The following is a 66,777-nucleotide window of genomic DNA, read 5'->3' as shown; positions in this document are numbered from 1 at the left end:
CGCTGGGCACCTCTGTGCCATTACATGGGCTTGGGGCGGGTGTCGTGTGGCGGGCCACCTCTCCCAGCTTTGCAGCAGGTCCTTGCTGCATTCTCTTCCTAAACTCTTCACCTCCACGGGGTGCTTCTCTGGGCCTGGGCGCCTGGGATGCACGGCGCCTTTCCAGCTTTCTTTGCAGCATCTCATTTGTCCGCTGAACACCCGGGCCGGCCTGAGAGGGCTGGGCAGGCCGACCCCAGCTCCCCGCCCATGGTCCTCAGCTACTGTTGACTTCCATGCAGCAGCTGTGCTCCCAGAATCGACCGCGTTTCAAGCCTTTGCCAGGAACAGGCGTGTGTTTGAGGCTGTCATTCACACTTACCCTATGGAGCGGCAGACGGAGTGGTCCCTTATGCACTGTTGGCAGGAATGTGGAATGGTACAGCTGCTGTGGATAACAGTATGGAGGTTCCTCAAAAAAATTAAAACTTGGGACTTCCCTGGTGGCGCAGTTGTTAAGAATCCTCCTGCCAAGGAGGGGACACGGGTTCGAGCCCTGGACCAGGAAGATCCCACATGCGGCAGAGCAGCAGCTAAGCCCGTGTGCCACAACTACTGAGCCTGCTCTCTAGAGCCCACGAGCCACAACTATTGAGCCCACGTGCCACAACTACTGAAGCCCGCGTGCCTAGAGCCCGTGCTCCGTAACGAGAAGCCACCGCAGTGAGAAGCCCGCGCACCACAACAAAGAGTAGCCCCCGCTCGCCGCAACTAGAGAGAGCCCGCGGTCAGCAACAAAGACCCAACGCAGCGGAAAATAAAAATAAATAAATAAATAATAATTTTTTTAAAAAACTAAAAATGGATAAATCCTATTAAGTAAATAGAATTACCATGTGATCCAGCAATCCCATTTTCCAAAAGAATTGAAAGCATGGTCTCAATATTTGTACCTCCATGCTCATAGCACCTTTAGTCACCATAGTAAACTGTGGAAGCAACCCTAGGGTCCATGTGCTCTCTCCGTCCAACGGAGTATCACTCAGTCTCAAAAAGGAAGGAAATCCCGACACTCGCTACAACATGAATGCACCTTGAAGACATTACGCCCAAGTGAGATAAGCCAATTCCAAAAAAGAAACAAATACTGTGTGATTCCACTTCTACGACGTACTTAGACCAGTCGAAATCACAGAGACAGAAAGTAGGATTGTGCTTGCCAGGAGCTGGAGGGGGGCCGTGGGGTCTTACTGTTTAAGGGAAGTAGCGTCTCAGATTTGCTTGATGAAAACAGCTCTGGAGATGGATGGTGCTGACAGTTGCATAACAATATGAATGTACTTAACACCACTGAACTGTGCACTTAAAAATGGTTACAGTGGTAGATTTTATGTGTACTTGACCACAATAAAAAGTTGGAAAAAGAGGTTGGGGGGACAGCAGTGCAGTGGATTGCGGACTGGCCTTGGGGATGTCCAGGGCCAGGGGCCGCTCTCAGCAAAGAATTTCCGTTGCCAATTCTGCTGTGATTGAGCAGAGATCTGAGAGACCCTGCATTTTTTAAACTGGACCCTTTTGCCTACTTCTAATTATATGCTCCATTGCTGGCTTCCCAGGGTGGCTGAGACGGGCTTGCACATGGGAGCCACCTGTCTTCCCAATGAACACAGCCGCATGTTGGTGGTTGGCAGCATGCAGGCTTTCTGCGTGGGGGCAGAGGAGGGGGGATGGGGAGCCTGTAATAAATCATTGCAATAATAGGAGAAAGGAGGCGGCAGTTTTCCTTTCAACTTTTCCCATTTCCCCCTTTTCCACCTCTGCCTCACTTCCCTTCCCCGGGGCGTAACGTGTGTGTTGGGAGCCTCAGCTTCCCAAAGCTGGGGGTGGGTTGAGGAGGGCACCTGCGATCGCAGTCCCAACCAGCCAGGGCTCCAGGGTGGAGCCGATCTTCTTGACGTTTTGTCCGGGTCTGATTCACATCTGACCACACAAAGGCGGTTCAGTGGGGCTTTCAGGCGCTCCTGCACCCAGCCCATCACCCCCCTCGGCATCCACCCTGAGGGACTCCTTGACTCAGAGAAACTGGTGGCGGGAGTCGAGGTGGGGGGCGGTTGATGACAGCAGTCACTTATGGGCTCGCCTTTGGTTAGTGCGGTTGGGCAAAGTGCCATCTCAATGGCAATTTTGTTGCACCTGCCGGGTAGTGGTGAAAGCACATTTATGCAGGAGCTGGGGAGCCTGCGGGAGGGAATGTTTGCTTTCTTCCTGTACTTTCACAAAACCCCCGGGAAGCTGGCCAGGCGCCTTAGACTGCCTCCCGGATCTCCCACAAACTGGCCCCAGCTGACCTTTGCAAATTCATCTCTCATTGTCCCCCCCCCAGGGACTCCAGCCCCCCAAATGCCTTTCCTCCATGACAACAGCCCCTCCTTTGCTCACACTAGCCCCGCCCTCCCCCCAATCTGGAATCCTCTCCCCACTCCTTCCCCCCTGCAGCTCATAACGGTTTTTCAAGGCTTGGTTCCAATCTCAAATGCCACTTCTTGGATGACACATGGTCCGCCCAACTCCAAATCTCCAGCGCCCATCCCTGAACTCCGATTAGATTCCCTGCCGTCGGAGGTACAGAGCTGGCCTCCCTTCAGATGCCGGCTCTGCAGTTAGCTCCAGCCTGGGCACCCTGCCGCGTCAGCTCAGCTGGCCCTCCCAATTATCCTAAGTACTGCCACTGTCCTCTCCCTTTGCCAACGAGGATGGCTGAGTCAGAAAAGGAAAGCAACTAGCCCAAGGTCATGCGATTAGTAAATGGCCAAACTGGGATTTAAACCCATGTTTTCTAGCCCCAAATCCACTTCCTTTAGTTTACATTATTTCCCCTCATTGCCTTAACCCATGAGGAATTCATTTTATTCATTCATTCATCCATTCAATAAACAGTACATGTTTACAACATGGCAACCAAGAGCTAAGCTGTGGAAACACCCAGTCCCTACTTTCCAGGAGTTTCCATTCTGGTGCTGTAGTCAGATTTAAGCTTATTATACAATGTGCAGGGAATATGGTAGCAGAAAGGAGGCTGGGGGTTATAATTCCCATTTAGCAGACGAGGAAGCTGAAGGAAGGGGTGGTAAAACGATCCGCCGGATCACGAGCAAATAAATAGCAGAGCCCCAACCAGGGCGCAGGACCCGGAGGCGCGCTGAGAACAATTTGCATTTTCTCAGGATCTTGCCAAATGCATATTTGTAGACTCGGATAAGTGCCTTGGCAGAGACTCTACAAAAGTTTATCATTACCGGTGCTTGACTAACTTGGGAGGGACCGGAGACGCTTCCAACATAGCGGGATGGGGGGGTCACGTGCCCCGGATCTCCTTCCGCTCAGCGCTGCGCAGCGCCGCCCCGCGTCCGGGGCCAGCCAGGGTTGCTAGGCAACGGGTAAACGCCAAGGCTCCGAGCCGTTTGAGAAGCTGGGAAGCCGGCACCGCCGCTCGGGGGGTGCTTCCCCAGCGGCCCAGAGGCAACAGGAACGGACCGAGGGTAAGGGCGGGTGCGGGGAGGACGTCCGCGGCTGAACAGGAGAGTGGAGAGTGAAGGAGGGGAGCCCCCAAGTGTGAGAACCACCGCTAGTGCAAGAAACTCCTCGTGGGGCGTCCTTGGGGCTAGCTCTGCCGGATGGTGGATTCCTGGACGAGCGCTCCTCGGTCCCCCGCCCCATCAGTCCTCGCTGCCCTCGATGCTTCCCGAGTCACGGGACCCAGCAAGTTCTAAACACCCTGCCTCCTGCACCCCTAGCTGCCAGTCGGGGTCCTGATGTGATCGGTCTCCTGGAGGGGACGGGAGACCTCTGAAGGGTTTACAGCTGAATGGATAGAAAATACAGCCTGGGACTGGGGTGCCGGGAGGCTAAGCCCGTGAAGAGGAGAGCTTTCTGATAAGAACGGAGGGCAGGGAATTATAGTGATTGAGCCCCTACTAGGGGACAGGCCCTCTGCATCAGTTTATTCCTCAACCCGGGAGTGGGCATACTTATGCCCCTTAGGGTATCACGCTCAAGGTCACACCGTTAGTTCCTTCTTCCTGCAACAAGTTCAAACTTTATCATGGTCTCTTGAACCACAGAAGTGCACTCTTCTCCCAGCTTTCAGAACCAGTGCTTTCCTCTCTTAAATTGTTATCTTTGCTGTGCTTTGTTTTTCAAGCCAGAAGAGGAGTGGAGGGAGAAGAGCTTTAGGCGAGAGCCCTGGGGGATTGGGGTCACATCACACATTCAGCATGTGACAAAGGGGGTAGGGAGCCCCTCTCTGAGCCAGGCACTGGGGAATAGTGATGAATAAAAGACCTCAGTCTTCATTCAAGGGGCCAACACTGTGGTGGGCAGAGGATGTAGACAGGGTCCCACATCACCCTCCGGTTCTGAGGACCTCCACCCACCTCTGGCTATCCTCATCCTCCACCTCTTTTTTTTTTTTTTAATAAATGTATTTAATTATTTGTTTTTATTTTTGGCTGTGTTCAGTCTTCGTTGCTGTGCATGGGCTTTCTCTAGTTGCAGCGAGCAGGGGCTACTCTACATTGCGGTGGGCGGGCTTCTCATTGTCGTGGCTTCTCTTGTTGCAGAGCACGGGCTCTAGGCACGTGGGCTTCAGTAGTTGTGGCACGTGGGCTCAGTAGTTGTGGCTCGCAGGCTCTAAAGCACAGGCTCAGTAGTTGTGGTGCACGGGCTTAGTTGCTCCGCAGCATGTATGTGAGATCTTCCTGGACCAGGGCTCGAACCCGTGTCCCTGCATTGGCAGACGGATTCTTAACTACTGTGCCACCAGGGAAGCCCTATCCTCCACCTCTTGGAGCTCACTGCTGGTCAACCCAGTGTGAAGCAGAGGAAGGGATTCAGGGAGATCAGCCTCTTTTGAAGGCGAGTGGGTCCCTTAGGACCGCAAATTCCAGAAGGTGAACAGACAGAAGAAAGAGGGCAGGAAGCCCCTCCCCCTGCAGTCCTTTGTCCAGCCAGACACAGCACAAAGACTGGGGGCTGCCCCAGGGACGCGAGAAAGAGGAGACCTTGTCTCCTTTGTACCACCAGGGAGTCCCGTGGTGAGGGGAGGTGCCGCCCCCCACCCGCCTGCCTGCGAAAACCCTGCACTGAACTTCTGAGCCACCCTCCACTCCCTCGTCTCCCTGCTTGGGAAACACACTTTCTCTTAAGCCAAAGGAAGTTCTTTTCCAGGAATTACGTTGCTCACTATCACTGCACAAGCCTAGTTTTGTTTTTATGTTTGGTTAAGGTTCTGATCTGACTGCCCCAGGATGCAAGAGGTGGTTGCATATTTGACATTCAGATCAGCATGTCTCCAATTCTGCGCGTTCTTGTGTTTGAGATGCCTGTGGGCCTGAGGTTCCCACGGGTGGGCGATCTCCTCCCCTGAACTCCCAGAGGGCAGCGATGCTGCTCCTGCCTTCCTTGGAAGCCCCCTCTGCAGACAGCCCCGTTCAGGCGCTGCTTGGGGCAGCCCAGCCTATGAGACTTGTCTCACCAGGGCGGGAAGAGACCTCCTGAGACCCCCAACTCTGACCTCACCATTCATGTTCATGCTCCACCAGCTTGCGAGAAAGAGCCCGCTCTGGGTCCTTGAATGAGCTGTCTTCCCATCACCCAGCCAGCCTTTAAATGTCCCCTCTGTCTGCCTCCAGATAGAAAACAATGCCTCTGTTCTCGCTCCTAGCTTGGCCCTAGGAAGCACCAAGAAGGAAAGCAAAGCTGTTAAAGATATGACCTGGGCTAAAGAGGATATTTTTGTCTTCCTGGGGTTTCCTCATGCTCTTAAGACCCCTCATGTCCCCTAGGAGCTAGCTGTCTCGTAGCAATTATCTTTTAACAGAGGGAGAGACAGGCAGCCTGTAATTGCCCGAGTCTGGCAGTCCTTGGGGGAAGGGTTGGGGGGGAGGGAAGGGGCGCAGGTGCAGCCCTGTTGTACTTCAGCAGTGTGCTGGCGGACAGGAAGAAGCTAATTGGATGTGTGTCCTTTTGCACGAGGCTCTATCTTGTCCATGTCAAACAACCCATGAGGGCAACCTGCTGTAATCTGTGCTTCTGTCCCCACCCTCTGTTCTCCAAGCCATTGCTTTTACCCTTCCTGGGCAGAAGAGTTTCCAAACCACAGGAAAGAGCGGGAAATACTGCTCTCTGTGAGTCTGGTGCAGTTTGAGTTGTTCTGGGGCTCAGGCTGGGCGGTTGGGAGGGTGGAATTGTCTTCAAGGAACAACATAGGTGGATGCAAAGGGACCTAGGAGTTAACCTCGCATCCTCGTCGCCCTGAGCCCTGGTCCCAGCTGCTCCAGGGCCCAAGGACACCCAGGCAACGTGCTTCTAGGCTGTCACACAGCTCTTGGCCCTGCATCTCAGGGGGCAGCCGGGACCCACCTCTCTGGTCCTTTAAAGCCCTGGAGGTGGGGTCAGACACATATCTGGTCCTAACAGTCATCTGGGGTGATTGTGTAAAACACACTTTGCTAGGCCTCATCCCACACATGTAAATCAGTGTTTGCAGGAGGGAGCCTGGGAATCTCTATGTTTTGAATGGACGTCCCAGATGCGAGAAACGTTGGTTGAGAGATTAAGAGCCCTCACTTTATTTATTTTTATTTTTAAAATTAATTTATTTGCCCTAGTAGGGGCAAATCACTATAATTCCCTGCCCTCCATTGCAGTGCGTGGGCTTCTCATTGCGGTGGCTTCTCTTGTGGAGCACGGGCTCTAGGCGTGCGGGCTTCAGTAGTTTTGGCACGCAGGCTCAGTAGTTGCGGCTCACGGGCTCTAGAGCACAGGCTCAGTAGTTGTGGTACATGGGCTTAGTTGCTCCATGGCATGTGGGATCTTCCCGGACCAGGGCTTGAACCCGTGTCCCCTGCATGGGCAGGTAGATTCCTAACCACTGCACCACCAGGGAAGCCCTCTCTTTATTTTCTTAATCTTGTCTTTTGGGGCAAGTCGAGAGCAATTCGTGGGAAGGGCCACGGCCTTTCTAAGACTTCCAGTTAGCATGAGTGAGAATGCATTTCCGAGCGTTGCATTTGAACCCTGGCTCTGCTGCTGCCCGAGATCTTGCATTTCACCTTCTCGGCATCCTAAGTGTGTCAAGTCTTGGAATGACTGAGTGGCCCAGCCAAGGTCAAGCAGCTGGTGAGTGGCAGGGCCAGAACTTGAAGTCAGGGTCCAACCCAGCCTGCTTTTCAATTTCCCACTGTGCCTTTCATGACCAGTAGCACAAGTCAGAGGGTTTCCCAAAGGCCTAACTCTTCTGCCTGCTGGGGACATGGTCTGACCCTCTCTCCTTCTCAGCTGGACTCCCAGCCCTGTCCCCGTTGGAGTGACGTGGAGGGAAGAGGTTTCAGTGGGGCTCCCACAGGGTGATGGAGGGTGGAATCCAGTAACCTAGTGGGTGAGCCTTTCTGGCAATCACGTGGTTGGATGGGAGGGTTTCCAGAGAGGCCTGGGGCTCAAATCTGTATGCTGTATGATCAGGTCCAGTGTGTGGCAGGGAATTTAGTTCAACATAATCGCCATCAGTATTTCTTCCTGCCTCACAATAAACATACTAGCTCAGCAAAAACTGTATCATTTGGTGAGTAAGAGATTTGGAGTCAGGTAGACCAGCTCTACCACATGTGAGCTATGTGATCCTGGGCAAGGCATTCTGGGTATCGCCAAATATCGGATTCCTCCAAAGTAAAAGGGTGATTTTATTGTCCACTTCAGAGGGCAACGGTAAGAACTGAAGATGATGCTTAGCCTGTAGCCATCACTCCATAAATTATTTTTTCAAATGCAGATGGAGCATCTGGATAAATCCATTAGGAGCCTGGAGTTGCCCCCGGTGGTAGGGTCCGTGGGGACTGGGAAGCAGCCAGCTGGGGCCCCTCACCACACACCCTCCCTCTGTTCCTGCAGCAGCTGGTACCATGGAGATTGTGTATGTGTATGTCAAGAAGCGCAGCGAGTTCGGGAAGCAATGCAACTTCTCCGACCGCCAGGCAGAGCTGAACATCGACATACCGCCCAACCCTGAGCTGGCCAAGCAATTCATGGAGCGGAACCCTGTGAACAAGGGCATCCAGTGCTCCACCAGCATGTCGGAACACGAGGTGGGTCCCTGCCCCAGGGGCCGGGGCCAGTGGAGGTGTGGTCCGGCAGGGTGGCTGGCCAAGGCAGGCAAGTGGGCCTGGGTGACTCCATCCCCCTGGAAGCCAGTTAGAGTGGATCAGTGAAGATGCTGGAAGTACGAGGGCAGAATCGCTCCCAGACCCACCTCGGTGCCCAGGGTCAGGACAAGGCCCAGCACCAACCATTCCCTGGGCCGGGTGAATGTAAATCAAGATGTTCTCTCTCCCAGGGGCTCTGGCCTCACCTCTAAGACTCTTACTAGAGTTGTTTTAGGCATTGGGTACATCTGGGAGAGGTATCTGAGGGGGCCAGGGATTCACATCTACAGGACCCGCCTAGCTTGGGAAAAGGAAAAGGTCCCATAGAAAGTGCTGGTCAGAGGTGCCTCCAGTATAAAGGAACTGAGGGTCATGTTGCTGTCCAAGCTCCCAGATTTCTCCTGGTCTGTCTGAACCAAGTGATCAGCTCCTGATTATGTCAAGAACGGCTGAGAGAAGATTAGACTGAAGGAGTTAACACAACTGTCATGTTCCCAAATCAACGGAATGAAAATCACACTGATTTGGCCAAAACGCTTTGTGGATGGCTCCAATAACTCACAGTTCAAACAAACTGAGTTTCTTGCTTTCCCAGGGCAAGCTGCTGTCATGGGGACCAGAGTGGTTTTGTTCATGGTGTAGCCACCTAAACAAGATGGTGGCCATGAAGGCCACACCACATCAGGGTCTCCTCTGTCAGCAGCTCCACCCTGTTGAAACTTTTAGCTTTGGAAAAGGAGAAGGGGAGTGACCGCTCAATGGGTATGGAGTCTCCATTTGGGGTGATGAGAAAGTTCTGGAATTAGATAGTGATCATGATTGCACAACATTGTGACTGTTCTTAATGCTACTAACTTGTACATTTTAGTCAAAATGGTAGATTTTATGTTATGTGTATTTTACCACAATTTAAAAGGTGGGGGAAAACTGGGAAGGAGGAAAAGAGGTAAGTTTAAGGGGTAAAACTACATCTATGCCATCCTCCCTACAACAGAGAATGGGCAAAGCAAGTCCACACTCTTAATTGTTTTTATGTCTCGATTCCTGTGACATTGTAAATGGTAGGGTGGAGAAAGCTTAGTCACATTTTCCTTTGGGATCTCACAGAACTGGTGGGTGGGCTCCTCTGGACCTTTAGGGTTGAGATCAGGTCAGAACTGGATTTTCCATAGCCACTGGCAGCATCTGCAAAGCTGCTAACTCCACAGGGGTGGCACTTTTGTGGCTGCCTGTGACCATCCAAGGACCAGAAAGTTCCTTGCTGGACCTGAAAATATAGTGGCTTTGGCCAGGGGCACCTCACAGTTCCAACCCTGAGCGCTCAGAGCCCAGGGACCCGGGAGCCCTGGGACACTGGTTTGCAGAAGTGGTCGGATGCTTCCACCAGGGCCAGGCGTCTTCTCACCTGTGGCTCTCTGTCTAGGCCAATACAGAGCGGTTTGAAATGGAGACCCGGGGGGTTAATCACATCGAGGGGGGCTGGCCCAAGGATGTGAACCCCCTGGAACTGGAGCAGACGACCCGCTTCCGGAAGAAGGTGGAGAAAGATGAGAACTACATCAAGACCATCACGCAGCTGGGCTCGGTAAGTCTTCCTTCAGCGCCAGTGGTCAGGGCCTCAGCCGTCACTCTGCTTCCCCAGCTGCACGTCAAGCTCAGCAACCGTGGCTCCTCGGGGAAGGACACCAGCTACGTTATGCAACCTTCTGTCTGGGAGCAGGCAGGCAGGTCCACACAGCAGACCAGAAGGTCCAAGGACTGAACGGGCTTTAACAGGAATCTGAAAAATGGGAAATCCTCTGGGCAAAGAGAACCCCAAGGAACCCCACGCAGCAGCTACCTGCCAGTAGGGATCATTCATTCATTCGACACATTTGGATGGAGCTTCTAGTCTCTGCCAGGTGCAGTAGAGATTGCAAAAAGTGAAATTCACATATATTCGGCCCCAAAGAGTTTATAATCCATTGGAGGCCAAAAACAAATACAGAGGTATCACTGTATAAGGTAGAAAGAAAGGCTGTAAGAGGAAAGATGCTCTGCCATTTGCCCCATAAGGAGGGAGAGTTGATTTCCTGCTGAAGGAATCAGGGGAGTCTTCCTGGAAGAGGTGGCACTTGATCTTGAGTTTTCCTTGTTGGATATTTGGAATAACGGGGAATGGCCTTCTGGGTGGAGGAAACAGGAGATGGATGCCATATATGGAGTGATTACTAATTCTGTTTGCCTGGAGCAGTGTTTCTTCACCTTTTTTTCATTGTTGTCCCCCAACAAGCCTTTTTAGACATCGCCCCACCCCAATGAAAATGTAATACCATAGGTGTACTATATATTTATGTACTGTATGTGTATCTGTGCTTTGTATAAAAAAGTAATAATATTTTACCCCCAAGAACCAATTTCCACCCTTTTGGGGGGTAGGTGTTGCCCCCATTGAAAATGCATGGGCTGGAAGGATGGGAAAAGACTACTAGGTATTTCTCGTCCCTCCCAGACTCCATCTCAGCCCTGGTCAGGCTGAAAGGACCTCCCTTTACTGCTAAGAACTCCCGCTGTGTCCTCCTCAGATCATGGAGCACTGCATCAAGCAGAATAACGCCACTGACATCTACCAGGAGTATTTTGATGACGAGGATGCGCTGGAGGTGATGGAAGAGGCCGCTTCAGCTAAAACCATCAATGTTTTCAGGTACCTCTATAGCCAGGCAGGTGTCTGGCCAATTTCTCTCAGCCCTATGCGTGGGTGCTTCCAAAGGTGACCCCTTGCCCGTCACTCCATGCCATGGGTACAATGCCATCTGTGATCCGAGCTTAATAAGGAACAGAGCAATAAAACGCCCAGCAGACAAGTGGTGCCCACCCTGAGGGCAGGCCTGGTTGGTGGAAAAGGAGGACAGAGTCTGGGGAAAGACTAAAGCAAATTTGCAAAGCTGTGTACAAGTGTGGTTGATTCACACGGTGTAGAGAATGTATCAAGTACCCAACGTCAGTGATCCGGCTGCACTGTGAGTAAACAAGACCCTCATCCCAAACTCTCAGGAGTGTGCCTGGAATGACCTCCAAGGACAGCAGAAATTTGACAAAAGAAATTTATCCCACAGACACGTGTGTGAAGTCACTGGATATTCACTGCGGCAGGGTGTGTGCTAGCCAAAGACTGGAAGGAAGCTAAACGCATCGGTAGGGGGCTGGTTCCAGCAATTCTGGTATGCCCACACTGTTGAATACCACGCAGCCATCAGAATGAATGAGGCAGCTCCTTATGTGCCTATAGAGAGTTTCCAAGATTTACTATGTGAAACCAAAGCAAAACAGGGGGCAGAACAGTGTGTAGAGAGCACTACTTTTTGTTTAAAATACACGTATATGCATGTGTGCATGTATGTATACATATGTGTATACATGTATATGTATATATGTGCATGTGTGTGCATGTATACATGTATATGTATGTATATATGTGCGCGTGTGTGTGTGTATGCTCACATATGCAGAGAATACCTGTGATTTCAGACGTGACTAGCCTCAAATGCCAACTCTGGAGGATTCATTTTGCCACCGTGACCCACTGAGGGTCCTGGGAAGTGTTTCACCCAGCCCCAGCACAACCAGTAAGGACTCTTTTCTGATCCAGGGCTGAGTCATGGTGTGCCGAGCAGGCTTCTAGCAATGGGCGTGCAAGAGAAGGGCCAGGGTGGGGCGGGGGCTGTCTGCCCTGCTGCTCCAGCCCTGCTGGGATCTGACCTTCCATGTGGATATCCGAGAGGGCTGACGCATTAGAAGTCATGCCATCCACCCTCCGCGTCTGACAGATGAGGAAACTGACCCTAGGGAGGGGATGTGCTCAGGGCTCACAGTGGGTGGGTGACCCAACCAAGGATGGGTCTCAGCCTGTGCTCCTTCTACCATAGCAGTGCTTCCAGGGAGGAGTGACGTGGATGAGTCACATGGCCAGAAAGTTACTTCATTTCCCACGTTCGTTCATTCTTTCCGGTGACTTCAATGACAAAGTGTCAGTTTGGGGCCATTAAGTCTTTTTTTTTTTTTTTTTTTTTGCCGTACGCGGGCCTCTCACTGCTGTGGCCTCTCCAGTTGCAGAGCATAGGCTCCAGACACGCAGGCTCAGCGGCCATGGCTCACGGGCCCAGCCGCTCCCCGGCATGTGGGATCTTCCCGGACTGGGGCACGAACCCGTGTCCCCTGCATCAGCAGGCGGACTCTCAACCACTGCGCCACCAGGGAAGCCCTCATTTCTTTTTAATGTTGAATAATAATGATGTCTGGATGTACCACAGTTTATCCATTCACCTACCGAAGGGCATCTTGGTTGGTTCCAAGTTTGGGGAATTATGAATAAAACTGCTGTAAACCTCTGTGTGCAGGCTTTTGTGTGGACATATGTTTTAAACTCAATTGGGCAAATACCACGGAGCATAATGGCTGAATTCCTCACCCTCTCTCATAGTTTAATATTAATGAGAAATCAAGCCTCAGGCTCGGAACTTTCAGTAAACGAAGACATCAGGCTGAAATTTAATATTTTATTTCCATTGTCTTAATTTTTATTAGTTTTTATTTATGGCTGGTGAGATCAATTTTCCAATTAAGGGAGTCCTGTCAGCTTTGTTTTTAAAATAAATTTATCTGAGCGAATGTTTAAATATGTATGAATTCTTTTAAGAAAAAACTTAGCAAATACGAAATTTAGGGAGCCTGGGATTTCAGTCTTCTGCCCTCTTGCCCTCCCCTAAAGGGATCCCCAGGAAATTAAGCGGTCAGCCACACACATCTCCTGGCACCCCGATGGCAGCAGAAAGTTGGCAGTGGCGTACTCTTGCTTGGACTTTCAACGGGCACCTGAGGGCATGAGCAACGAATCGTACATCTGGGACCTGGGTGAGGAAGAGAGGGGTTTGGTAGCCAGGGAAGGATGAGGGAGTGCGGCAGAGACCAGTGAAAACTCGTGGGGGAGGAAGGTAGAAGCAGCGGGACTCTCGTGGGGCTGGTCCCTCACTGGGATGCCCAGGGACCCAGGAGGAAGCCTCTGTCTCATCCCTTTGCTGTCTGGGTTCAGGTGCAGCCAAGCGGAGCCAGATCAGAAGCAGGAACTCCCTTCATTTCCAGATCCCAGGGCATTCAAGACCAGACCACATGGAGACCCAACTCTGGGTCCCTGAAGAGCATATCAGAAAGAGTCCCCAGCAGACTGAGAAGGGACCCAAGGTGTCCTCACAGGGACGCAGGGACTCACCTCTGTCCCACCTGTCCTGGCACTTTCCTCTAATTCATGGCCAGTAGGGGCAGTGTGTCCACTCGGGAGCACGGACCACTGTTGACAGAAGGGCTCACTCCCAGGGCAGAGTCTGGCAGGTAGCAGGTGACTGTGGGCCCCATCCATGCTCTCAGACGTCCCTCATTGCTGTCGTTGTGAAAATAAACGTTAGCCTTTATTAGCAGGTGTAGGTGCCACGCACAGGACTGAGCACTTTACACACCTGAGCAGCTCAATGAGCTCTTAGGGCTGCCCCGTGGGCTGGACTCCATCATTATCCCTGCTGTACACACAGGGCAGCTAGCTGGTTCACACAAGTCAGGGGAGAGTTGACTTTTTGTAAAAGCCTTAAACCTCATTTAATACCAAACCTGGAAAATAGACTAGAATGACAGTCACACACACACAATCCTGATTCCCAAAAATAAAACCAGTAGAAGAGCCTCCAGGACTAGATGCTGGCCACTGAGGACCAGAGCTTGCAGCCTGGAGAGGGGCTTCCAGGCTTCCCCTTGCCACCCGCCACCTGTAGAAGGGGTTTAACCCTGTCCTTTTTTTTCCAGGTCTGATAGAATATATATATATATATGTATGTATATATATATATATATATATATATATATATATATATATATAGTTGTTGTTGTCGTTCTGCTTTGTAGAAAACCCCAACAGGCCAGAAATTGCCCTAAAGCCATCTTCTCCTCTTGTCACCTTGGAATACAACCCCAAAGATTCCCACGTGCTCCTGGCAGGCTGCTACAATGGGCAGATTGGTAAGGAGGGACCCCACCCCCACCCCCCGCCCGGCACTTAACCAGGAGTCAGCCCGAGTCCCCTGCAGGCTCTCAGGCAGCTTGGCCCCTGTTGCTGTCTGGCCAGGGCCCACCTGCCAGGCTAGGCTTGCCAGGGAGGACAAAGTGGGATGAGGACTTCCTGCAGATTCCAAACGTCAAGGTGAGACAGGTTTTGCTGATACCTCAGCCGTGTCTTCAGCTGTAGAAGTTTAAGTGAGTCTAAAATGAGTTCAAAATAAAAAGTTAAGAAAATTATGGGCCAAGTGAAGTCAAGAAACATTTACTGTACGCCTACCCTGAGCTAGGCTAGGTTAGCTAGAGGCAAAGGGGTTATGAGACCACTGGGGAGCTCCATCTCAGGAGATGCAGTTGGGGGCAACCTACACGGTAATGGGTGTGAGTAATACCAGCCATATAGAGTGAGTCGGGGGGGAAAAAGGAAAAAAAAAGAATTATAGAACTGGCTAAAACAAGAGGTATGAAGACCATTTACAGGGGGGATTCATTCAGTTTAGAAACTGATTCTATCAAAACTTGTTTAAAGCCAGCTTACCGTCTTGCTTGTTCTTTCATTAATGAGTTAAATAAAACCTCATACATCAAAAAAAAAAAAAAGAATGAATGGGGAAGTGTTACTTCTCTTCTGTTTTTTTTGGTTTTTTTGGTTTTTTTGGAAGAGTTTGTGAAGAGTTGATAGCCATTCTTCTTTAAATATTTGGTAGAATTCACCAATGAAGCTATCTGGTCTGGGGATTTTTCTTATTGGTAGTTTTAAAGTTGAAAATTCAACCTCTTTATTTGTTACAGGTCTTCTCACATTTCCTATTTCTTCTTGAATCAGTTTTGATAGTTTGTGTTTTTCTAGAATTTTTCCTTTTCATCTAGGTAATCTAATTTGTTGACAAAATTGTTCATTCTCTTACAATCATTTCATTTCTGTAAGGTTGGTAGTAACATCTCCTATGTCTTTCCTGGTTTTAGTAATTTGAGTGTTCTCTCTTTTTCTCTTGGTCAGTCTAGCTAGAGGTTGATAAATTTTGTTTTATTTTCAAAGAACCAACTTTTTATTTTATTGACTTTTCTCAGTTTTTAAACTCTCCATTTCATTTATTTCCACTCTAATCCTTACTATTTCCTTCCTTCTGCTTGCTTTGGGTTTATTTTGCTCTTCTTTTTCTAAATTTCTTAAAGTGGAAGGGTTGATTATTGATTTGAGGTTTTAAAAAATACAGATATTGGGGCTTCCTTGGTGGTGCAGTGGTTGAGAATCTGCCTGCTAATGCAGGGGACACGGGTTCGAGCCCTGGTCTGGGAGGATCCCACATGCCACGGAGTAACTAGGCCCGTGAGCCACAACTACTGAGCCTGCGCATCTGGAGCCTGTGCTCCACAACAAGAGAGGCCACGACAGTGAGAGGCCCGCGCACCACGATGAAGAGTGGCCCCCGCTTGCCACATCTAGAGAAAGCCCTCGCACAGAAACAAAGACCCAACACAGCAAAAATAAATTAATTAATTAATAAAACAAAGGGCTAGTCTGCCAAAGAATGATTGAAGTTTAAAAAAAAAATACAGATATTTAAAGTTATACATTTACCTCTAAACACGGCTTTAGCTACCCTAAGTTTTGGTATGTTGTCTTCTCATGTTCATTCATTTCAAGGTATTTTCTAATTTCCCTTTGACTTCTTCTTTGACCCATGGATTATTTAGATGTATGTTGTTTAATTTCTCTATGTTTGTGAATTTTCTGGTTTTTCTTCAGTTATTGGTTTCTACTTTTATTCTGTTATGGTAAGAAAAGATACCTTGCATGATTTCAATCTTTAAAATCTATTGAGACCTGTTTTATGGCCTAACATGTGGTCTATCTTGGAGAATGTTCCCTGTGCGCTTGAGATGAATGTTTTCTGCATGTTGTCATCTGGAGCCAAAAACTCTCACAGACTTTGCTAGGAGGCTCTGTGTGCATACTTGAGCATACCTTCAACACTCAGCCAGGCAGTTGTCAACTCTGCCTTAGCTGCTGCACCGAGCCTTAAGGTCAGCCAGAGGTGAAAGCTTAGGGCCTTCTCAGTTTTTTCCTCAGTATGTGTGCAGCCCTGGGAATGCACACAGCCATACCCATGCATGTGACCTTCTAGGTTCCAGGAGCTTTTCAAAACTCCTATGGACATTCTCCAGCTTTTCCTTTCAAGCATTTTGGTTAGCCTATTGTTTGCCCCACTTGTTATCCACTACTGTGGGATCCTGCAAAGTTAATCAGTTGTCTGTAATTATAATTATTTTCAAAATTGCCTTCTTAAAAAGACCTTTTTCACTGGGCAAGCTCCAAATCAAGGTGAATATAGACAACCTTGCAAGTGGGGGGTCTTGCAGGGAACCACCAGACAGACAGGTCAAATAATGACAATTCTTTGAATAGGAGACTTTGAAAGAGCTCCAGCTGCATTCTGCTCCATCCCTTGGCCTCCAGGCTATTGGTTTTTTACCAGGAAGGCAGAATGTTATTTTTCAAGGCTACCATGGAACCGGAGAGTATAGGATCCTAACTAGAGCAAGTCAAAATGCAACAGAACTTACTGTTCTTACCAAGATTCAGCCGTTTTTCTCAAATAAACACTCTGATTGGCTGCCAGCCTTTGGCTAATTTCCAGAGTTCTGAAAAAGTTGATTCTGACCATTTTTGCCAAGGTTCTCTTGGCCTTTATGGAGGAGAGAATTCTCAGAGGTCTTTACTCTGCCATTTTTGCTGGTGGGACACCCAGAGAACTGATGTTGGTATCCCTGGTGAGCTCAGAAGAAACCTGCCCACGTAGGCCCTGAAGGTTCCTGCCTGCCCTTCACCTCTGGCCTTGAAGTAACCAAACCATTAATCCTCCTGTCTGCATCCCAGGCCAGACTCAACCAGACACGAAAAGGGTTCCCCTTCCCTCCTGTCTTCACGAGCTCTCCTATGTTCCCCTCTTGCTCCAGGAGTAGGGGCCGGAACGGCTGGGACGCTTCTCAGCAACCCTCTGTGGCCAGGCTGCCTCCTGGCCTCCTGGCCTCCTGAGGCCTCTGACCTCCCTCTTAGACCTGCTGCCCCCTCTCCAGGGGAGCTCCAGGGTTATGAGATAGACGTGGGCTCCCATAAGCCTCCTGCAAATCCATCTGGATGCCCAGGCTTTAAAAGACTGAAGCAAAGCCACTTGGCCACGATTTATGCAGGAGCCCCGCCTCGCTCATCATTCTTAACTCTTTCAGTGGTTTTTCATGCCAGCTCAGACCAGCCCAGGCTCTGGGGCTCTGCTGTCTGTAAGAAAGACATGGTGGGACCCACCCTGGAGTACTGCTTTGCCCAAGCAGAGTGAGCTTAGCTAAGAAAACCTGTTTCTGGGCCAGACTGGTCCAGGGCCAAATGCCTTGGACTTGGATTCCATAAATCAAGACTTATGGATCATGGACTTTTGTTGTTGTTTTACAAAACCAGCTTTCCTAGAAACAGCTCTGAGTGATAGGGTGGGTCCTCGCTATACCCTCGTGGGAAAATGAAAACAGAATCCACTGGGACAAAATAATAGGTAAGCTTCGAGTCTTTCTTGGTAAAACAGAAGAAGTGACGTACTAATTATGAATCAGAAGAAAGGATAAATCTCCCTCTGTGTGTTTCTTTCCGATCAGATGCAGCAAAGGTACAGAGGCGAAAAGGGAATGAGTGGATGCAGCAGGAGAGATTTGCGTAGATGTTTTTACTTCCCAGAGCCTTTCCCTGGGGTGGAGGCGCTCCTCTCTCTTTGCCTGGCTCACTCCATCCCGAGGTTCCTCCTCAGTCTTAGTTCCTTCTCACTTCCTCCAGGAAGCCTTCCCTGACTGCCTCCATGTGTCTCCTTCTGGAGCAATCACAGCACGGGCTGTACTTGCAGATTTCCCTTCCCGTCTCCCAGGGACTGTGGCTGTCTGAATCCCAGTGGCCTCCCCAGTGCCCAGTGTGATGCTCAACATGTGTTAGGGGCTCAGTGGAATGAATGAAGCATGCCTTGGGGTCTGGTAGGAAACTCAGGCGGGTTTGAACTTAGCCCCGCTTCTAAAAAACCACGTACCTGCCAAACCAAGACAAGCAGCATCCCTCTATCCCGTGCTCCCTGCACTAAGAAAGGAAGCCTGTGCCCCCATCACATCCCCTTCATTTTCTTCCCCGCCAGCCTGTTGGGACACCAGGAAGGGCAGCCTGGTGGCAGAGCTGTCCACCATTGAGTTCAGCCACCGAGACCCTGTTTACGGCACCATCTGGCTGCAGTCGAAGACGGGCACCGAGTGCTTCTCGGCATCCACGGACGGGCAGGTACCGACCAGCCGGACGTTGTAGGGGGCAAGGGGGTGGGGATCAGTAACAGTTTCCCGGCCTTCCACTGGATTACCTAAGAATGTTTCCTTTTCATTCCATTTTTAAATTGAATAATAGGTAATACATGCACATGGAACAAGATCCCAAAGGTACAAAAGGGCAGACAGTGAAACGCCTTCCTCCCACCTCTACCTTCAAGCCTCCCAGTCCCCCTCCCTGTAGCCGCCCACCCACATCAGCCTCCAGCCTCCATGTCTGCATACAGAAGCAAACGTGTCTGTCTTTGCTCTCTTTCTGTACACCTTGCACGTTGATCTGCACTTGACGTTTTTCATTTAGCATGTCTTGAAGATGATTTCATATATCGTAAAGCGCTGCCCCATGCCTGCTAAGGACTTAATAAATTATGGGTATGCTGTAATTTGTTTAAGTGGATTTTAATATTTTGTAGTTACCAAAAAATGTGGCAAAGAGTGTGTTTGTATATAGATTACCACACACATGTGAAGTATACGTTCCTGGCTGTGGGATTTCTGTGTCAAAGCATGCGTGCATTTTGAATGTTGCTATATATTGCCCTGCTGTGAGGAGACTTTAAGAATACACATCTGGCAATTCTCCTTCAGGAGGTCTGGGGTGAGGCCCTGGCATCTGGATTTTAGGAAGCTTGCTCATGACGCTGATGATTAGCCAGGCTTGGGACTGTGGACAAAAGGAGTGATTCTCAAAGCATGTTTGTTCCCTCAGATTGCTGGTAGTCTCTGTCAGACACCCCTTTGGCTCCAGTGACTGGCCCCAAAAAGGTGGAGGGGGGAAAGAAGGCAAAAGTCAGGAGAATTGTGGGACCTCAGGTCTCAGAGTTGGCCCCTCCTCCCATCAGGTCATGTGGTGGGACATCCGGAAGCTGAGCGAGCCCACCGAGGTCGTCATCATGGACATCACCAAAAAGGAACAGCTGGAGCATGCCTTGGGGGCCATCTCCCTGGAGTTCGAGGCTACTCTGGTGGGTGTCCCTTCCTCTCCCTTCCCTGACTTCCATTGCCAGGGCAGCCAAAGCCAAGGGCAGAGCCGTGGCTACTGTGTCAGATGGACCCTGTGGCTCCTTCTCACCTTGTGCACTGGACCATCCGCCTGTGGTCCTCCTAGACCGGTGTGGTCTTTACAACCACTTTCCAGCAGGGGGCAGCAGAGCAGAGGAAGGAGGCCATTCTAATTCACTCAAGAGTCGCCATTTGGCTAGTGTCCAGGCTGATCAGAAGGCAAGCTTTCTGAAAGGACAGGATTCCAGAGAGGCCCCATTCTATGAGAAGAGCCCTGTCCACAACCAGCATTCAGAGGCCAGGCTCCAGGTCTGTCCCTGCCTCACGTGGGACCCTGGGCCGGTGGCTTCACTTCTGTGGGGAAAGAAGAGGTGTTGGAGAGGAAAGTGAGATCAGAGGAGGCTCCTTGGCAAACCAGAGCACGGGCCTATGATGGCATTTAGTAACTGAGAAGGAACAGTAAAGAAATATCAAAGTGGTAATGTGGTTGTGTCCGAGGAGGGAAGCTTCTAGAAGCTGCAAATGAAGACTCCCTCCAAAGCAAGAAAACGACCTTTCCAGATGGCTCTTGGCCTGGCTCCCCCTTGGGATTGTCACTGGTTTGCTTCCAGGCCGTGTGACATCATTCCCAGGCCCTTAGGAGGTGGAGGTGCTCTGGCCTCACCCCTGCCCTGGGAGTCCCCCACCCCACCCCCAAGGCTGGGGGATCAATGTGGTAGATGAGGTGGAAGACAGTTTTACTGACCTCCTCAGCCCTGGGCATGGAGTCACAGTGGGGAGGACTCAGAAAAACATTCTGTCCCCGAATCAAAGATTTCTAGGCCAAGTGCTAGATGCAATGACCTCACGGCCACTAGTCCTTACCTCTCCCACACTGTGTGCTGGACCCTTGTAACTGCCTTACGTGATGAGCTTGTGTGATCACCCATGACCGTCTTGTGAGGTGATGTGATTATCCCTACTTTGCAGATAAACAACTTCATCTTAGGGAGGTAAGTCACATACTGTAGAACACGGGATGCTGGGGCTCAAACCCAGGGCTCTGACCCCAAGGCCCAGGCTCTCCACCCCATGCCCCACCAAGGAGTCTGAGGCATGATGGGCCACCAGGACCTGGGCAGTTTATCTCTCTTACTAGCTTTCAGAAGCCCTGGAGTTGACTTTATTCCTTACTTTTCTGGGACTCTCGAGCTGTGTCTCTTTCCTTTCCTTTTTTTTTTTTTTTTTGTTTAATTTTTATTGGAGTATAGTTGATTTGCAATGTTTTGTTAGTTTCTGCTCTACAGCAAAGTGAATCAGTTATACATAATACATATGTCTACTCTTTTTTAGATTCTTTTCCCAAGTAGGTCATTACAGAGTATTAAGTAGAGCACCCCATGCTACACAGAAGGTCCTTGTTATCTATTTTGTATATAGTAGTGTGTATACGTTAATCCCAATCTCCTAATTTATCACTTCCCCACACCTTTCCTCCTTGGTAACCATAAGTTTCATTTCGATATCTGTGAGTCTGTTTCTGTTTATAAATAGATTCACTTGGGGGTTTTTTGTTTTGTTTTGTTCTTTAAATATTTATTTATTTAGGCTAGGCCGGGTCTTAGTTGCGGCAGGTGGGATCTTTAGTTGCAGCATGCGAGCTTCTTAGTTGCAGCATGTGGGCTTCTTAGTTACAGCATGAGGACTCTTAGTTGCGGCATGCACGTGGGATCTAGTTCCTGACCAGGGATCGAACCTGGGCCCCCTGCACTGTAAGCACGCAGTCTCCCTAAATAGGTTCATTTGTATCATTTTTTAATTAGATTCCACGTATAAGTGATATCATAGAATATTTGTCTTTGTCTGACTTACTTCACTTAGTATGATCATCTCTGGGTCCATCCATGTTGCTGCAAATGGTATTATTACATTCTTTTTAATGGCTGAGTAATATTCCATCGTATATATGTATCACATCTTCTTTATCCATTCCTCTGTTGATGGGCATTTAGGCTGCTTCCATGTCTTGGCTATTGTAAATAGTGCTGTAGTAAACATTGGGGTGCATGGATCTTTTCGAATATATGCCCAGAAGTGGGATTGCTGGGTCATATGTTAGTTCTATATTTCGTTTTTTAAGGAACCTCCATACTGTTCTCCACAATGACTGTACCACTTTACACTCCCACCAACAGTGTAGAAGGGTCTTCGCTTTCCTTTGACCCTCCAATTTGTAGCCCAGTTGTTCTTTTTAATTGTAGTAAAAACAAAAACAAAAAAAAAAACGCACATAATGTAAAATGTACCATCTTAACCATTGTTAAATATACTTACATTGTGGGCTCTCCCGAGTATTTTCCTCTTACAAAACTGACACTCTGTACCTTTTAATCAACAAACTCCCCATTTTCCCCTCCCTTCAGCCCCTTCAACTTTCTGTGTCTATGAATATACCTCCTCCGGGTACCTCATTTTAGTGAACACTTCCTGCGTTTGTCTTTTTGTGATGAGCTTTTTTCACTTAGTACAATGTCCTCAAGGTTTATCAACATTGTAGCACGTGGCAGAATTTCCTTCCTTTCTGAGGCCAAATAATATTGCATTGTACGGGCAGATCACATGTCGTTCACATGTCGATGACACTTGGGTGTTGTGAATGGACACGGGTGTACAACGTAGACCAGTTTTGCGGGGTGTAGTAGCTGGAGGCTGGAGGGAGCTCTTCTAGATCCATGTTTTACATTATTGATTCAGTCATTTACTTTATGTGTAAACATTCAGGATCTTTATGGCAAAATGCTTAGTGGACACAGTGAGGCTACAGGAAGAGGGCTGGTGATGAGATTCTCCAGGGACCAGAAGAGTCGGGGGCCCTTATTTGTGGGGCCCTTGGGAGGTTTAAAGAAGTGTGGGATCTGATCAAGCGCAAGAGTGGGCGCAGCTACCTAGAAGGGGGCGGGGCACAGCGCGAGCAGAGGCTTAAACCGCAGGCACTTTCAGCACCTTTGGACCCCCAGCCGTCCTGCCGCTCCACCACCCTGACTCCGGAAAACCACTCACCTTGCCAGCTAAACCCTGAGCTGATGTTCCATGGAGCCTTTCGCTTACATGTTACTCCCTCCACAGCCGACCAAGTTCATGGTGGGCACGGAGCAAGGCATCGTCATCTCCTGCAACCGCAAGGCCAAGACATCGGCTGAGAAGATTGTGTGCACCTTCTCAGGCCACCATGGCCCCATCTATGCCCTGCAGCGAAACCCATTTTACCCAAAGAACTTTCTGACCGTCGGCGACTGGACCGCCCGCATCTGGTCAGAAGACAGCCGGGAGTCGTCCATCATGTGGACCAAGTAAGGGGGGACGTTGGGGCGGGAGAGGGATGCAGGGGGTTGAGGGCACAGAGGGGGCCCAGCCCAAGCCAGGAGTGCTCTGAGCGTCTCTGTGTCCACCCATAAAATGGAGAAAACACTTCTCCACAAACAGCCAAGCTTACGCTGGGAAGAGGCTTGATTCAGTCCCTTCAGAAAGGAAGATGCTTCAAACTGCACATTCATCTGTCGGTGGACATTTAGGTTGTTTCCATGTTTGGCTATTGTGAGTAGTGCTGCAGTGGACATGGGAGGGCAGGTATCTCTTCGAGATCCTGATTTCAATTCCTTCGGATAAAGACCCAGAAATGGGACTGAGGACCCTCCACACTGTTCTCCATAGCGGCTGCACCAATTTACATTCCCACTAACAGTGCACAAGGGTTCCCTTTTCTCCACACCCTCTCCAGCACTCATTTTTTGTTTTTGTAATAATTTAGCCATCCTCACAGTTGTGAGATGATATCTCATTGTGGTTTTGATTGCATTCCTCTGATGATTGGTGATGTTGAGCACCTTTTCGTATACCTGTTGGCCATCTGTATGTCTTCTTTGAAGAAATAGTGCAAACTGTGAGCTGTGGGTGGTGAGGCTGGTGTGGCTAGAAGTCAGACACAAGAAAGAACTTCCTGCCCAGCAGTGAAACCCTGCAGCCGGGGCGGGGCTGGATGAGTAGGGCTGCGGCTCAGCAGGCTCTCCATCCCTCCCAACCACAGGGGTCCCTGACCGGTGGCACCCGTCTCCCAACAGGTACCACATGGCTTATCTCACTGATGGTGCCTGGAGCCCAGTGAGGCCAGCGGTTTTCTTCACCACCAAGATGGACGGGACCTTGGACATCTGGGACTTTGTGTTCAAGCAATGTGACCCCGCCCTCAGCCTGAAGGTCATGTGCACCTGCCTCCCCATGCACCCAGGCCCTCAGACTCTGGTGGCACAGCAGAATCACCTGAGGGGAATTTAAAACGGAAAAAAGCAGATGCCCGGCCTTTCCTCCCGCCAGGCCTGTTCCTTCAGAAGCCAGGGCGCAGGCTTCTGGCAGCTGACCCCTTCCAGCCTGAGCTAACGTTATCCTATCAGCAAAGCCAGAGCAGAGACCTGCAGGCTAGGGCCATGGAAAAGCGCGGGGCTGGGGAAACTGCAGAATGAAAGTGGGGCTGAAGGGACTTCCCTGGTGGTCCAGCGGTTAAGACTCCACGCTCCCAATGCGGGGGCCACGGGTTCGATCCCTGGTCGGGGAACTAAGATCCCACATGCCCAACAGTGCAGCAAAGAAAAAAAGAAAGAAAGAAAGAAAGTGGGGCTGGACTGAAGGGGTGGGTGTGGGGGGCAGGCTGAGATGGAAGATGAGGCTGGGGGTGAAGGGTTTTACAGCCAGTCGTAGAGTATGAACTTCATCCTGTGGGTTGAGGCTGGGGTCCCCCTCAATCAGGGGAGTCACCAAGGGTGTCTGAATGGGGCTGCTTGGCTAAGTCTCCCCAGGAGCCAGATAATCAGACCAACAAAGGGTGACATTGCTCCTCTCTCCTCCCTCACCCGGGTCTGCCTGACCCTCCAACAGGTGTGTGACGAGGCCCTCTTCTGCCTCCGGCTACAAGACAATGGACGTTTCATTGCCTGTGGCTCCCAGCTGGGGACAACCACGCTGCTGGAGGTCTCGAATGGGCTGTGCACCCTGCAGAGGAACGAGAAGAACATGGTTTCCTCGGTAGGTGCGGGCCCCGGGCGAGGTGCGCACCAGCTCCTGTCCTGACCTGGCCCCCTGGCCGAGCGGGCCAGTCAGGGAAGTACAGATGCCCTTTTCCGTCACCTCCTGGGAAATGGATGGATATTTGGGGGTAGATCAGGAAATGAGCCCGAGAAGTGGATGTTGGGAATGTCTGAATCCACCCTGGCTTCACTACTCAGTAGCCAAGTGGCCCTGGGCAAGTCACTTTACATCTCCAAGCTTCAGGTTTTTTCAGCTGCAAATCCAAGTGGTTTGACTCGGTCAGTTTGTCTAGTTTCAAACAACATACCTTTGGGGCAGCAGAACCTGTCCAAGGAAGCCTTAGCAGAATGCCTGTAGAGAAGACAGGTGGAAGGGGACCGTCCTGGGGAAGGGGCCCTGGGGGCTGAGATCCATCACCCCGGAGGCGCCTCCCCAGAACCATGGGGCACGCAGAGAAATTGAAAACCCCTGGTGCCGAGACCCTGGGAGACCCTCCTGGCTCTGCCTGAGGTTGTGGTCCCACCAATGAACTCGTCCTCTGTGGGCCCAGGCCGCCATGCTGCGCAGCCCCGGAGGGTGTTCTTCACGCCTGCATCTGTGTTCTTGGAATTCCTTGGAACTGAGTAACTTGGCACCCCTGCTCCCGCCTCCCAACCCCCATATTTAGCCCCCCTTTCTTGCCATTAGCCCGGAGTACAGGCCTCTGTGTGGGCTGCTTGGAGTCGAGCAAGGAGAACCCGCCCGGCCCCCGTGCTGGGAGCCAGCGCTGCCTGCCTGCCTCTCCCACGGCCTCTTTGTCCCTGTGCGCAGATATTTGAGCGTGAGACCCGGCGGGAGAAGATCCTGGAGGCCAGGCACCGTGAGATGCGGCTGAAGGAGAAGGGCAAGGCGGAGGGCAAGGATGGCCACCAGAGGGAAGAGGAGCCTGCCTTGAACCTGGAGGAGCTGGTCACCAAGGCCGAGGAGGAGTTCTTTGATGTCATCTTCACGGAGCTGAAGAAGAGGGAGGCGGAAGCCATGAAGAAGAAGCCCAAGCCTGTAGGGGCCTCGAGCGGGCTCGGCAGGGCGGGGGGGGGGGGGGGGGCGTGGCCGGGAGGGAGCCACGGCGCCCGGGCTGCCTGCTTGCTGACCTCGGGCGACCGCGAGCAAGTGGCCTCACCGGGTGGACCTTCATTTGTCCATCTGGCAAGTGGGAGGAATTACCCCCTTCCTCCAGAGGAATCCAAAGTCTCCAAACACACTTCAGGCTCCCTGAGCACAGGAGCCGTACCCTGTGCTTCTTGAAATCCTCCTCTCCCCACCACGATGGGGACCTTGAACATGCATGTGACCCGGGCTACATGAGCCATCAGAGAAGAGGGAGCCTGGAGGCCCAGGGAGGCGGGGGCTGTGAGATCCATGATGACCCCTCCTGGCATCAGGGGGTGAAATGTGTCCTGAGCTCAGCCATCCATGGCCCCGGCTCCAAAGCACCTTCTAGCTGTATCGCCTGGGCTCATCACTTCACTTCTTGGTTCCTTAATTTTCATCTGGAAACTGAGGAGATGGAGTGATAAATGTAGTGTCACCTTCCAGGCCCTCTTAGGTACGAGGGGACAAAGAAAAAGACATGGTCTGTCTGGGCCATTGTCTTTAGGGGCCCACAGATAAGATGCTAAGATGTGAAAGAGTGAAAGCACAACACGGAAGGGAAAAGAACAAGCGAGTGTGGGCCAGCGTCTGCCCTTGTAAGCAAGATCGGCTACCTAGTTAGGGAAGGAAGGAAAACATGGGGCCCCTAGTTCAAAAGTATTGAGAAGCTCAAGGGACTTCCCTGGCGGTCCAGTGGTTAAGACTCCGCGCTTCCACTGCAGGGGTTGCGGGTTTGATCCCTGGTCACGGAACTAAGATCCCTCATGCCTCGCGGCCAAAAAAAAAAAAAAGTGTTGAGAAGTTTAAGACAGTGGCAGCAGACACTAAAGCAAGCGTGGAGCCCTGCTCAGCACAGGCCGCGTGGCCGCACAGGGCGCCGGCCCATGAAGCCGGCCCGTGTGTCCAGTTCTCAGGCACTGATGGAGTGACAGGGGGACGGAAGGTGGGTAAGCACACAGAGAAGCTCACCGGCTCCATCCCGTGACTACTCACCATTTCTGCCTCTCTCCCACTGGGTCTAGAGACAGGCTGTGATTTCTGTGGGCGCATTTTGTATTTCGAAGTACTCGGATCTGAGCGGCTTTATTCTCACACTATCTGGTGGTACGGGTGGGGCTGAGGCGAGGCTGGAGTCCTGCCTTTCTGACCCAGAGCCCGGGCTCCTCCCACCCATCCCCCCCGGCCCTCCAGCCCTCCAGCAGGTGATGCTGACACGGTGCAATGTGGCCACTGACCCTGTGTCTGCTGCTGGACAGCCCCAGACGTGCTCCCCACAGCAGCGTGAACGCTCTGGATGGAGAAGCTGATCCTCAGAAGGGGTTAAGCTACACAGAGCCTGGCCCCCTCCTTCTGCCCACCACACGCTTCCTGCCGGTCTCTGCATCTCCGCAGTTGGCCAGACATTCTGGGGTCAGAGCTGAGAAGGCACTGCTGGGTCCTCACATGCATTATCTCTAATCCCAGCCACAGCCCTGAAGGGAATCATGTCCCCTTTACAGGGGAGGGGACCAAGGAGACTCAGGAGGAACTAGCTCGAGGTGGCCCAGGCAGCAAGCGGCAGGTGCCCGAGGCCGTGCCCACCATCCGTACCCACAGGTGTCGAGCGTCCGCTAGGCTCTCACGGCCGTGGTGCTGGCAGCGCGGTCTCCTGGGTGCCCAGCAACCTAGGCTCAGGGGTTAACCTCCCGGGTGCAGGGAGGCCTGCCCTCCACCAACAAGTCTATGCTGTCTTTCTGTAGCTGGAACGACCAAGTCTGGAGACAGAAGAGGAGGAGGTGGAGGGAGAGGAAGAAAGGGAGGAAGAAAGAGACGGTGCAGAGAGTCCAACCTTGGAAGGTCAGCCTTGACCGGAGCCCCGCTCACACGCGCGCCTGCTTCCCCCCTCTCGGCACTGCCCTGGTTTTACAAGTCGGGGTGCTAACGCCCTCCCTTAAAGGGTCTCCGGGGTAAGGGAGGGCTGGAGGAGCAAAGGGGCACCAACCCAGCCCCCATATGCCCCACAGATCCCCGGTCCCCAGTGACTCCCTGAGCCCAGTCCCAAGAGACCCCTCGGAGGGAGGGAAGGGGCAGGGCTCATCCCCGCGCTGGTCCCCTGGTCTCAGCCACACCCCAGCCAACCTCACCCAGGTCCCCTGGCCCTCCCTGTTCCCTTGGGTTGAGCTTTGCAAGGGCTTTCCCGACAAGCATCTTCCTTCACAAGCTTGCAAAGCCTCCGCTGGGCTTGCCATGGCCATGGCCGGGCCTCAGGAAGGCCTGTGGGTGCGGGAAGCGGTCTCTCCTTCTCCCTTACTGACCCTCCGCACCCACACATGACTGGGGGACAGAAAGTCTGTCCACTTCTAAGACATCTTTCCAAGCAACTCCTCTGGGGAGCATTGACCTCCAAGAGGGTGAGAGTCAGTGGATGAAATGAGCTGGATGTCTCTTGCACAGGGCGAGCTTTCTGCTGTCTTCATTCTTGTAAAATTAAATCAATAATAATAGTGCTAATGGTTAGTGTTTATTATGCCTCCGCACTAAGAGCTTTTCATGTTATCTCGTGTCACTCTTTTGATAAAGTCCCTGGAAGGTTTCTGCTCTGATTATCCTTCCTCGGTAGAGGAAGAAACAGGTTCTGGGAGACATGTGGGGACTTGCCCGGGTCACTGGGTTCATGAGGGGCAGCACGGGGACAGGAGCCCAGGCAGCTCACGCCTGACACCACGCAGGGCTCGAGGGGGCTCCAGCATGGGCAGTGGGATGCCCTGAAACCACAGCAAAGCAGAGCGTTTGGTGACCAGAAACACTGGTAAGGCAAGAGGGCAATTCAGAGGCAGCTTTGCACCAGGAGAAATCCCTGACCACCGTTCATTCTGTGGGTGTTCATTCTGTGGGCCCCGACAGTGACCGAAAGTGCTCTTTATTTTTAAATGTTTATTTATGTATGTATTTATTTAGGCTGCTCAGGGTCTTAGTTGCGGCTTGCAGACTTCCTAGCTGCAGCATGTGGACTCTTAGTTGCGGCACACATGCAGGATCTAGTCCCCTGACCAGGGATCGAACCCGGGCCCCCTGCATTGGGAGTGCGGAGTCTTACCCACTGGACCACCAGGGAAGTCCGGAGAGTGCTCTTTAAAAAATAAAAAATGGGGCTCCCCTGGTGGCGCAGTGGTTGAGAGTCCGCCTGCCGATGCAGGGGACACGGGTTCGTGCCCCGGTCCGGGAAGATCCCACATGCCGCAGAGCGGCTGGGCCCGTGAGCCATGGCCGCTGAGCCTGCGCGTCCGGAGCCTGTGCTCCGCAACGGGAGAGGCCACAACAGTGAGAGGCCCGCAAATAGCAACAATAAATAAATAAATAATAAAATAAAAAATAAAAAATGACTGTGTTAAGAATCTTACTGGGGAAGGACACAGGGTCAGCCACCCCTTGTTCCCAAAGGAAAAAAAAATCCAGTTGCCACTGTGGCTAGACCTCGATAAAACAGTCATCGCAGGGCACATTGACTGAGCACTTGATCTTTGCATTAACCCCAGAAGGAGTGATATCACCACCTACAATCCCTGAGTCACGATGTGCCAAGCAAGACACAGAGAGAGGGAGGGAATTGGCCAAGTCTCATGGGAGCAAGTGGCACAGCTGGGACTGCAGCCCACCGTCTGGCCTCGGAGCTTACGCCCACCTGCACCCCACTCTCAGGTCCCCCAGGAAAGGAAGTGGGCCGGGCCGGCTCCGCTCCCCGCCCGGGGTTGCATCCAGGCAGAGGGTGCCGGCACATCGCGCATCCTGCTTTGTAGGATCTCCTGTGATAAGGCCCCTCACTGTGGGAGGACACAGGGAGCCCCAGTCCTGCCTGAAGAACAGTGGTTTCTACTGGGGGTGGTTTTTGTCTCCAGCGGGACACTTGGCAATGTCTGGGGACATTTGGATTGACGAAGCTGGTTGCAGGGTGCTACTGGCATCCCGTGGGTAGAAGCCAAGGATGCTGCGAAATATCCTACGGTGCACAAGACAGTCTCCACCACAGTGAATTATCTGGCCCATGATGTCAACAGTGCAGAGGTCAAGAAACCATGACTTAGAGAAAAAAAGTCTATCCAAATGAAACGTCCTGGAGAAAGTCAGAGCTCGCTGCATTAGCCCCAGGCACATCGATGGACCCCTGGGTGAGATGCTGGGCTGATGAGCCCCAAGGGAGAACATTCTTTTACTTTACTAGAATTTGGGCCTTTGGCTTCTGCCGGCAGTGGGGGGGGCCACCTCTGGGGCCTCAAACCCTTCGCTGTAGTACAGAGGGTGCCACTGTGCCGGATGGCATTTGCGGAATGGGCGTGGGAGAGGCGAGGCGGTCCCCCCGGACATCGCAGGGCAAAGGGTGGCATGAGCTCTGTGAATGCGATGCCCATCGCTGCCCATCCTCACCGACGACCATCCCCTCCTCGTTCACCAGCCTCCTCTGGAGCCCGTTGCCTAGTCTTTCCCAACAAGGAACAAAACAAAACCATGATGCATCACTGGAGACGCAGACGCTGCTGGAAAGACCCAGCACGTGGGCGTGGAATGTGGAACGTGGATGACAGAGCCTGGATGCGGGGACACATCCAAGCAGGGTCGGAAAGTGGCCGGACCGAAGCCTCCACAGCACAGTTAAGGCCCCCCCGGTCCATGCACACCCAGGGGAGAGTGCACTCCTCCTCTTGGACCTGTTGTACTCAGCTGCCTTGACTGGCTACGACGCCGCTTACTGATGACGCTTCGGTGGCAGCTGTGACAGCCCCATGCGCTGCAGGGGAATCACTGTCCCACGTTCCCTTCTGTGTGGCAACCAGATACCGTGGGCCCCTGGGCAGGACTCTGAAGAAGGAACCCCTTTTGCCCTTCATTAGAAACAAAATAAAGGGCTCCCTGGGGTCCAGAGGCCCCTGGGATGGCACTGCCCCCAAGGGGAGGCAAAGGTGGCTGCTGGTAACCCAGCAGGGTCAGATCAGCACCCCCTTTCGGCTCTTCTCTGTCTCCCAGAACCAGAGGCCCAGAGGCCCAGCACCGGGGTGCTAAGGGCCTGGTGGTTACCCCTCAGGATAGGAATGAGAATGGCACACAGGAGCAGTGCTGTATGGGGCTCAGAGGCAGGCGAGAGGGTCTGGGCTTTGGAGTCTGCCTCCAGCTCAGGTGCTTGCTGTCTGGGTGACGCCAACTTTGCTCAGCATCGTGCTGGGCCCCGGCCACAGAGCAGCAAGCAAATAAGCCAGATGCAGGCCCTGCTATCCCGGAGCTGGTACACCAGTGGGAGAAATGGAGCCCTGACAAATACACAGATCAATGTAGAATGACAGTTGTGCAAAGGGACAGGGCCCTATGAGACGGCTAATAGAAGGAATTAACCTAGATTCTGGGGTGGGGGGGGGAGGCACTGTCAGCAAGGCCTCTGTGAGAAAGTGACAGTGAAGCCGAGACCCAGGACAAGCGTGAGGCAGCCAGGCAGTGTGTGCGCAGGTGCAGGCGCATCCGTGTGCCCGTAAACGCACACGCGTGATTGTGGAGGTGTACAATGGAGGGGGCAGTCGGGCCGAGGAGAGAGGATGCTGGAGCTGCTGTCTGGCCAGCAGGCAGAAGTCGCTGCTGCGGAAGTGCAGTGAGCAAGCGCTGGTGAGATGGGGAGAGAGCCTGGAAGAGAGCCTGGAAGATGCGCGGGCGGCCAGGACCTTGACGGTCCCGGGAAGGATTTTGACCTTTCTCCTAGTATCACTGAGAAGCGGGGGAGTGTTGCGATCAGGTTTGTATTTTTACAAAATCACTGGGCTGCTGACGGATGATGCCGGGAGGGAGGTGGCCTGGACCCTGGTTGGAGGATATCAAGGTGTCGGGTGAGAGAAGATGGCAGCTTGGAGCGAGGTGATGGCTATAGACTTACTTACCTCTCTGTATCTCTGTTACCTACCTGATTATCTGGGAGAGTCAATGAAATAACACGTCAACGTAACACCACAGTTGGGTTCAATGTGAATGCTCAATTAGTGTCTATTACCTCTCTCATTTAGAAGACTCTGGTGGGGCTTCCCTGGTGGCGCAGTGGTTGAGAGTCCGCCTGCCGATGCAGGGGACGTGGGTTTGTGCCCCGGTCCGGGAGGATCCCACATGCCACGGAGCGGCTGGGCCCATGAGCCTGCGCGTCCGGAGCCTGTGCTCCACAACGGGAGAGGCCACAACAGTGAGAGGCCCGCGTACCGCAAAAAAAAAAAAAAAGACTCTGGTGGCAGCCTTCACCAAGGGCAACAAGTTCCAGGTTAATAAGAGAACCTACTAGGATGATGTGTGAAATGGTTTGTCGGGCTCCCTTCAGCAGCTGAACCCCATGGAAGGGGACGCTGGGGCTTCTTCCTAAGAGACAAATCCTCAATGGGTGCTTTGTTTCCCAATGACTCTCCTTCATGTCCCCTCCCAAGCTATAAGTACACTTGTCCAGCTCACAGGCAGGGGGGACTTTGATCCCTTGGGCCCTCGAGGGTGACAGGAGGGCTTTAGAAAGTGCTCAGGGCTCATTGAGACCAGTGGGTTCCAACGGGGGTGGGTTTGGAGGACAGTGGAGAACGTCACATACCTCTGACTGAAAATACCGTTGTGTGAATTCCCTGGCGGCCCAGTGGTTAGGACTCGGCTCTTTCACTGCCAAGGGCACGGGTTTGATCCCCGGTCAGGGAACTAAGATCTGCAAGCTAAAAAAAGAAAAAAGAAAGAAAGAAAGAAAATACCATTGCTGCATGCAAATAATAGTCATTGCCAACATCACATCAACACTCAGGAGGGCAGCGAGGGCCTTTTATTAGGTAAGGGAGCTTCTGCCCACTGGAAACTTCAGGTGAATGACTGAAGATCTCAATGAGCTCAGAAAAGGGGGAGGGGCCATGTGAGATGAGTTGTGAAGGCGGAGTTAGCCAGAAAAATAAATGGATGATGGACAGCCAGGACAGAAAGGCAGGAACAAAGCCCAGGGGTGACTGAAGAGCGTGGCCCATCCAGAATACTTCCCGTGGTTGAGCATGGCCAGAGCAGGGGCAGGAGGAGGGGACAGGCCAGAGATGATGCGGGCAAGGCCGGGACTCCAGGCTAAGGGGCCGAGTCCGTATGGAAGGCAATAGGGAGCCATGGCAGGATCTCAAGTGAGGTGATGACACTGATCTGTTTCTTAGAACAATGAGGGTGGGAGTGGATGGGAAGAGAGCAGAGCTGGAGGTAGAGCAGGCAGGTTGCTGCGGCCACCCAGATGGGACACTCTGAGGTCCCAGCCTGCGGGCAGTGGCAGTGGGGATGCAGAGGAGGGGCAGAAGCAGCAGGACTGGGTGAGCGATCAGAGCCCAGCGTGGTATGGATTCCAGTACGTGGAGGGTATGTACTACGCGCTCACCAAGTGCCCGGGCCCCTGCCCTGATGGAGCCTACTTTGATGGCTCTTTGAGGGCGTAGAAAGGAGATTTGTGGAGAAGGAGAGGAGGGGTCTAATATGGAGGACAAACAAATTCAACAGAAGTTGGAAAGGGCGTAGCAGGCAGAGAGACCAGCATGAGCAAGGTAGGACCCAGCACAAGCATGTGTTTGAGAGCAAACAAGCAGTCAGGACGGGTGGATGCAGACCAGTGTGCGGGTTGGTGGGGGTGGGGGGTTGGGGGGGGGGTCAGTGAGGCTGGGCAGGGGCCTGAAAAGGAGGTGTGGTGAGCGAGGTACCGGCTTCTACTTCCAGGTCAGAGCTGCAGGTTTCAGAAGTGGAGGAGAGTGCAGGCAGGGGGCACAAGGGGCCATGATGTTGTCCAGGTGAGAAGAGGTAAAAGCTGGAGCCCGGGGCAGGGCCGGGGAGGGGAGGGAGGGCAGGGGGATGGCCAGGAGACATCGAAGAGGAGATGCATTTGCAGAAGTAGAACCGCCAGGACTGGAACATAGAGATGAGAGGAGAGGGGAAGTCAAAGATGACTTAGAGGTGTGGGGCTCTAAGGATGGGGGTGTCATTGACAGAAACACTGGAGTCAAGTGGGGGACGTTTGAGAATAGAGATGACTTTGTGATGAGTCAGAATCTAAGTAATATGGGCTGGGACCACCTGCTTAGAAGGTCCTCTTATTTTTACCACCATGGGCCATCCTGAGTGGGATTTATGCATGAAGAGGAACAGAAAAGAGAGAGAAAAAATAGCTATAGTGTAATTGATTAGAGGCCTCGTGTGCTGATCCAAATGGATTAGACTCGGGGGTCTGAAATGCAAGCCTGGAGGGTGTTTTCTTTCCTTCCTTCCTTCCTTTCTTTCTTAACAAATTTTGGGTTTTCTTTCTTTTTTTTTTTTTTGCCTCACCGCAAGGCTTGCGGGATCTTAGTTCCCCGACCAGGGATCCAACCAGGCCCTCGGCAATGAAAGCAGAGTCCTAACCACTGGGCCTCCAGTGAATTCCCTGGAGGGTGTTTTCAATCCAAATGACACATCTTCAAACTTACCTGTTTCTCCGCGCATCTCGCCCATTTGCAAACTGTCCAGCCTCCGTGCGCAGCCCCCGGAGCAGCCTGGGCCAGAGAACGGGACAAAACCTTGGGAGCCCATGCTGGAGTGTTTGGTTTCCACCGAGCTTTACTGGGTTTACCTATTTATCAAATCCAAAGCCACCGGCAGCTTTCTGCCACTGTTTATTAATAACTATACCTAACACGAGCTCCTTGGGGTCAGCTGGAGAAGCCAGTCCCAGGACACAGGCTGGCATCATGTTCTGGATGTGTGCCAGGCCGTCTGAGACGGCCGCAGGGGATAAGCGGCTCTTCCTTTACCCAACTCCTTAAAAGGGAAGTGAACCCCACTGGACTCCCCTTGCCCAGTCTTTGCAGGGGGGCTGCCTGGCTCAGCCTCAGTGGGGGCAGGAGAAGACAAGAAAGATGACGGCTTCTTCCATCAGAAGCAGGTGGAGCTCCACCATCACCCAGGAAACTAAGGCCCAGAGAGTACAGGAAACACTGACTCCAGGTGGTTCAGCAAGTTGGATTCAGAGCTGGGACCAGAATCCTGTTTTCCTGGGGCCCCTGAGGCCGGGAATCTTTCCACTGTGCTCCCTGAGTGTGTAATTGCTGTTGTTCTCACCAAGGATGGAGACTGCAGCATCTGACCTATACTTTCTTGAACACTGTCGTGGCTGATACAGCAGGCAGGGAGCCAGAAGGCACACAGACCCAACCATCTTGACCTAGATTCTGGGTTTACGGATCAGGTCTGATTTGCTAGTGAAGGACGTTGAGAGGCAGGCTCTTCTGTGACAACCCAAGTGCCATAGGTGCTCCCCTGCACACTCGGGTAGGCAGCCGGGGCAAAGGGCCAACTCTTTGCCCGCTCTGTCATTGGACACGCGGTGGAGACACCACGCCAGCGACACGAGCCCACAGCCACGATGCACGCAGCGCCCATGGAAACACAAGGCTGCCAGCCGCCGCCCTGGAGACGCTGAGTCAGACAGACAGACAGACAGACAGACCGGCAGAGGATGCTCGCGGCCCGAGCGGGAGGCAGCGTGTCTGTCTCTCGAGCCACGCGGCCGGACGGGCGCCCCCTGGAGGGCCGCGGAAGAGGAGCCCAGGCCGCGAGCCCCGGGGTGCGGGGAGGGGGCGCCGAGAGCTACCAAACGGACGGACGCAGGGCTGTGCCGAAGGCCGGAGGGTCGCACAGGCGGACACTCGCTGGGAAAGCGGAGCAGGCTAGGGCGGCTCCCCGGCGGAGGCGGCCACCCCTCGGCAGCAGCGCGGAGGGGCGGGGGCGCGGGAGGCGGGAGGCGCCGTCGGGGCCCTCCCCCGGCCCCGCCTCCCTGTCGGCGGCCTCGGCCGCGGGCGCGTCGTTGGTTTCGGGTTGTCAGGCAGCCGCAGCGCAGGCGAGGCTGCGAGGGAACCGGCGGCGGTGGAGCTGCGGCTCGGCCACGACCGCTGTCGCGGCCTGAGCCCTTCCACCCGCCGCCAGCATGAAGGACAGCGGGGACTCCAAGGACCAGCAACTCATGGTGAGAACCCGTCAACCTCCCCCTCCTCGACCCCATCCCTGGTCCCCCGAACCCACACCCTCGGGCGGCCTCCGGACCGTACTGTGTGGCCCCGCTAAGAGGACACTCAGGGTCAGGGGCTGGGAGCGTCCAGAGCAACTTGCCCCGAGTCGTGCATGTCAGGAAGGAGGGCATCATGGCCACCCTGCTAAGGCCTGGGAAGTTAGCCTGGCTTCAGTCCCACTCCCCCTTTACACCTTCCCAGCAGGACCCCCCACCCACCCACCCACCTGTGCAGATGGGGCTCTGGAACAAGACTGCTCTCTGATCCAGAAAAGCCAGGGGCAGGGAGGGCTTTGACCTACCTGCCTGGGGAAGGAAGGTGGGAGTTTCCTGGTGAACCAGAGCATGCCAGCCCGGTGGTATCAGGAGTTTAAAGTGTTTGGGGATCACAGGTAGGTAGACAAGAGCCCCCAGGTACCAGAGGAGCTGGTACAGGGTTGAAGGTAGCTGGTTATTGGGTTGCAACACAGATGCTGCCCAAGTAAGGACTCGAAACATTTCCGAGAAGTGCTGGAAGCAACCAAGATGGCCCCTCATAGCCCTGGGGACTGGGGCAGAGGAAGAGGTGTGAGTGGGGGGCACGGGAGACAGGTGGAGACAAAGACAGGTTTCGGATTATCAGTGGGGCCAGACTGAGTGATGGGGGGAAGACTCAGTGACCCCAAGGCCACTGCTTTCTCCCAGCCCCCTCCCCACACCCTAACTTCTGGGATCTGGGAAAGGGCCGCCATCACCAGCAGGTGGGTGGTAATGTAACTGGAGGATAATGCGGCCCCCAGAGACTCCCGCCTCTGTAGGGTGTGGGGTGAGCTCGCTGCTCCAAAGACGAACCTCAGCCCCAGGCCCCCAAGCAAGCCCGGGGCTCTGGAACATCCTCTCTGGCAGTTTAGAATTGTCTCTTTGAAAATGGCTTGCCTTGGCTTGTGTGGTGCGCGCCCCTGGGGCAGGGATGGAGGGGCCTTCCCTGCCACCCGTGGAGTTTGGCTGAGGAGGCCGGTGTGGGCGGCCTGACAGGCAGTGAAGTGCCTCTGAGAGTGAAGGGTTCTCACCTGGCGTGAGGGCCCATTAGTTATACCCACACACACCCCTTGGTGCCCCACAAGGGCAGCTATTTCCCCTTGATCAGTAGAAGAAGGAGCGCCCCGTCTGGGGGGAGACCCAGGCCCAGGATGAAGACCCACCATCTCTCTCTGGCGGGAGGATAGAGGCAGGTGGGAGCCTCCGATGGCACTGTCCTCAGGTGGGGATGCAGTCACTGGTTGTCAGCATGAGGAGGGGATGTCCCCTGGGCCCCCGTCCCACCTCCCGCCCACATCATTCACAGATGCACAGACAGGCTGCTCCACTGCCAAGGCCTCCAAGTTCAAAGCCCAGGGGGGCTGCAGGTGCTTAATTTGGGGTGTGACTGATGCAGTCTGGAGGAGCAGACAGCTCTCTCCGCTGGGGCTCTCCCTGGGGCACAGGCTCCTGGGAAGTTCATAGACTCAGACAGAGCCCACACTCTGTGGACCTGGTACCCTCGACCTAGATGGTAGCCTTGAACCACTGAGTTTTCCTTAAGATGAACCAGGCTTGGATGGCTGAACAGAGAGGAACCCATGGGGCTGGTCCAGGGGAGGATTCCTGGGGTCCTCTCATCCTTGTCTCTGCGGCCCGGCACAGCCCTTTCCATCTAATCCCAGGGGTCTGGCCTTCCCTCCCAGGTGGCGCTCCGGGTCCGGCCCATCAGCGTGGCGGAGCTGGAAGAAGGAGCCACCCTCATCGCCCATAAAGTAGACGAGCAGGTACATGGGGCTGTGGCTGGGAGCTGTAGGGCAGGGCAGAGGTCTGCTCACACCTGGTGGGGGCAGGAAGGGCCCTTCCTCTACCCTCTGAACTCCTTGTACTATTGACTACATCATCAAGGAAACCACAGTCCTTCTTCCAGGAAGCCTCCCTAGATTGATCCAAGGAGAGCTAAAAGCTTCCCTGGTCTGGGGGGGAGGGGGAGCTTGAGACCCTCCCTCCAGCCCTGAAAAAATTCACACACCTTCCACGTACCCATGACTTGACTTCCCCACCTTAATGGGTCTGCTACCCGTAGAGCACGTGTTCATAGCGTCTAGAGCTAATGCTCACCTCCAGACTGTTCATGTTTTGCAAAGTCTTTGGATGTCTATTTGCTCTCTTGGTTCTCCTGTCAACGTGATGAGGTGGGCAGGGCAAGCCCCACCTCCGTTTACACAGGAGACAAGAAATATTTATCAAGTGCCCCCAACACGCTGGGGACAGTGCTAGGAGCCGGGAAACCACGGTGAACAGAAGAGACCCTGTCCTCCCTCTGTTGCCAGTGCAGGGAGATGAGACTTAAGTGAAAGAATTGAATCATGAACATATGAGTTTGTAGCCAACAAGGGCTGCAAAGAAATGTGTGGCGATATGAGAATAAGAGGGAACTTGACCTAGACCCAGAGGTCAGGGAGGGCTTCCTTGAGAAAGGGTGCTTGAGCTAAAACAGGAGGGATGAAGAAGAGGTCATTAGGAGTGTGCTGAAGGGAGAAATTTCAACCAGAGGGACTTGCATGTGCAAAGGCCCTGTGGTGAGAGGGATTGTGATACACTTGGGTAACTGAGAAAAGGCCAGTGTGGTTCAAGCCAGACAGAGAAGGGGCGAGAGGAGTGAGATAAGTTTGGCGGCGTGGGCAGGAGCCAGGCTGCACACTCTGTAGACCACGGCCAGGATGGTTTTTGGGGTAGGCAGTTGAGGACTCAGGTTTGGGGTGGGGATGGGCACAGTGGTGGGGGCAGGCTTGGTGCCTGGGTAGAAGCATCATGGTGATATGGCCTCTGGGGACCTCGAGAGCAACCCCTTGCCTCTGCTCTGTGGCTGCTGCTGCTAGCTTCTCCTGAGCGCCCAGGCTCATCAAGGTGGCAGGATGTGCTAGGAGGTTAGAGGAGTCAGGGTGGCGCAGTGCATTGCAGAGAGAGGCGTAAAGTGGGCACCTGCTGGCCTTGAGCCCGGCAGGCTGGACCCAGGAAGCCCAAGGGCCATGGTAAGAAGACCATAGGTGGACAAAGCCTGTGATGCCTGCCTGCCTCGGGGTCCCTGGGGCAAGTGCTCACCCCACCTAGCCTCTTCCTTCAGCCCAAGTGAGCTGTGGCCACAACAGAGCTGGGTGGCACCAGCCTCCTGATTTCTCTTCCTCTGTGCCCTCTTGGAAAAGGGTAGCCTTCCTCAAAGACCTGAAGGAAGGCAGGGGAGGGCTGGGAAGAACCCATCTAAAGGCCTGGTGGGAGCAGCATGAATGCACACAACAGCCATGTAGTGTAGGTTCTATCATTTACCAGCTGTGTGGCCTGGGCCAGGTTGCTTCCAGAAGGCTCAGTTGCCTCCTCTGTAAGTGGGGACAGTAACCATAATGCCTCCTCTGGAGGGTCTTCAGCCGCAAATGTATGCACGGTGCTTCCCCAGGGCCTGGTACCCATTAGGCATTTAATAGCTGTGAGTTATCATCTATAAGTGACTGAGAGTGCCCAGGGCTGCTGGATTGGCTGATGAGAGGGGCCAACCATGAACGGCCAGAGAACTCGAGAGGAGAAACCTCCTTCCAGGCAAGGCCACTCCCTGTTTGTCCAACTTGTCCCCAAGGACATCAGGTCCTCAGAGGTGGGACAATGATGCTCTCTCTCTGGGCTGCTCCTGGCTCCCAGCCGGAGTGGGGGCTGAGAGATATTAACTGATGCTGATGGAAACGCTCTGGTCCAGGGCACAGCCCATTGTGTGCCCACGCACAGCAAACACTGGCTCCTTTCTGTCCCTGCCAGTGGAGAGGGAGGCCGAGCTGCGCCTCCGAGAAGGTCCCAAGGGCTGGGCAGTCCCAACGGGGCTGCTCTTTTGTCAGCTTAGACATGGAGAGAGTGGTCTGAGCAGCGTGGGCTCAGGGCTCTCAACACAGACTCCAGGCCCTGCAGGGAGAATGCTAAGCTTCTGGCCCCCAGCATCTTCTCTCCCTGCTGGATTCAAAGATGCACTTGCCTGGGACTTCCTTGGTCCAGTGGTTAAGACTCTGCACTTCCACGCCAGGGGGCCCAGGTTTGATCCCTGGTCAGGGAGCTAAGATCCTTCATGGGATTCTGCATGGTGGGGCCAAAGAAAACAAAAAAAAAACCAAAGATACATTTGCTTGGGCTGCAGTTTGGGAGAAACCACAGCAAGTGGCAAGCTGGGAACCTCTGAAAAACCAGCCACCGCTCAAGTGCTCGGACCAGTAAGGTGAAGTCCAAAAAGTAAAATGGATAGCCTCGCCCTCTGGCTAGGCCCTGCCCCCTGACCTCCATCCTTCTCCGGTGACCCCCATGGCTTCTCTGTGGCCCAGGCCTCCCGGACTTGCATCGCTGGCCCTGAGGGAGGCTGGGGGCTGCAGGCTTGGCCAGCCTCACTGATGGGCCAGCCGCTCTGGTCCTTCTCCCGGAGGTCTGGAGCCCGGTGGGCTGGCAGGGTGAGTTTGGGAGCATCCCCAGGACCACAGGGCCTTCGAGTCTTTTCCCAGCAAAGGTGCAGCTGGGCCCAAGCATCCTACACAGCACCCGGCCTCCGCTAAAGAGACATCTGCTTGGGAAGCAGATCTGCCCTTTACCCGGCTGCTTCCGTTGCTCCCTTGGTTGTGACCCTCCCTCACGGCCCAGCCCCGCAGAAGTGCTCCCCAACCCAGCCTCTGCTGGCCTGGGGTTCTGGGCTCTGCCTTCTCTGTGATGCAGGGCTTACTTCACCCCTGCTCCTGCTGTCCCGGGCTAGCGGGTGGGGAGCCGCCGAGCAGAGCAGCCCAGAGGTCACCACAGAAGCCTGGCCCCTGGTGGTCAGCAGGGAGGCGATGCTGCCAAAGCCCACCAGCCGGTGGGTTCTGAGCGGGCAGAGGTGGACCGAGGCCTCAGCCACCCACTGGCTTGGGCCACCGTGAGGGGTCCTAGGACTGCCTTGCTTAGAGCTAGGCGTCATTCTCCTGCAGATGAGGGAGACACTGTTCCCCTAGCTTTGCAGAGGTGGACACTCACTCGGCAGAGTGTCCTCTGGGGACAAGAGGCTGGTGTGCCCGGATTCTGGGGAAGCTGGAGTTAGGGTTTGGATTTGTCATGAGGTGGTCCGGTGCCTGTGGTCTTACCCACCCCCATCGCCCCATTTGATTCGGGATCATTGTCACAGCGCCGTCTTAGAAGTCTTCACGGGCTAACGCATGCCCAGTGCTTACCCAGCAACTGGTGCGCAGTCAGCGTTTAATAGAGGTTAGTTTACCTCCAGGGCTGACACACGGGATGGTTTCAGGCCCCAGAGGTAAGTGAAACCCTGGTCCACCTCCTGCCCGCCCCCTTCTGGCTTCAGGGCTCCCTGACTGGTGGTCCCCAATCTGTCACGGCCACACCTTTGTGTTCATGGAAGACTCAGGTAGGAGCTTGGTCTCCTAGCATCTGGGGCAGGAATAGACCCTGACGCCAGACCCCTCAGGGATGCCACTGATGACCGCAAGGTGTAGGGACAGCCTGAGAGGTCGCTGGGGCCCAGAAGTTCCAGAACAAACAGCTCCCTTCCCCACCCCACAGAGCCCGCAGCCTGCTGATCCTCCCCCCAGCCCTCCAGACCATGTTTGTCGACAGGATTTAAGTCACCTGACCATATGCATAATCCCACAATTAGCCTTTATCTGTTCAAAGCCCAACTGTCACCCCCGCCCCCGTGCCCCTGGGGTCCTGTGGGAGGAGCCACCAAGGGGCTTCCGGGTCCTGGTCTCCATTTCCTCATCAGAAGACAGTATGTTAAGAACCTGCTCCACTGTTGGACTTCCCTGGTGACACAGTGGTTAAGAACCCGCCTGCCAATGCAGGGGACATGGGTTCGAGCCCTGGTCCGGGAAGATCCCACATGCTGCAGAGCAACTAAGCCTGTGAGCCACAACTACTGAGCCCGCGAGCCACAACTCCCGAAGCCCACACGCCTAGAGCCCGTGCTCCGCAACAAGAGAAGCCACCGCAATGAGAAGCCTGCGCACTGCATCGAAGAGTAGCCCCCGCTCACTGCAACTAGAGAAAGTCCACGCGCAGCAACGAGGACCCAACGCAGCCAAAAATAATAAATAAATTAATTAACTAATTAAAAAAGAAAAAAAGAACTTGCTCAGCCCAGCCCAAGAGCTGTTGAGAGGATTAGAGGCAATCCTGTAAGGGAGAGCTGTGCCATGCAAGTGCAGGCTATTGTGAAAGGTGAATAAAGTATAAGGTGACAGATGCCGAGAGTCAGAGACTGTGAGTGTTGTGGGAGTAGCCCGGGCGCTTTCAGCCCCACTCACCTGCCCGGGGGCGGAGCCCCCGGTGCACACCCACCATCTGGATGCTTCTTGGTTCTGTGACCCCAAAGGAGGGTGACTGGGAGAGGATTCAAGAAGTCTTTCCCTCCACCCTTAGCTACCACCCCGCCCATCTCCCCAGCCCCCTCCCAGCCCCAGGAAACCACTTTCCGTCTCTATAGATTCACCCGTTCTGGACAGTTTGTAGAAATGGAATCATACAATATGTGGTGCTTCATGTCTGGCTTGTTTCACTGAGCATAATGTTTTCGAGGTTCATCCACGTTGTAAGACCTTCCCTGGCGGCCCAGTGGTTAGGACTCCACGCTTCCAGTGCAGGGGGTGGGGCTTTGATCCCTGGTTGGGGCACTAAGATCCCCCAGGCCACGGGGTGCAGCCAAAAAGTAAAAAAAAAAAAAGGCTGCATCCACCTTGTATCCTGGGTTTGAACTTTATTCCTTTTTGTGGCTGGATACTATTCCAGGCTATGGTTACTCTGCATTTTGTTGACCCGTCCATCAGTTGATGGGCATTTGGGTTGCTTCCTACCTTTTGGCTATTATGAATAATGCTGCCAGGATGCAAGGATTCTTACACTGAGTGCCTGAATGGGTACAAGGTAAGAGTGCAGGTTAAAAAGGCAGATCTGTGGGCCCAGTTCCCCAGAGATTTTCATTCAGTGAATCTGGGTAGTGCCTGGGAATCTGTATTTTACAAGCTCCCAGGGCAACACTGATGAAGGCATCTGTAGACCCATGAGAGATGCAGCCCTAGACAATCTTGGTCACATGTCCTCTCACCCGAGGCCTCAGGGTCTTCAGAGTCCTGTAGGCATGTGGGGACCTGGCCGGGACATCAGCCAGGTGTGGCTCTGTCCTGAGCAGCCAGCTGGGCCTTGGTGGCTTTATGAGCTCAGCGTTCTGGTCTTTTCCATCTAGCCTGAAGGCTGTCAGGGCCCAGGGACACCCTTCCTGAGATCAAAATCTCCTTTCTTGAGTACCCACAGGATGGTACTTTTACAACTAGAACTATGACCAGCCATGAATTTTCCTTCTTAAAGAAAAAACAAACAAAAATCTAGAAACAGCCTTACAGGGGTGATAGCCACCTGGAATCAGGCTTTTGTTTCGCTGGGTCCTGTTTACACCCTGAGAATACAGGGGCTATGGGCTCAGCTCCCAGGACTGGAAATGATGTCTCCTAGGCTGGGGCCTCCCCAGATACCCGTTCTCTGCTGGGGCTTCCTGAGTAGGCGAGGAGTGCTGGCACGATTTCTTCTCTCAAGGCTATGGCCTTGTTGGTCCTCCCAGACTTCCAACTGGGAAGCACTTGAGGCCCAGAGAGTTGGTGCAGTTTTCCCGAGGTCACACAGCAGTATGGAGCCTGAACCCAGTTTGCACATCCCCTCCCCTGGAGATCTTTGCTGCCAGTTTGGAGGCTTGAGGAGGAATAGTCTAGGTCAGAGGTTTTCAACTGGGGGCGATTTTGCTCCCTAGGGGACATTCGGCAATGTCACAGCTGGGACGAGGCTGTGCCATGGACTCTAGTGGGTAGAGGCCAGGGCTGCTGCTAAACATCCTACAACACAGCGGACAATTCCTGATAACAGTGATCCAGCCCAAAGTGTCAATAGTGCCAAGATTGTGAAACCCTGGTCTCAGTTTAGCCGTTTGGAGGCCAGAAAGAAGCGGTTAAAACTGCAAAGCCAATCAAAGCCCGGCAGCTGAGTGGTGTGCAGCGGGAAGAACTCCCGACACACTTTGTTCGTGGTATTACTCACCTAGGAGATGCTGGCGAGGAGCCTGGTCCCTAATGGGGACACAGGCTATGGATGACACTCTCTCCCGAGCCTGAGGCCCCCTACTTCCCTTGCGGGTCTTGTGTTTCCAGGCCCAAAGCTAGAACCGTGGAAAGGTCACAGTCAGCATTGAATGAAAAACAGGTCTGGAGCTGGAGGCAGTGGGGGCAGGGAGAGGTCAAGCCCGGGGGCCTCTGCTGAGCTAGGAGGCCTGGACCAGTGGGGACAGAGCCCTGCCGTGCACCACCCACCTTCCCCACTCCCGGCCCTGCCTCCAACCCTCCCACCGGCATCGGGAGGGCCCTGTGCGTCCTGTGTGGTCAACGTGCCCCTTGAAACCTCCCAGAGTCAGGTGCCCAGCATGCCACAGGCATGAACATTTAAGATGCAGAGCGGCTTCCCTGGTGGCGCAGTGGTTAGGAATCCGCCTGCCAAGGCAGGGGACACGGCTTTGAGCCCTGGTCCGGGAAGATTCCACACGCCGCGGAGCAACTAAGCCTGCGCGCCACAACTACTGAGCCCGCGAGCCACAACTACTGAAGCCCGTGCACCTAGAGCCCGTGCTCCGCAACAAGAGAGGCCACCACAAGAAGAGCAGCCCCCACTCGCCGCAACTAGAGAAAGCCCGCACGCAGCAACGAAGACCCAACACAGCCGAAAATAAAATTAATTAATTAATTAATTAATTAAAAAAATATAAGATGCAGGGAATTGTGAAAGAGAGCTCCCAGACTAGCCCATTCCCTCAGGGCTGAGGGAGGAGCCTGCCTCCAGTAGTGTATCAATTTGTAAGGCTGCTGGAACCAAGTACCACAGACTGGGGGGCTTAAACAACAGAAATATGTTCGTTCACAGTTCTGTGGCCAGAAGTCTGAAGGGCTGGCTCCTTCTGAGGCTGCAAAGGAGAATCTGTTTCAGGCCTCTGTCCTCGGCGTGCAGATGGCCCTCTTCTCCCTGTGTCTCTTCCCATCATCTTCCCGCCACGTGTGTCTGTGTCCAAATTTCCCCTTTTTATAAGGACACCACCAGTCCTTATAAAGGGACCACATCCTAACTTAACCGATGATACGTACAACAACCCTCTTTTTAAATAAGGTCACATTCTCTTCAAGAGCCTCATTGAAGGCGTCATCTCCAATCCTGGGGGATTATTTGAATTTGGGGAGGACACTGTTCAACCAGGACAGGCCCCAGGAAGGCAGCTGCTGGTCCAGAGGCAGGGGTGGGGGGCCTGGTGGTTAGTAGCCTGGATTCTGGAACCCAACAGCTCTGAATCCAACAAGCTCTGTACTTGGCAGTGCAGCTTCTGGGTACCAGTCTGACTCCTCATGATAATCCTGAGATGATACAAGTGCCTGCTCTAAGCTGTTGGGGAAAACGAGAAAGTGCGTGCAAAGCACGCAGCACTGCACGTGGCACACTCACAGCTCCCTCTGTGCAGCCTTATTGAGAAAACATTCCTTGGGCAGATGCTGGGTGTCAGCCTGGGTGACATGTAGGACGTACAGGAGCCTCCCAGAGCGGGGACAGCATGTGCTCACAGAGGGGCCCCAACGTCTCCTTCTGTGGCCACCTTGGGTCTGTGCTGTCGAGATTCCTGGCAGAGAGGACAGGAGGAAAAATCCCTCCTGCCTTTCTCACAAGAATCGCCAGTGATTCTGAGCTGAGGCCGTCTGTCCACAGCCTGCCTCTTACCTCGTGGCCTTGCTAGTGCTTTTCCCTCGTCTGCTTTCCTCACCTCACATTCCTCAGCCAACTCTTACTCATCCTTTAAGGCTCAGTGCTGGGGACCTCCCTGGTGGCGCAGTGGTTAAGAATCCGCCTGCCAGTGCAGGGGACACGGCTTCGAGCCCTGGTCCGGGAAGATCCCCCATGCTGCGGAGCAGCTAAGCCCGTGCGCCACAACTACTGAGCCTGTGCTGTGGAGCCTGCGAGCCACAACTACTGAAGCCTGTGTGCCACAACTACTGAAGCCTGCGCACCTAGAGACCGTGCTATGCAACAGGAGAAGCCACTGCAATGAGAAGCCCGCGCACCGCAATGAAGAGTAGCCCCCGCTCGCCACAAATAGAGAAAGCCTATGTGCAGCAACAAAGACCCAACGCAGCCATAAATAAATAAATAAATAAGCTTTAAAAAAAAAAAAAAAAAGACTCAGTGCTGGCGCCACCTCTTCCAGGAAGCCCTCCTGCAGGGGAAAACCTGGATCACGGATCACATGCCCCTCCACTATGCTCTGACTGCCTCCTGGAGCTCGGCGCTTGTTATTACAATGATCTGTGCCCCACTCCACTGTGATGTCAGAGGCAGGAAACCACATTTCATTTTCTCTCTCTCCTCGAGGGCCCCACTTAATGCCTTGTCCATAGAAGGTGCCCAGCAGTCGTGGTCACCCGGCCTGAACTCCCTGTGCAGCCCACAGCACCCCACCCCACCCCAGCCCTCCGCGGCTCAGCTCCAGTTCACCTGGCTGAGGGGCACAAGGGCTCCATTGTATGCCAGAGTGGACCAGGCTGGGGGTGATGCTCTGAAGGGTGGGGCGCAGGCTGGGGCCCAGACAGATGGAGACGCAGACAAAGCCCTCTTTAAGAGGGGATCGTAGCAGCTGTGCTGACAATGTCCTGATTCTCAGGAGTCTGGATGTCAAAAGAACCAAATGCCGATGGTGCCATAAACTTGGCAGTGCCCAGAGGTCATTTGAAGGTGATCAGTGGGTGCTGGGCATCAGTGCACACAGCTCACCCACTCCTGCATCAAAGGTCCCTAGAGGGTGGCCCTCAGGCCGCTGGTGCTGCCAGTATGCACAGGAGTTCTGGCACCGAGGGTGAGAGCTGTACATCTGGTCAAGTTCCATTGCGTTCCACTGGCACCCACACCTGGGGACTTGCGGGCGGGTGTATCTTCATTTGGGTCTGAAACTTGATCAGGGCTCCTGCTGCTGGCGTTAGAGCCCTGAACCAGGAACTGGATCCTGGGACAAGCTTACAGGGCACTGGGGCTGAAGCCCTGAGGTGGTGGCTGGGGACAGGTGGGCACCCCAGGTACAGCCGCAGGCCCCGACACCCTGCACTCAGCTCACCATGGCCACCCAGCCTCTGGCAGGCTGTGAGGGGGCCTCAGTCAGTGGCCTCATTCTTGCCCTGCACAAAGCCCCAGCCCAGCCTGTCTGGAGCATCCCCTCTAACTGGCTTACCTGGAATCCCATCTGATTGGATAAGACCTCTGGGTGAGGGTCTTGGGTCGGGCCTCCTAGGGAGCTGTCTTACCTCTTCCTTCTTCTCTCCTCCATTGAGAATCCCAGAAGGGGGCCCTGCTGGGACCCCAGGGGTCTTAGGCCAGTTTAGACGCAGTGAGCACAGCTGTGTACCTACTGGGATGAGTCTGGTGGGAGCTCCAAGGCTGTGGTCCTCCCAGCACTGGGCCTCCTGAATCCTGGTGCTGGACGGGGGTGCACCCACAGGGACACGTGGATCTCCCAGGTCCACGGAGCCGGGCCGGGCTCCCAAGTCAGCCTCCTCTGTCAGTAAGCTCCCTCTGCCCCTCCAAGGGGCTGCCCCTCATGTCTTGTCTGCTCTCAGGTCCTCTTGGGGCTGTCATTGGCCCTGGCTCCCCTGCTGACCCAGGAAAGGAGCGCCATCACTGTCTCTGCGACCTTGGCTGGCTCTAGGACAGCCCATCCCCCTCAGTGCCTTGTCCTTTGTCAGGACTCAGTTTACCTCCTTGGGCCCGGCGTTCCTGGACACAGAGCATCATCCCCACTCCTTCCCATGTCTTGAGTGAGGAGGGGTGAGGTCAGTGGTCAGTGTTGACATTGGTATGGGCCTGGGGCTCCTGGGTGACCACCAGCCTCCCCTCGGGTACCTTTGCAGATGGTGGTTCTTATGGACCCAATGGAAGACCCCGACGACATCCTGCGGGCGCATCGCTCCCGGGAGAAGTCCTACCTATTCGACGTGGCCTTTGACTACACTGCCACCCAGGTGAGGGGGGCCTGGGCCCAGGGACACGCAAGATCCTCTCTCTGCCCTTTGACCCTCTCAGGAGGGAGTCCTTGGGGGACCCTGCCACCGACCCTCAGCCTTCCTTCCATCACTTACTCTCTCCCCACACATGCAAGTGTGCGTGTGCCTGCGTGGTGCATTCAGAGCCTCCTGCGTGGACACCCCGGTCAGCACGCAGAGGCCACCCTACACGGGGACCCACACAGCACACCCCACAGGTGGCCCCTATGGGAGCTGGAGGAGAGTGCTTGAAGCCCATCTGGCGCTGGGAGGGGAGCTTCGGGAAGCTGACACCCTCCCAGGGACCCCCATCTTGCCCATCTGCGGGATGCTCCCAGCGGCAGGTGTAATGCGTGCGTCCTCGGGGCTGGGGGCTGGGAGCCGGCGGTAGGGGGAGGCGTCTCAGGTGTCACGAGCTCTCTTTCAGGCTGGCATCCCCCCATGGGGTGAAAGCAGAGACATCCATCCCCCAATTCCCACCCCCACTTCTCTGGGGCCAAGGGCTCCAGGGACAGAAGCTGCTGCTGTTGGGAGCCAGGATGTGCCCGTGGGCCTGTGTGCTCTGCTCTGCCTGTGCCCAGGCCCCTGACGGGTCTCCTCTTTCCTGCAGGAGATGGTGTATCAGGCCACCACCAAGAGCCTCATTGAAGGCGTCATCTCAGGCTACAATGCCACTGTCTTTGCCTATGGTCCCACAGGTGAGGGGGAGCCCAGCCCACGGAGAGGACTGTATGCCCTGGTTGTCCACTCTGAGAATCAAGCCCCCTTCCCCTCCACCGCAGAGCTAGTCTGGCCCCAACCGGAGCAGGATCCGAGGATGTGGCTGATTAAAACCACCCTCCCCCAGGGCCCTTCGGACCCAGAGCCCCATCCCCAGCCAAGGATACCATCTTCTCCCCTTCCCCCGCCACCTCCCTGGCCACCTGGGAGGGTCCAGCCTTGAGGACAGACCCAGGTTTGCCAGGAGCTCCTGCGCGCCCGGCCACTGCCCTGCTCACCCGCCCCTCCTGCCCTGCCCCAGGCTGCGGGAAAACCTACACCATGCTGGGCACAGACCATGAGCCCGGCATCTACATTCGGACCCTCAATGACCTCTTCTGTGCCATTGAGGAGACCAGCAATGACATGGAATATGAGGTGTCCATGTCCTACCTGGAGGTGAGTCCTCCCTCCACCCTGTCCCGTGGGCTTGGACAAGAGGTCCATAGGACCAGGCTGGCTCACCTCCCTGGGGCCAGGTCACGGGGCAGTTTCCTGGGGTGCTCATCACTGCTGCTCTCCCATGTGCAGATGGTCGGCCTCACTTTATAAAAACTGAGGCTCAGAGAGGTTAGGCAACTAGATCGAGGTCACACAGTAAGTGAAGGAGCAGGGATTCAAACTCAGGACCCCAGGGCTTTAAAGCCGAGCCGTGCCCGTTGTGCCACACTCCAAAGTAGCCTTGTCGCTGAGCACAGACCTCAGCTATCCTCCCAGACGCCACCCTCCTGGGCACACTCCTGAAAGCCAACCCTGTCTGCCCTTCCAGGCTACCTGCAGGCACTCAGTGTATATAGGTACAGGTGGGAACTGCACGTACACGGACAGGCTGGGACCTGCCAGCCTTCACTATCTTGCCACAGCCTCTGATGCCCACCTGTATGAATGCTACCACCAGGCAATGATGGGTCAGCGGGGGTAGCTGGGGGGCGGGGGACACACAGAAGCCAGAAGAGGCAGGAGAGCCAGTGGGCTAGATGCCATCTGGCTCCTGGCCTCTCCGGCTCCCTCCGGGAGCTGATAATCTCCTGGGTGACAGCTCAGGAAGGGCAGTGAGATATTACTGCCAGCAGCTGCTCCAGCCAGCGTGGTGTTGACTCAACCAGCAAGATGCACTTTGGGGGCCTGCAAGGTGGGAGCAGGTGAAGGTAGAGTATGGGTTGCCTAGCAACAAACAGGGCTTGGCCATGGGTCAGGTCCCATCCCCTGTCCCGTGCCTGGCCAGCCTGCAAAGGGAGTTCCATTTGGTTCTGATGCCTTCTGTACCCTTGGCTCTGGCAGCCCGATGTTTCCCTCTGGATGCTGAAGCCCCCTATGCCCACCCCCTAGAAAGGAAGGGGTCTTTCTCCTTAACCAGGGTTTCCCTGAGAGGAGCCTGGAGCGCCCGGGAGGGACAGAGAGCCTGGCCATTGCCTGAACCTTCTGCCCTTGGTCTCCCGTTAACATCTGTCCCCTGCCCCTCCCAACCTGGCCCATCAGATCTACAACGAGATGATCCGGGACCTGCTGAACCCTGCCCTGGGGTACCTGGAGCTGAGGGAAGACTCCAAAGGGGTGATCCAGGTGGCCGGGATCACCGAGGTCTCCACCGTCAATGCCAAAGAGGCGAGTCTTGTGTAGCCAGCCGGGCAGTAGGGAGGGACACTAACCTCCCGGTGGGGATGGGCAGGAGCGGGCTGGGCCCTGCAGCCAGGGAGCAGCTGCCCGCTCAGCTGGGCTGGGGCTGGGGCAGACACAGAGAATCCTGGATGACACACCCCCAGCCACGCAGACCCTGGGGGCTGACCAGGCAACCAGCCTCCCAGTTTACAGACAGACCCTGACCTCCCAGGCCCCGCAGCACACAGGGGGCCGACCCACCCCTGCCTGGGCCCCTTCCCAACCTCTCAGATGCAGGACGTGGGAGCATCCCCACGGGTCCCCAGGAGTGGCCTCCCTCCCCCGTCCCACCCACCCAGATCATGCAGCTGCTGTTGAAGGGGAACCGGCAGAGGACCCAGGAGCCCACGGCCGCCAACCAGACGTCCTCCCGCTCCCACGCCGTGCTCCAGGTGTCCGTGCGCCAGCGCAGCCGGGTCAAGAACATCCTGCAGGAGGTGCGGCAGGGCCGCCTGTTCATGATTGACCTGGCTGGCTCTGAGCGGGCCTCCCAGGTGAGGCTAGCTCCCCGTGGGGCTGGGGAGAAAGCCTGGGGGACAGGGCAGGGATGCTGGCCGCCCAGCTCCCCAAGGGGTGGGGGTGGGGACTGTCCCAGGGAGGGCAGGGATGAGGGGGATCCCGAGGGGAAGCGACTGAGGAATGTCTCCGATGAGCAAGAAGGATGGGGGGGACCCTGGGGAAGCACTCAAGGGCTGTTTGTGGGAAGGGGCCTGGGAGCGTGGGGATTTCTCCAGGGAAGGAGACATGGCTGCCCCGGAGGAGGGAGGGCCAGGCAAGAGAATGAATGGGCCCAATGAGGAGCTGGGGCAGGGGGGAAACAACGTCCCCCGACTGGGGGCACCCTGGGCAGAGCCCGGGAGGAGGCCCTTGCCAACCACATCAGGGAGAGAAAAAGATCCATCACCCATTTCTCAGCATTTGTCCCCCATCACTAAGCCCTGTCCGCCTGGCCCTGAGCCTGGGCCCAGGCCCCCTCCTGCGGGCAAACTTGGAGGTTTCACGGTCACGTGAGTGCTGGGGCTGGGTGATGTCACCATTAGCACTGAAGCAAATGCAAGGGACAGGACAGCGCCAGGGAGATGTAACAGGGCTTCATGTTTGAACATGTGGGGTTGGTTTAAACAGGGTGGGGTTGGAGAAACACACCACTCTCTTCCAGTAAAGGCCTGAAGGCTTCCTGGAGGAGGAGTACAGGGGAGCAGCCAGCTCCCCGCGGGGGGAGAGGGTGTGCCCCGCGGCCACTGGAGTGAGTGGGTCCCAGCTTCACCAGGCTGGGCAAAGACATCTCCCGAGGGCGGCTGTAGGCAGAGCCTCCTGGGACTTGACACTGTCCTGCTCACACACCCACTTACATACACCTCAACCCATTTCCTCACTCACAGACTTTCTTATACCCATATACATGCTGTCACATATACACATGCAATTCACACACACTCACTCCCCGCCTCCACACACACACACAAACTTCCCTCTTCCATCCCTGAAGCCTGGCGCACCCTCTAGAGCCGTGTGCCCATGGCCGGGCCGGCTCTCAGCTGAGCTGCCTGGGAAGCCATGACCCACCTCCATCGCATTCTCGGCGCTGCCTTAGCTGTGCCGCGGGGCTAGCCCCAGGGCAGACGAAGTGCCAGGGTCTCAGCCCTCCTCAGAAGCCTCTTGTCCCCCACTGTTGTTCAGAGGCCTTCCGGTTCTCTGACCTTCTCGAATGCCCTCCTTGACCGCAGGACAGAGGGTGGGACCAGGCCCTCAGCATCTCTCCCTTGCAGGGCCCCGGGGGAGAGGGAGGGGTTTACAACTCAGGATGGCCCGGGGCAGGGAGTCACGCCCACTGCTCGCCCCCCAGACACAGAACCGTGGGCAGCGCATGAAAGAGGGGGCCCACATCAATCGCTCGCTGCTGGCCCTGGGCAACTGCATCAACGCGCTGAGCGACAAGAGCAGCAGCAAGTACATCAACTATCGTGACAGCAAGCTCACCCGGCTCCTGAAGGTACCAGCTGCCACCGGGCCCAGTGCCTGGCACCCAGGGTGGGGCTGCCAGCGTCACAAGGAAAAATACAGGACACCTGGCTGCATGTGAATTTCAAATAAACAAAATCTGTTTGGGTATAAGTATGTCCCATGCCATCTTTGGGACATACTTATACTAAAAAACAAAAAACAAAAACCCACTTGTTATTTATCCAAAATTCAGATTTCACTGGGTGTCTTGTATGTTATCTGGTGACTCTCACCAAAGACTGGGCTGCATCTAACTTCCCACCCCAGGGCTGTGGGTCTAGGGGAACTGGGGGTCGTCTGGATTTGGGGGTTCAGGTGGTCAGTCAGCATCATGGCTCCCAGAGGCTGCTGTTGGGAGGCCCCGCTCCTGGCTGGGCTCTGTGTTCGGTGCCTCAGCACCCACTTCCCAGTCCCTTTCATCTTGTCAGCGAGTCTGAGTTAGGGGATTACGATTTCCATTTTCAGATGGGGAAACCGAGGCACTAAAAGGCTAAGTAAGCTTCCCAAGGCCTCACACTAGTAAGTGCTGGACGTAGGGTCTCAGCAGAGGTCTGTCTAGGCTGATAGCAGAGCTGCAGATGGCTTAATGCTCGCTGGCCATCGGCCTGCCAACATCACTGCACTTACAGCCTGGGAGGTAGGACAGTTAATTACTGCCACCCTCGAAACCCAAGGAAGCTGAGGATTAGAGAGGTGATGGAGCTTGCTTGGAGTCGCCCAGCTGGTAACTGCTGCAGCCAAGGGCTTTGTCTCCCGCCAAGCCCGCAGCCCCGCTGTGCACTCTCTGTCTGTCCAGGAGGGCATGGCAAGCCCAGGGCAAGGGAGGCAGTGGCCACAGGCCAAATTCAACCTTCATACAGAGGTCCCCATCACCCCCCTCACTCCAGCCAAGACAGTGCCACCAGCAGTCGGATAAAGGGGGACCTGGGAAGCCAGAGGGGATGGGGGAGGGGCCCGGGGCCCCACGGGGCTCTTCCCCCTCTGGTTCCCAGCCAACCAGGGCTGCTGCCTTTCCTCGTTCTCACGTATGAGGGGAGGAGAAGGGAAGCCGGGAGACCCTGTCCTGGATACTCGAAATTTTCAAATATGAACTTTGGCGAAGAAGCTGGAAGAGGGAAGAAGGGGGGACAGCAGAGGAGGAGGGGAGAGTCCTGTGATGCTCGGCTTCAGCACCTGTGAGAGTGTGTGCGTGTGTGCGTGCGTGTGTGTTAGTGTGAGATACAGAGAGGGAAACACACACACACACACACACACCACAAGGACATCACGAACAGCCTGGCAGGAGCAGCGTGCAGGAAGGCAGGGCCCTGCTGACCACAGCCCGCCCTTGGCCCCATCCAGGATTCCCTGGGGGGAAACAGCAGAACGGTGATGATCGCCCACATCAGCCCAGCGAGCAGTGCCTTTGAGGAATCCCGGAACACCCTGACCTATGCTGGCCGGGCCAAGAACATCAAGACCAGGGTGAGGGACCCCTGGTGTGTCCCCCAGGGCCCACCTTCCAGGGCCAAGATTCGAGCCCCTGGACTGATTCCAGGCCCTGTCACCGCACCGCACATTCTCTGGAACCAGCCACCATTGCACTGGCCCCACTCCCCAGTCCAGCGTCACCCCTGTGCCCTTCCCTGTTGCCTGCCGGGAAGCCCACAGCCCTTGAGGGTCCCCTTCTTCTTGTGCAAGGTCTGTGCGCCCCGAGCCCCGTCATCCCCTTCCATCTTCCCGTTTTCATCTTCAGATGCTCATTCAGATGTTCACCTTTCCAAATCCCCTAATCCTAATAGACATAATAGAGGTGACCGTTACTACGCACTTATGTTGGGCCCTTTATCAAATCATCTCATCTGATCCTCAAATGAGGCAGGCGTTATTTCTATCCCCATTTCACAGCTGAGGAAAATGAGGCTGAAGGGAGTTAAGTGACCTCCCAGTCCCAGGGCAGTGATGACGCTGAGACTAGAGCTGTGTCTGCCTGGTTTCCAAGCCCACGTTCTCACCCTCTCCGGTGAACGTGTTAGAATCCTCACTATCTGTTAGGATGTTTGTTTCCACCCGTGTGGGTAGAGGGGTGGGAATTCTAAGACAGGATTTCATGAACATTCTCCTGACACTACAATTCGCCAGCCATTGTTCCAGGCACTTTATGTTTTATCCCAACCCTCAAGGAACTTAATGATGGGAGGAGACAGGTAATAATAATACTCTGAATTGATAGTTCAGAATATTATTAACAGCAGGAAATGATGCCAACGGTCGGGGATGGGGGTGCTGGTGGGATCCCATGTAGCTCTTTGGAGACTGTGAGAGGGAAACAAGGATGGGGAGGAAATTTAGGAAGAGAGGGAACAGTAAGGGTAGAGGTTCCAGAGGCAGGAAGGAGATGGTGTCGGTGGTGGGAGTGGGGCAAGTAGAATGGTTCCTTGGCTGGAGCAGAATGTTCCTGATGGAGCAGTGAGTCAAAAGAAAATCTAGAGAGTGGTGGGGGAATTAGGGCATTCCCCCAAGCAGTAGGGAGCCACTGGAGGTTGAGCAGGGAAGGCGGCATTCTAGGAGTATGCCTCTGGCGGAGGCACGTAGTGTTGAGAGGTTGTAGGCTCAGAGGCAAGGAGGCCATTACTGTCAGAAAGATTAGGGGTAAGAAAGAGAAAAGAGGAACCCGCAGGCAGGCCCCGGCGTCCAGGTGACCGTACCTGCTCCCCTCCCATCCCCACAGGTGAAGCAGAACCTGCTCAATGTCTCCTACCACATCGCGCAGTACACCAGCATCATTGCCGACCTGCGGGGCGAGATCCAGAGGCTCAAGTGCAAGATCGACAAGCAGGGTGGTCGGGGCCGGGCCCATGGCCGGCTGGAGCGGGGTGACATCTGTCACATCCAAGGTGTGTGTGTGGGTCTGTGCCCGTGGGAGCCCGTCTCCCGAAGCCCATCCAGGCCGTCTCAAATTGCTCAGGGGTCAGGCAGGGCTGGGTTCAAAGCTAGACTCAGATTCTTTCTGGCTGGGTAGCCTTGGGCTAGTTATCAACCTCTCTGAGCCTCCAGTCCTTCAATTGTCAAATGGAATCATGATCTCTGTTTCAGAGACTCGACCTGAGGATTAGGTGGTATCACACGAGTGAGTGGCACGTGGGCGTTTAGCTGTGCGGGGCGTCACTCTCGGGGCTGCAGTGCAGGGCTCTGAGACTGTGCCTGGCATCACCAGAAGGGATACGGTGCTCATACATTTTCTGTATTTGCTATGATGATTTTCCAACAGGTGGCAGTGAAGTGTCTAAAGGGCACCTTTTATTAGTTGACGGAAAGGTGCTCTAAAGGCTGGCGGAAGCCCAGTTCATACAGAGAAGCTGGGAATCACCTTTAGGTCATAGCCTGAAGACTCAATGCGGAAGTGGGATGTGGGAGGGGTGTGGTAATCTAGGAGGTCTTTCTGGAGGAGGCGCTTGCACAGGAAGTCATTTGGGAAGAAAGAGAGGGGAGGGCCCCAGGTAGCCCAGCCTTTCCTGGCCTGACCCTTCCTCCTCCACTGACCTCCCCCACCTGCCGTTCAACGGCCAGCCAAGGTCCAACTGCACAGCGAGAAGGGTGAGCAGGCCGGGATGGAACAGCTGCGGGAGCAACTCATCAGCGCCTTCCAGGAGCAGATGGACGTGCGGAGACACCTGCTGGAGCTGGAGAACCACGCCATGGAGGTGCAGATCGACACCTCCCGCCACCTGCTCACCATTGCGGGGTAAGCACCCCTGGCCTGGGACAGGGGCTGGGAGCTGGAGATGCATGCTGTGCCTCCCACCGTGGCCTGAATCCCGGGTCTCCCTCGGGGGTGGGGCTGCGGCAGCTGGGAGCACGAGAAGTCACGCAGGACACTCAAGTGGAGGGAGGAGCAACGCAAGGAGTCCTACACCAAGGACGACAGTGAGAAGGACTCGGACACAGGCGATGACCAGCCAGACATCCTGGAGCCCCCCGAGGTGGCCTGCGCCCGGGAGAGCATCGCTGCTCTGATGGGAGAGCAGAAGAAGCTGCGAAAGCAGAAGGTGCCTGGGGTCTGGGGGTCTGGGAGAGTGGGTTTAAGAGGCCCCAGCAGGAAGGGGCTGGGGGAGGCCTGTGGGAGCAGTGGGAGCTGGGAGCTCAGGCCACAAATCCCCTGTGACCTCACTAAACTCCTTCACCTCTCTGTGCCTCTCTTACTCATCTGTAAAATGGGAGTAGTCAGCCCTAGTAGGGTTGTTGGGAAGATTAAACAAATGCCTTTTCACACACCAAGGACTCAAAAAATGGTAGCCAATATCATAATTAGGATTTTCCAGATCTCTGCCCTCTGTTCTGGAGCATATCCTCGCCAGGGGGTTTCAGGGTACCATGAGCCCAGAGGGCATCAGCTGGGCTGGGGCTCAGCAGATCCACGGAGCTGGTTCCAGGGATGGGTTGTGGTCAGGACGGCAAGAAGGTAGGCACAGACGGGCCCCTCAGGAGCAGCCCCTGGTTGCAAGGCCCGAGAGGCAGCTTCGAGGGTGGGCCTCGGAATGGGGCTTCAGCCGGGAGCCCAGAGTCCAGGGACTGGAGGCGCGGGGACAGGCTCAGCGGTGGGCGAGAGCCCGCCTGGCGATCACCCCGCTTGGTCCCCAGCTGACGCTGGAGCAGCGCTGCCGAGAGCTGCGTGCGCGCGGCCGGCGCCTAGAGGAGACGCTGCCGCGGCGCATCGGCTCCGAGGAGCAGCGCGAGGTGCTCAGCCTGCTGTGCCGCGTGCACGAGCTCGAGGTGGAGAACACCGAGATGCAGTCGCACGCGCTGCTCCGCGACGGCGCGCTCCGCCACCGCCGCGAGGCCCTGCGCCGCCTGGAGCAGCACCGTAGCCTCTGCGACGAGATCATCCAGGGCCAGCGGCAGATCATCGACGGTAGGGCCCGCGCCCCGCGCGTCCGAGCCGCCCACGGGCCCCATCGACCCGCGGAGGGCCCGAGGGCACGCGCTGAGCCCTGCCCCTCCCGTGGCAGACTACAGCTTGGCCGTCCCGCAGCGCCTGCAGGAGCTGTACGAAGTGTACGTGCGAGCGCAGGACGAGGGCAGCCTGGAGCGGGCCGCCATCATGGACCGCGTGGCCTCTGGGGCCCTGCAGGTGGGCGCCTCGGGCCTGAGCATGTGCACACGTGCTAAGGGAGGGGCCGATGCCCAGGGCAGTGCGTGCAGGTCGTTGGCATGGCGGTGGGACCAGGCTGGCTGGTCCCCAGGGAGCTGACTCCTTCCTTCTTATCCCACCCAAAGGCTTGTCCAGCCTGAGTAAGCTTCCTTTCTCGGCATATTCTTCTCTGGCACTTGTCCCCGCCCAGGGTCTGAGGGTCCGGTTTGGCTATCTGAGATATGACAAACGGCCCCAGACGCCCTCCCAGGACACCAGGCCACCAGGCAGTGCCACGAGGGATGCCTAGCCTACCACAGCTTGTCCCTGGGGACCCAGAACAGGCCACTGCCCTCTGGGGCTCCCAGACCATATTACAGCCCCAGACACCCTGTGTGACTTTGTCACCCTGTGCTGTTACCCGGCCCAGGACCAAGTCTTCTGACTGCCCTTTCTCCCCCTCCCCAGGACAGCTCCTTGCCCAAAATAAGCAGAGCAGGAACCTTGCTGACCCCAGAGTCTGACCCAGAGAGCGTGAAGACGCTGAGCTCCGAAGCCCAGCTCCTGCAGGGCAGCTCTCTGCCTCCGATCAGCACAGAGAGGTGAGGCCAGGGGCCACTTTCTGCCAGTCCTTCCTGCCTGAGCCACCACGGGCTGTGTCCCAGAGATGCCAGCCCAGATTAGGGCTTCCTGGGGAGGATGGAGCAGGAACGAAAGCGGGGAGGTGGCACAGGTGTGGAGCCAGGACTTTTGGGTCCTCTCTCCCTTTACACAACAGCTCCCCCCTAGGGTGGGGGTGGGACCGCAGTGGGACCAGCCTGGTCAACAGATGCCCATCCTCCTCTGCCAACCTCAGTGAAGCCAACCACGTGTTCAAGGCCAGTTCCGGGGCCTGGCAGGTGAAGAGCTCCTCTGTGCCCACCCCACCCCCCATCCAGATTGGCAGCCTGGTGACGCAGGAGGTGAGCACTGGGCACCGCTGGCCCGATGGGCTCCTCTGCTGCAGGTGGGAGTACCAGGGTGGACACCCAGTGGTTGGGATGGAGCCTTTCCAAAACAGCCCCCTGGGGACATAGGGTCCCTGCTGTGTCCAGTGGCTTCTCTTCCCAACCAATTCGTCTCACAGGCCCCCACTCAGGACAGCCTGGGCAGCCTGAGCAGCCGGATCAACTCCTCCCCTGACAGCAGTGAGAACCTGTCAGAGATCCCTTTGTCCTGCAAAGGTGTGCCCCCTGCCCACCCTGTTAGCCTGAGCCTGGCATTGTCTAAACTGCTCAGATCACCCAGCCCAGAGCCCCTTCCTTCCCTCTGCACTGCTAAATACACCCATGCGTCGGGTGCTGACCGTTCTAGAAAGAGGCACCAGTGCCCAGAGAGGATTAATGACCTGCTCTGTCCACACAAAGCTGGGGGCACAGTCAGAAACCAGAATGGGGAACACATGGCACTTAGGATCATGCCCCACCTTCCCACTCAGAAATAATTGTAATAGCAAATATAGACCGAATCCCTAACCCCTGGCCATAGGCGATGCCCATTATCTCAGTTACTCCTCATAACCTGGGACTTCCCTGGCAGTCTAGTTAAGACTCTGCGCTTCCACTGCAGGGGGCATGGGTTCTATCCCTGGTCGGGGAACTAAGGCTCGGCCAAAAAAAAAAAAAAAAATCCTCACAACTCAGTGGGGTTAGTTTTACCATCCCCAGTTTACAGATGAAAGTAAGGCTCAGAAACTTGCCCAAAGTTTCTTAAACAGCAAGCAAGGGGGGATGCTTTGGCAGAGAAGGGATGTTGGAGGTGCAGGAGGGGGAGGAATATGTGGCCTTGATCTCGGGTTGGGTGCTCCTTTATCCCGCCGCAGAGAGGAAGGAGATCCTCACGGGCACCAAGTGCATCTCAGTGAAGGCTGCCCGGCGACGCTCTCGGGCCCTGGGCGCCGAGGGGCGCCACCTGCTGGCACCCAGCATGGAGCGCAGCAGCCTGTCCCTGCACTCGCTGAGCGAGGCGGACGACACGCGGCCACCCAGCCTGCTGGCCTGCAAGCGGCCACCCAGCCCCATGCTGCAGCACGCTGCCAGTGAGGACAACCTGTCCAGCAGCATGGGTGAGGCCCCATCCCGGGCAGTCGAGCATCGTGGCGATGGCCCTGGGCCCTGGCTGCGTGGCCAGAAGAAAAGCCTGGGCAAGAAACGGGAGGAGTTGCTGGAGGCAAAGAGGAGGAAGCGGAGGTCCCAGTCCTTTGAGGTCACAGGGCAAGGGGTGAGTCCAGGGGCAAGGATTGGGGGGTCTGGGCCCCTGCCTTGCTGGTGGGGCTCTGAGGGCTGGATTGCTCCAGCGGCCCCAGGGTACCCCTAGCTGTGCACCACCCTCCATGCCATATCCCCCCAAGCTGGCATAGCAGCTGGGGCAGACCCCTGTATCGGATCCCCATGCGGCTCCCACCTCACCTCACTGCTCTCCAACCAACACAGCTCTCTCGCCCCAAGACACACCTCCTGGGGTCCCATCCCGTGCAGAGCATCTCGGACCACAGGGTGCAAGTGTGCGGGCACCCAGCCCCTGGTACCCGGCACCTGGGAAAGGTCACCCTGCCTATGGCCAAGGTCAAACTCTCTCCAAGCCAGAACACAGGTCAGTACCAGCAAAGGAGGGAATGGGAGGGGAGCGCTTGGTCAGCCCAGGGAGGAAGCACGTTGAGCTCCCTGCCCTATGGCTGCCCCTTGCTGGAAACTGGGTTCTTGAAGAATATTTGTGGGACTGGCACCTTGGGGTTGTGCCCCTAGGGAGTTCAAAGCCACTGGGCGATCAGAGGGAATGGAGAGGCATTCCTGAAGCACTGCTCGTGGCCCTTCCCCTGTTGCAGGCCCTGGGGACTCCTCACCCCACGCCGTCCCCTCCAACCCAGCTGGTGTTTCCCAACGGGCTACCCGGGGGCCCCGCCTGCCCCATGGCACAAGCACCCATGGCAAAGATGGACGCTTCGCACATAACTGAGGGGCCCTGCCTGGAACCGGCCCTCCTGCCCCCAAGACGGAATGGGGTGTGGCAGGAAATGGGAGATGGAGGCTGGGCAGACGGGGGTGACCTGCGAGCAGGAGCTCAGGATCCCAGAAGGCTGGGACTCCTGAGACCCAGGAACGGTGAGGGCGCCTGCCCAACACTTCCCGTGCTTGCGGTGCCACTGGGAAGGGGAGGTGAGCCCAGGAGGCACGGCCGGGATGGCAGGGCTCCCTGGCCTCCCAGCCCTGGACAGAAAACCCTGCTGCCAAAACCCTGTTCTGAGACCTGTGGCCCGACTTGGCCTCAGAAATGGGGGGGAGGGAACTGTTAATGGGACAGGGCTCCTGGGCCCACATCTGGGGCAGGAGCATTCACATGCTGTGGTTGGGGTCGGGGAGGGAATCTGGTTTTGTTACTTAGCAGTGGCTTCCGCCCCCACCAAGCCCCCTTTTTAACAATAAAATCCCATTTGAGTTTTGATGGTTGTGTTGGAAACTAGACCTTGTCTGAAATGTGGGGTGGCCATGACTGATTAAGATTCAACTCAACTCCCCACCACCACCACCATCACCCCCTAGTGCCCTCTGGCTGGTTGTACAGCACCAACCTACAAACACCTGGGGGAAAGCAGTTTTCCTCTAGACCCTGAGGTCTTTCCCCAGGAAGGGCGGGACTATAAGGCCCATTCACGTCCCCTCCCACCAGCCTTCCCCCCTCCCCAGACCCCCTCCCAGGAGAGGCCAGAGACTTGGGGTGGTCCACAACCCAAATGAAGTGGCCACCCCCTGCGAGTCGGGACTCAGAAGTTGCCCAGCTAAGCCCCCCAGCTTCAAGGTGAGAAAGCTCCCACAGGGGTACCTAGTGCCTTGATCATTTGGATGCTTTTACCTGCCCTGTTCCCTGTGGAGGTGGGGCCCTCAGGGAAAAGCTAAAGAAAGATGGGGAGCCCTTGACCTGTGCAGCCCTCCTTGGATGGTTTTTACCCATGAACTGGTGGTTTAATCATCCCCTCGCCTCTCTGAGCATTGGTTTATTCTACCAAGACTGTTACCTTCAAGTCAGCGTGAAATCAGCTCCTGAAACCAGGCATCTGGTCTACCACCCCTCAGCTGGATTCCACCCAGGGGGCCAGGGTGGGCACCTCCACTGGCCATGCCACTCCTAGTCCCTCTGGCCCATCTCTGCCGGGCCTGTATTTCCCGATCCAGAGGCCTCAGGGACGCCGAGCTTCCCGCTCCGGGCCCCGCTTAGCTACTTGGGGGTCCGGATGAGGGGGTGGTAGACGGGCTTCACGATGAGGTGCAGGTGCAGGGCGTTCTCCACCAGGTACTCGGAGTTTCGCCGCTGCAGGTCGGCGTGCGCCAGGAAGTCGCCGGCCTCCTCGCTGCTCTGGTGAAAGCTGTAGGCGTGGCGGACCAGCAGGCGGCCGTGCTGGCGCGTCCCCACCAGCACGGTCTTCTGGAAGCTCACGCCCGCCGCGTCGCCGCCGCTGCTGGCCGGCGTGACCACGAGCCGCGGCCGGCCGTCCTCGGGGCGCGCGAGGGGCAGCGCGGTGCCCGCGGCATCCGCGTAGACGGGCCGCAGGCTGACGGGCAGCCAGCGCGGCGAGAAGAGCACGTTCCACGTGACCCGGCGGCCCGAGTCGTGGCCGCTGGGGCCCAGCTGCGTCTGGAAGCTGGTACTGCGATCGTCGCGGGCCGGGTTGTTGATGACCCACGGGGCGCCCCAGGCGGGCGCGAGGTAGTTGCGGGGCAGGAAGGAGCTGCCGTTGACGTCGAAGAACTTGGCATAGTGCAGCGGCGAGGCGGCGTGGAACTGGTAGGCCTGCAGCAGGAGGTCGGCCACCGCCGGGCCGTGGCGCGCCAGGGCTGCCGAGCGCGCCTGCAGCTGGAACAGCTGCGCCGGCGGGATCATGGGGTAGCGGATGGAGCGCAGCGCCCGCTCGGCCACGGCTGGGGGCGGCCGCGCGCGGCCCAGCCACGCCTCCAGCGCGTGGAACAGCTCCAGCTCGTCCTGTAGCACCAGGTCCGAGCGCGGCAGCAGCTGCGCCAGCAGCTCGGGGCTCACGGCGCCCCACTCGGCGCTCCCCGCCACGGCCGACAGGTTCCAGGCCAGGAACTGCAGGCAGCTCTGGCGCAGGGCCTCGTCCCCGGTGCTCACCGCGTAGTGGTACCAGCCCACCGCCGGGCCCGCGCCGCCCGCCAGGTGCGCGCGCATGTAGTCGGCCACGCCCCGCTGCAGGGAGGACACGCCGTACTTGGTGGCCAGCCTGTGCAGGGGGATGGCCTGCGCCAGCAGCACGATCAGTTCGCCGCAGTAGAGGTACCTGCCGGAGAGGCGCGGAGATGGGGCGCGGTCAGGGCGGGCGGGCCCACCCCGACCCCGACCCCGACCCCACCCAGAGCCGCTTTCTGGGTCCAGAGGGCCCCGGCCGTGGTCAGAGAGCATCATGGTCAAGGGCGCCAACAGAAGGGCCCTCCCAGGCCCATCCGACTTCACGGCCTCTTCTTTCCGTTTCTCGTGGGGACATGGAAATAGCATGCATGTACTGAGCACCTACTAGGTGCCAAGCTCTGTGCTAGAACAAGACAGATGTAGCTCCTGCCATTCCGGGGTTTACTATCTGGACTCATATGCCGCCAGCTGCTTGCTATGAGAGTGCGCAAGCCATTTTACTTCGCTGTTTGCCTCTGGGACTAAAAGATGTTTCCCAGGCTCCCTTAGAGCGAGTGCGGTCATGTGACTAAATTCTAGCCAATGAGATGTCCGCAGAGGCACAGAGTGGGATTGGGGGAAGGCTGGTTAAATAGAACTGACTGGGGTGGCGGGGAGACCCTTTGGTCCTTCTGTGTTATCCCTCTTCCCGTTGCCCGGAAGTTGGAAGCAATGACCCGAATTCCGCAGCCATCTTGTCTAAGCCGTCAAATCAGGGTCACTTTCTCAGACTAGAGTGTGAATGGTGCCCCACTAGCAGGAGGCAGGAGATGGGGCAGAGAGATGGCTAACCTTTTTAGCTCCCTAGCCCTCTGGTTCAAAACGGGGCCAGACACCAAAGCCACCCGGAGACATTAAAATAAGAAACGGCTGTTTGGGGGACTTCTCTGGTGGTCCGGTGGCTAAGATTCTGCGCTCCCAACCCCGGGGGGGGTGGGTTCGATCCCTGGTCAGGGAGCTGGATCCCGCAAGCCGCAGCTAAAGATCCCACGCGCCACAACTAAGACCCGGCGCAGCCAAATAAATATACAAATATTTTTTTTAAAAAGAAAAGAAATGACTGCTTGGCACAACCCTAGACGGGAAGCCCAGGATCCAGGGTGGGGCCCGGGAATCTACAGTTTTTAAAAGCTCTCACGGCCAGATTTGGAAACAGCTCTGAGGGTAACTGGTAAGTGACATCAAACCACACAGAGCCTCCAGGCAAGGGCAGGGTAGTCACGCTGCATTTCGCAGGAGTGCAGTGGAAGGAGGGAAGGAGGAGGCGGTTGCACGGTCATCCTAATGACATCCAGGGAATGGACATGATGTCTGCTCGGAGCCAGGGCTTCCATCACCCTGTGAGTGGAGAAGCCAGGGACTTGGAAAGTCCTGGAGTCTTCCCCCTGATCTTCCCCACCTGATGAACTTGTCAAAGACAGCAGCACCGTCCCGGGGCTCCTGCAGCACCACCTCGCTCTGGTTACTCAACAGCTCCCGGAACAGCTCACTGTGCAGTCCCAGCAGCAGGCGGTGGGCGTGGAAGACTCGGACCTCGTCGGTGCCCGCAGCCTGGACCCGCAGCACCACGTCGCTGGCGTTGCCCTGCCGCAGCAGCTCCTGCAGGCGTTGGAGCAGCGTCTGGGAGTGGTTGATGGAGGTGCCCGTTGACTCCCCGCCGACATCAGTTTTCTGGGCTGCAGCAGGAAGGAACATGGCACAGCCTGAGAAGGCACCCGGGCCCCAGGCAGCGTGCTGGGGTTGCAGAGGGACCAGCTGGAGATGCATGTGGTTGGATGTGGGCAGAGAGTAGATGAGGCTGGGGAGGCTGTGTGCTCACCTGTTTGTGCCCATGAAGTGCGTGGATGCATGTGTGTGCACACAAGCACATCCTGGGTGGGGAAGCTTGTAAACCTGACGCTGAGCAGACCCTGAGAGGATGCTCTTGGAAGGTAGGCAGATTCCTGGCGGGGAGAGCTCGTGACCCAGCATGGGACAAAATGTCCAGAGCTGGTCTCCATGATGCCAGACCCCTAGGCGAGGGTCGAGGAACCTCTTGGTTCCCACCCTTCTCACCTCCTGAAGAACTGTGCACCTCACCCCTCGGAAGAGTTGTCCAAAGGAGTGCGGTCACTAACAAATTGAGCACTTACTACAAGCCAGACATGCTCCTGGGAGCTCAGAATAGCACAGTGAACAAAACAAGCCAGCTTCTTACACTCATAAAAGCATAAGTTAGCTCCTTAGACAGGCAATAAATACACAAATAAGCGCCCTAGTTTTAGATCGTGGTAAATAAGGGAGGTGCTAGTAGTGGGGTGGCAGCTCCTTTAGGTGCAGGAATCAGAGACAGGCTCCCTGAGGAAGCCGTGAGAAGCCAGCCAGAGGCCCTGGAAGAGGATGGGCTTGGCAAGCTGGGTGGGGGGCGAGGATCCGCCCCAGCGCTGAGCGGGAGGGGAGGGGCTGGCTGTGAGAGGAGGCTGCAGCCTGGAGGGGAAGCTGCTTCCAGGCCCAGCAGCCCTCCTGGGTCCCGTCTACACTGGCCTGCAGGAGACCAGAGAAAGCACAGAGGGCCAGCTTGTCCTGGACAGGACTCTCGGGGTACCTGTGCCTTGAGGCTGGTGTTCCCCCCTTGCAGGCTGGCCGCGCTGGGCCCTTCTCTCATGTTTCCAGGGATACCGTGAGGGTCAGCTGGGGACATGCCCTCGGCGACAGAAAACTCAGTGACAGAAACACTGCCAGCAGCTTCTCCAGGCGGACCACAGTGTGAGGAGCTGACGGCAGCAGATGGCACACCCACCCCCCAGGGCGCGCGCGTGCACACACATACATGCACTCGCACACGCGCGCGTGCACACACACACTCACAGTCCCGAGGCCCATGTGCGCTCTTGGAGAGGAGACACAGGTGAGCAGAGCATCTTTGTGTCAGCAAGAGGGAGACAGAGGGAGGAAGAAAGGGTGAGAGAGGAGCCCGAGGTTATCTCCCAGCCCCGCCTCTCCAAGCTGTCACATTGAACGCCCTGAATGCTGATGGCACCCCACTCGCCTCTAACTGGGCCCAGCTGCCTGGGACAATGGACAGTGGAAGGGTCTTCTTGTCGTTGAGACTCCTGCCTGCCTGCCCAGCCCTCGTCCCCTCGGAGGCAGGCTGCCCTCCTCCACGGAGCTGTGTGATCAAATCCACTCTGCGCCCGTCCTGGCTGGCTGGACACCGCCCCCTCCTGGCCGTGTGTGGCTAAAGCCGGAAGGTCCTGTCCCTTCTCCCTGCCCCCTGCCCACTCACCTGCACGAGTGACCAGGCCCACTAAGGTCAGGATGGCCCAGAAGCTGGCCCAGGACCCGGGTTTGGTGTAGCCCAGCCTAAGCATCTTTGTGCCCTGCCCCCAAGCCCACTGGAGGGAGAGCAAGCCCAGACCTCTCCACTCACATTCCTCCTCCTTATATAGGGTCCCGCCCAAGGGGATGGTGCCCTCCCTTCCCTGGCTGGCTTCCCTCCCACCACCCAGCCTCTGCCGTGGATTGGTGGAAATGGGCCCCAGCTGTTGCCCAGGCAACGAGTTAAGCCAGAGAGCAGCAGCCCCAGGGGCTATTGTGCTGCCTGTGGGCCCCTGAGGGGGACAGATCCGGCACCCTCCCCCATAGCTCCTACCACATGGCACAGCTAGTCATTCCTCTCCTGGGAAGTTTAAGGCTCTTCAAAGGGCAGGCAGAGGGCTCCAAAACCAGTGGCCGCCACCAGCCCAGAGGGTCGCCGGCCCCCTCCCCGGATCCCAGGCTCAGCCTCCACCCTGGCACAGAGCACAAGCTTGCCAGCGTCATGGCTGCGGAGCCATGGTGAGCCGGCTGCAAAGGAAGGGCCTGGAAGAGGAACATGGCGGCAGCTCAGGCTCCCACTCCTCCCCCTCTCCCATTTTGGGGTGGGCTAGCTCTCCAGAAAGGAGGGCAAGGGTCTCAAATAGGGGCCCACGGGGTAACTGATATCATTTTCATGTTCTTCGTTGAAGAATGCTCCTGGGACGGTGATGGGCCTTTAGGGAGATGGGGGCTGTGACCATCACACCCCTCACCCAGGGTCAAGGTGAGCTAAGATGGCAGGGCTGGGCA

At 55.7% G+C, this 66,777-nt stretch overlaps 3 protein-coding genes across 3 annotated transcripts; 2 read left to right on the top strand and 1 right to left on the bottom strand.

Moving 5' to 3' along the window:
* Window positions 1-7,937: 7,937 nt before the first annotated feature.
* Window positions 7,938-28,222, top strand: DNAI2 (dynein axonemal intermediate chain 2; the record flags this gene model as incomplete). The annotated part of the gene is made up of 12 exons (XM_082604846.1): window positions 7,938-8,120; window positions 9,601-9,762; window positions 10,742-10,863; window positions 12,928-13,070; window positions 14,109-14,222; window positions 18,428-18,567; window positions 19,451-19,573; window positions 22,716-22,939; window positions 23,708-23,843; window positions 24,519-24,665; window positions 25,479-25,706; window positions 27,539-28,222. The coding sequence occupies 12 exons, from the start codon at window positions 7,938-7,940 to the stop codon at window positions 27,644-27,646; spliced, it is 1,830 nt and encodes a 609-aa protein (XP_082460972.1). The 3' UTR covers window positions 27,647-28,222.
* A 7,355-nt stretch (window positions 28,223-35,577) lies between these two features.
* On the top strand, window positions 35,578-60,767 carry KIF19 (kinesin family member 19). The gene is made up of 20 exons (XM_082604927.1): window positions 35,578-35,790; window positions 37,536-37,616; window positions 47,814-47,924; window positions 48,556-48,643; window positions 48,967-49,103; window positions 50,184-50,309; window positions 50,663-50,857; window positions 52,210-52,356; window positions 53,709-53,831; window positions 55,078-55,243; window positions 55,917-56,091; window positions 56,197-56,395; window positions 56,988-57,258; window positions 57,356-57,477; window positions 57,946-58,079; window positions 58,334-58,439; window positions 58,604-58,700; window positions 59,339-59,736; window positions 59,949-60,108; window positions 60,341-60,767. The coding sequence occupies exons 1-20, from the start codon at window positions 35,752-35,754 to the stop codon at window positions 60,469-60,471; spliced, it is 3,006 nt and encodes a 1,001-aa protein (XP_082461053.1). The 5' UTR covers window positions 35,578-35,751; the 3' UTR covers window positions 60,472-60,767.
* A 767-nt stretch (window positions 60,768-61,534) lies between these two features.
* BTBD17 (BTB domain containing 17) lies at window positions 61,535-66,061 on the bottom strand. The gene is made up of 3 exons (XM_082604383.1): window positions 65,957-66,061; window positions 64,091-64,367; window positions 61,535-62,803 (listed from the first exon to the last, which is right to left on the bottom strand). The coding sequence occupies exons 1-3, from the start codon at window positions 66,039-66,041 to the stop codon at window positions 61,729-61,731; spliced, it is 1,437 nt and encodes a 478-aa protein (XP_082460509.1). The 5' UTR covers window positions 66,042-66,061; the 3' UTR covers window positions 61,535-61,728.
* Between the last annotated feature and the right edge of the window lie 716 nt (window positions 66,062-66,777).

The sequence above is a fragment of the Mesoplodon mirus genome, assembly GCF_964341445.2.
Source record: "Mesoplodon mirus genome assembly, chromosome: 18".
NCBI classification, from domain to species: Eukaryota; Metazoa; Chordata; class Mammalia; order Artiodactyla; family Ziphiidae; genus Mesoplodon; species Mesoplodon mirus.
This window is presented reverse-complemented; position numbering and strand designations above follow the sequence as displayed.

What these genes read in the sequence shown, in the direction of transcription:
- KIF19 (XM_082604927.1), top strand. Translation starts at nt 35,752, where the DNA reads ATGAAGGACAGCGGGGACTCCAAGGACCAGCAACTCATG. An exon ending in TGACATCTGTCACATCCAAG is followed by an intron (nt 55,244 to 55,916) that starts GTGTGTGTGTGG and finishes TTCAACGGCCAG; the next exon opens with CCAAGGTCCAACTGCACAGC. An exon ending in TTGAGGTCACAGGGCAAGGG is followed by an intron (nt 59,737 to 59,948) that starts GTGAGTCCAGGG and finishes CAACCAACACAG; the next exon opens with CTCTCTCGCCCCAAGACACA.
- BTBD17 (XM_082604383.1), bottom strand. Translation starts at nt 66,041, where the DNA reads ATGCTTAGGCTGGGCTACACCAAACCCGGGTCCTGGGCCAGCTTCTGG. An exon ending in GGGCCTGGTCACTCGTGCAG is followed by an intron (nt 64,368 to 65,956) that starts GTGAGTGGGCAG and finishes TTCCTGCTGCAG; the next exon opens with CCCAGAAAACTGATGTCGGC. An exon ending in GTCTTTGACAAGTTCATCAG is followed by an intron (nt 62,804 to 64,090) that starts GTGGGGAAGATC and finishes CCTCTCCGGCAG; the next exon opens with GTACCTCTACTGCGGCGAAC.